This window comes from Nyctibius grandis, chromosome 2, assembly GCF_013368605.1.
Source record: "Nyctibius grandis isolate bNycGra1 chromosome 2, bNycGra1.pri, whole genome shotgun sequence".
NCBI classification, from domain to species: domain Eukaryota; kingdom Metazoa; phylum Chordata; class Aves; order Nyctibiiformes; family Nyctibiidae; genus Nyctibius; species Nyctibius grandis.
The window spans coordinates 13,340,030-13,412,118 of NC_090659.1; the positions used below are offsets into that span (position 1 = coordinate 13,340,030).

General features: G+C 41.3%; 1 protein-coding gene across 3 annotated transcripts; it reads right to left on the reverse strand.

The window, feature by feature from the left end:
- Window positions 1–9,818: 9,818 nt before the first annotated feature.
- On the reverse strand, window positions 9,819–30,017 carry C2H21orf91 (chromosome 2 C21orf91 homolog). 3 transcript variants are annotated; one of them, XR_011050302.1, is made up of 6 exons: window positions 29,757–30,017; window positions 29,166–29,295; window positions 15,288–15,821; window positions 14,294–14,442; window positions 11,909–11,971; window positions 10,835–10,860 (listed from the first exon to the last, which is right to left on the reverse strand). XR_011050302.1 is itself a non-coding variant. In XM_068425150.1 (5 exons), exons 2-5 carry the CDS (start codon window positions 29,287–29,289, stop codon window positions 10,700–10,702), a joined length of 882 nt encoding a protein of 293 aa, XP_068281251.1. In that variant the 5' UTR covers window positions 29,290–29,295; window positions 29,780–30,017; the 3' UTR covers window positions 9,819–10,699. The 3 variants fall into 3 exon arrangements, 2 of the variants coding, with proteins under 2 accessions (XP_068281251.1, XP_068281250.1); XM_068425150.1 differs by lacking the exon at window positions 14,294–14,442 and having other exon boundaries at window positions 9,819–10,860; window positions 29,780–30,017; XM_068425149.1 differs by lacking the exon at window positions 14,294–14,442 and having other exon boundaries at window positions 9,819–10,860.
- Window positions 30,018–72,089: the final 42,072 nt, after the last annotated feature.

Sequence of the window (72,089 nt, forward strand, 5' to 3'; positions counted from 1 at the left end):
TGTGCAGCCCCGCCTCAGCCTGAGCCCAACGCCCATCATGCTGGGCTGCTCAGGGGAAGGGTTTTGCCAGCGTGCGCCTCTCGGCTCTCAGTGCCCCCGTGGCACTGGGCTACGTCCTGAGGAAGCTGGACCCATCTACTGGGTCCCCAGGAGAGCTGTCACCGAGGCTCCCACTTGTGCCGAGCGGTGTCGGCTGGTGGTCTGAAAGTGTTTTGGGGATGGAAGTACAATGAGCTGATGACAGTTTTGGGGGGCTTTACCAGAGCAGCAAGAAGTAGCTGCTGGTCCCAGCCCATCTCCAGCACCATCAACTCCTTGCACCCCCTCCACTTTGCAGTGCAACTGCTCACCTCAGCTGGTCTCTGACTCACTTTCTTTCAACATAAGCCACGTTAATTTTGGCTTTGTTTAACACCGTGCATTATGGTGGTTGTTTCTGTTGCGGGACAGCTATGAATGGGGTGGAAACAGATGTCTCTCACCCTCCCCATAGGTGGCCAAAGTCCTGCGTGGGCAGAAGGTCCCCTTGTCTCACCAGACCCAGCGCTGGGCTGGCAGGAGGTGGAGCTGACCTATGTAGCCACTTAAATCCCAAAGCGCACCTCGCTTGGGTTGAGGCATGACTCATCCTGGCGTGGACAGCCCTGCCAGCCACGCTCAAAGAGTAATCTCACAGGCGGCAGTCACAGCATGAGGGGTTTCTCAGAGGTGTGTAGGTTGGTCAGCTTTGGGTGCAGACTCACAGGGGCAGGAGAAGGCCTCCTTCCAGCAAAGGCTAGGTGCCAGGGGTGGTTCCGTGTCCTCATGCCAATGCACAAAGGCACAGGAGCTCGCCAGAGCTACGGCTACAGGCATTTGGTGGTAAGAAAGGACAACCTCTGAAGCAGGCACCTCATGTTGAGAAGCGTACACCAACAGGGTGATGTTTAGCAGCCAAACTAGCAGCTGTTGTTAAATTGGCAAAGCCTTGAGCTGACCTTCAATGTGAAGCAACACTTCCCCATAGTGACCTCCTTAGCAGGGCCTGCTCATGTCTTGTGGAAGGTGATGCTGAACTGGTCGCCTTGCTGTCACTGCTGGAACTGTTTTAAAGTGCCTTGGCCAGATAAAACAACAAATATAATTGTGACTGAGATTTGCAGACATATAGGTGTTTTTTTTACACATAAATGCTATTACTGAGTATAAATTATCTGCTTTTAGAAGAATATTTTTGTCATCTGATTTTTCAGTGCCCAGGCTCTGAGCATTATTGGGTCACTCTTACCCAGCAGAAAAACATGCCCTCAGTACGAGTTGTTCTTCGCCCCCAGCCCTCTCCCTGGCAAGCCCAAGGACAGGTGGCCGGCGCTGTGAGACAATGTCACCCTCAGCCCCTCTCTGCTGGGCGGAGAGGCTGAAGGGAGCCAGTCCCATGCCTGCTGCTCACAAACCCAGCTCCCGGGGACCAGATGGAGCTATCATCTCATGCGAGGCAGAGTTACAGCTTAATTTGGGAGGGGTGGGGGCTAGAAAAGGCTGGACTTCCTCCCACTCCTCCTCATCTCACTTGTCTCAGGGTAAAGTGTTAGCGGAGCCAACTATAAAGGTAGCTGATGCTGACAGGGGCTCACTGAAGGCCAGCCTATGCCTCTTGGGGATATATACTGACTGCCTCCTCTGAGGTTATGATCACCAGTTAGTTACTGTAGTGAGAAATCTTATTAATATATTTTTTTAAAAAAGCTAAGCAAAAGAAAAAAAAGGCTTTGCCTTTTCCTTCCCTTTCCTTTGCCTGTCAATATATAGCACCACGGTGCCTTCAAAAATGAATCTCCTTTCCTTCTCAAGAGCTGATTATGCAGAGAAAATACAGTTTTTGAGAACTGAGCAGTTTGGAAGAAACTGTTGTAAGGGAATGCTTCATAAGTACATACAGTAATAAAAATAAGTGCTAATTTGCTGCTGGGAAAAAAATATACAGGATGATTTCAGGCTAATGGAGACCAGGTTGACCTGCCTGCTGGTTAGTGGTGTAGGTGAGTGCATCTTTCCCACAACTGGGTTCAGCACTTTTAAAAGCTTTTTTCTTTTTTTCTTTCTTTTTTTTTTTAATCCCCAATAGCTATGATTCTACAAAAGGATGATTTTTTTAAAGCATGTTTTTCAAGGGAGAAGGAATTTCTTTTTTAGGTGGGGGAGGGGGGGGGGAGAGGAAAGAGAAATAGCAGCAGCCACAGCGAAGAGGGCTATTACTTGGCTGTTGATGTCCTCCAACTGATCTGCCTGGAACGAGAAGTACATAAGAAATGACCTTTGGTGTCCGAGCAATGGCCCATTTAGCCCAGCAGCATGACTCCGGCAGCGGCAAGAGGAGAGGCTGTTTAGCGTTCCGTGGGAGCCTGGCTTCCCACAGTCACCCGCTCCCCTCCCACTAACCCAGCATCCGCAGCTGCGGTACTCACAGGCGCCAGCGGGCACAGCCCTGCACGTTGCCTTTTACTGCACATTGCTGGCAGCAGTTAATTATCAAAAGATTGTTACAAATCGTCTTATGTTGGGGTGATGGAGCTTCTGGACGATCCAGCTTATGCTGAACGGCAGCTGCATCAGCATTACGGGGGATGCTGCTGCTTATCAAACTCTTTGAAGCCTATAGAGTGCTGAAGGAGGAGAAATATTGCGTGTTCCAAAGTTAATCACAAATTCACACTTTATTATTCCTTCACCTATCCCCACACTGGAAGACCACCTATCCTTACATAAAGTCACCTGTACAAAAGCGTTGTTCAAGATTAACCACACAAAGAAATTAAAGCGATGGCACTTCAAACAAACCTCTACTTAGAAAGAAGCACAACTATTTTTCAGAAGTGCAGCCTACATAAACATCTATTCAGGATCACTTTTTAAAACCATCTTGGCAAAGAAGTCCCTTATTGTTTCCTCCAATGCACAGCTCTAAACAGAATAATTTGCAGTCTATGATCTTTTCATTTTGAAGTCTGGCTGCCTTAGCTTTTGAATTCTAATTAAAATATATACTGGAAGCCACAAACTGCTACCAACCTCCTTAAAACTGACTTCCCATAGTATTTTTTAGCGTCAGCAGATTAGCAAAAATCTTTGAAAAGGTGAAAACCATGAAACTATTTTTTGATAACTTCATCTTTCTTTAGGCGGATTAAAGAAGTCTTATCATTTAAATTGGCATTTGGCTTCACGGAGTACTTATTTTTTCTGCTATATCAGGAAGAAAAAATATTTTAAAGAGGAATTACTGCAACTGTTCTGCTCAGGAACCTGTACCAAACTGGTGTTAATTAAAAAAAAGAGCTTAGGCTGCCCTTAGTTACTAAACCCAATCTTAAGCCATGTTTCTTCACTTATGGGATACAACGATTCATGCTTTGTAACATACACTGTTATATACACTTTATATGTACGTGCTATATACAGAGGTGTTGTGTATCCTTACCAGAACTCAATGAAGGCTGCTATGTGTTCGAGTGACCCCAGAACCAACACAGACTCGCGTGTATTCAAAATACACAGAAAAGCACAATAAATGTTTAGATACTTTCAAATAAGAGGCAGAAAAAATTCTTAGCCAAGTTCTCATTTTAGATATTTATGTTTGTATCTCATCAGTTTTATGAATACAGTCACAGAGATGCACTATGCAACTTAAGACTGCAAAGGCTACCTCTATCCAACAACCCATTTCTGCTTAGTCTCTCAGCATTGCAATCCACTTCTGAAATAACAATGAGGATGATGACGAAAATCTTGAAGTTGTTGTAACAGAGGTTCATGTATGAGTTGCTCCAGGACCAGTCTTGGTAGGCCTTTCATTACCACTGACGATTTTACTCAGAGGCATCTTGATCTGGAGTCAACATAGTACCTTAGGAACTAAGGTTTGACCTGAACTTGTACTAATTATTTTGTTGTTGTGAGTAAAACTAAATGCTGCAGTGAGAGGGTGTTTTAAATGCTAATCTAATACACAGAATAAATTTTCAAGACTTTGAAAAGGCACTGTTGGGTCGTGTCTGATTTTAGACATGCTGAGAATTTACGTTTGTATAAAAGCAGCATTCCAAAGACTCCTGGTGGTTTTGCATCAGATTTATTAACCGCTCTTCTCATTAACGTCATTTCTTGTGGGTGGTGGCATCAGTAATATTAAGAAGAAAAGCTTGCAGCTAAACATACATCTTGGTAAGCTGATGTCTCTCTGCCTGTACAAGTTTAACAGTGATACTGCTGCTGCTGTCAAGTGAAACATAACTAGTTCATTCAATGCCTCTGTCTCATGGCATGATGAACTATAGATCTGATACGTTCTGAAAAGATGACATCACGGGGTTGTCCTGGTAACCTGACAGGAGCTGCTCTGCTGCCACGTCAACCCACAGCAAGAAAACAATCGGAAACCCGCCGTGTTGATCTCGGCTTGAGGGGACACTGCGGGATTGCATAACCAGCATCGGAGCATCTCAAGAAGTGAACACAGTTGCAGTGGTGGAGGATCGAAGCCCTTTGCCCACAGCCTCGTGACTCCTCCTTATTCCTAAGTGCCCAGCAAAGGTTTCCTTGTGGTTGGGGCATTCCCCCCCGCCGCCACGCACCGCTCTCCCTCTGCCAATGCTTTGGTGTGACCCTGTCCTGCAGACTTCTTTCTTCCCTCATAAGTAGAACACTTGTAGAGGGCTTCATAAAATCTCCTTGAACCACATCATCTTATAAAGATTTTGAGATTTTTAGCTTCCTATCGAATTTCTATCATCAAGTTTAGGTAAAATTAACACATTCCTGAGTTACTGGGGTAGAGTGAGAGAACAGGACAGACACATGGAACTGCAGAAGCCTTCCCTTGTTAGGTATTAGGTGATTATTAAAAATCATCCCCATTTTTCATTACTCCTAAGTAGTATCTTCCCTAAAATAACATATATTGAACATTTTCTTTCATACGTAGGTAGGCCCTTTTTCACCTCACGACCAGGTGCACTTAATTAAAAGGCAGCATGTTGCCTGACCTGATCTTCCCTCAGGCACCTCCATTAGACAGACAACATGAAGGAGTATTGCCTTTTTTTGTCACCCTTTTTAATATTAAAAAAAGTTGAAGCTTACCCACATAACTTCAAAAGACGAGAAATGCAAACCCAACGTGCGTATTCATTCTTTCTGCCAGCATAGGGGCACGGAAGTGTGCTATTGCAAATGAAATGTCAAGATATTTTTCCTTTTCTTATAGGTGTACCAGTAGCACATCTGGTGTACATTTAATGGTAACTTTAAATTTCACAGAATGTTTTTGTCTACTTTTGTGCACAAACAAAACTTTCAAAACTTTCTAAGTGATCACCTTCACTGCGAATTTATGACCTGTACACAGCAGTCAGGGTTTTTTTCTCTCTGAAATACTTGACCTGTAGCATTGATACTTGTATGTATCATCAAGGACATTTGCTTATCTCAGGTTCAGCCAGCATATAACAATATACCTGCATGTACCCAGAGACTGTATTTGCCATACCAACACAGACATCTTCTACTGCTTGAGTCACTGTATTTGGCCATCTGTAGCCGTGCACAGAGGCTCTGCAAGGAAGATATATACAACATAAAAGCACAAAGCAAGTTTTTACCGTTTCTTTCACACATGATCAGCAGGGTTTACTGAGCTACTTGGCTTACACCCTGGTAAGATGCCTGAAGAGCCGTTGCTGAGCACGCAGGCATCGGTCAGGGAGAGGTGGTGGGGATGGGGGAGCAGGGCGTGAGAACACAGCCGCAGACCTCGGGGACTGCTGAACTGCTCTCACGCACCAAATCCGCTGATGCGGGTGACATCGGTCACCTGACAGAGTGCCAGCTGCGGGCTCAACACCCTTCATTTCTTCCCGATTTTCCACCTTTTCGTGTTCACGCTTTACACTTGAATCCTTGAGCCACCAGTAAATTGCTGTGCCAACAATCCTACTTCAGCCTGTAATTTTACCTCTCCTCTTCCTACAGACTTTCTCACAGCGCTGTCTCACGTGGCAGCACCATTTCCAAAACCAGGGCGGGGGTAGGGAGCTGTGCCCAGGACCCAAGGAAGGCCAGCAGCCCAACGGTGAGCGGGCGAGCAGGGAAGGTACTGGAGGGTTACCAAGAGTGCAAGCTGGGTGTCGGAGGGGCAGAGAGGCAATCTTTGGGTATTACCAGTACTAAGAAGTTAACTATGCTTTGTTGTTGTTGCTGTTTAAGCTAACAGAAGAACGATGGCATTTCTCAGGCTTTTCACAGTGACTCAGGAGTGGAGACTACAGTGAGCAGAGGAGGACGCTAGTGCAGGCACGGACCCAGCGGTGTCTGATGGGGCTGCCTTAGGAAGGGCCTACGGAAAAGAATTAACTATGTAACTACACCTTCAACTGGCAAATTAATTTGTTCTCAGTAATTGAGGAAAACATTCCTTTAAATAAACATTCAAGCGGATGGTAGATAAACAAGTGATTGCAAGAAAGTTCCTGCAGGTTTTAGGACTCTATGGCAATGGGAACTGTATGGGATACATATTAAATGGAGCGGAAAAATCCAGTAAAGTTCTGCCTTTCATTTCACAGTGGGATCCACGATTGACTTGTGTTATTATTACACTACCAAACAACAACAGTAATTTAGCAGCATCTTTGTTTTTTTCCACCCTACTGCAGAATTTAATCTACCTAGAAAACTATGGCTACCGGCATTCCTACCTCCCTTTATTCCACCACAGAGTCTGAACATAATACCCTTATAGAATCACCACTTGAAAACTTTAGGCCAGAGGGGCTAACACATTTAATCATTGCAAAAGTGAATAGAGGGCTGCTTCACACAACACAATTAAAAAAAAAAAAGGACTTCTTAAAACCCAATAGATATACCTGCATTGTTTATGAATTTAAACCTTCCTTCTGTAGCCAGAAGCATAATGATTTTGAGACTTTTTAGAACCACAGCTATTGTGTGAGAGTTTTCTTAACGTATGACCCAACCCACTTTATAGCTTCAAATGCTATTACTAGAGATACAGTTTCCTTAATGTTGTTTCAGTTACACATCACTAATTTTACATCCAGTAAAAAACATAAAAAAAATTTTATTCATTCTTAAAACCAAAAAACCTGGGGAAAAATTAATAAAGTAAGCAATCTGCTAATCTGAAAAAGAAATTAACAGATTGCTTTATTAGCTTTCCCTCAAAATTAAATCTCAGTATTTAAATACGTGTAAGTCAATCTAAATCTCATAATTGCAAAACAAATTTAACTGCCCATGCAATCTATTTCACATTTGCTGCATGTAATTAGCATTTCCAATTCTGACATAAACAGTTGAATTATCTAGAAAGTGTTACGTGGCAGAAATATTTCTAATAAAAACAAACAAACAAAATCAATTCTGTTCCTAGGGTTTGATTAATTAAAAAGCAGCAACAAACCCCCGATCCACTTTCTGGAAATGGCTTGTCGGCATGGAAACCAGCACATGCATTATCATTTGGGGGTGCTAACAAAATAGGGCTGCCCAACGTGAGACCCCAAGTTAGGAAAAAGGGAGAGCAAATTTTTTACAATGTAGTTACCAAGTTGCTCCTAAAAAAGGAAGAATCTGCATGAAAATGATATACTAAGGTCTTAAATGGATCTAACTTTGTGGTATAGCTCTTTTATACTCATACAGATCTCATTTTGATCAAGCAAAACTCCTTCTGAATTTAATTACTGTCTAATCCAGCCTTAGATGCAGCTGTGTTCTCACTTTTTGGGTCTCCAGGCACTGCAATACAAATAAAGTAACAAAAGGTTTCAGGATTCAGTTTAGGTGAATGTTTTTATTGGTAATATATTCCTTTGTCAAAAAAAAAAATGGAGTTTCTGCCCTTTACCCCTAGCAATTGCAAAAAAAAAAAAATCTGTAGCAATTCTGCCTATGTTTTCAGAGAGCATTTCATTAAGATCCTTCTGTTTAAGTATGCCAGTTTCTGGCCAGTTCTTGTCACCATTTTAAATAAGCGATAGCTCATAATGCAAATGAAAACTGGTAAGCTTTAAGCTGTTAAGACTCTTAAACTGGATTTTATTTGATAGGTGTTCATAGCCTCAAATACCACTTTTGCAAATGCAAGTCTCTCCCCCTCTGCCTTGTTAAAGCTTGTTCGCTACTTACTCAAAATACATGCATCTCATATCTGAGTACCCAAAGAATCAACAGATTCAACTGATCGACAGCCGGCTAAACATGAGCCAGCAGTGTGCCCAGGTGGCCAAGAAGGCCAATGGCATCCTGGCCTACTATTAGGAATAGTGTAGCCAGCTGGTCTAGGGAAGTGATCGTCCCTCTGTACTCGGCACTGGTGAGGCTGCACCTTGAATCCTGTGTCCAGTTCTGGGCCCCACACTTCAAGGAAGACGTTGAGGTGTTGGAGCGAGTCCAGAGGAGGGCGACCAAGCTGGTGAAGGGTCTGGAGGGTCTGACCTACGAGGAATGGCTGAGGGAGCTGGGGTTGTTTAGCTTGGAGAAGAGGAGGCTCAGAGGTGACCTTATTGCAGTCTACAACTACCTGAAGGGAGGTTGTAGCAGAGTGGGAGTCGGCCTCTTCTCCTGGGCGACTAGCGATAGGACAAGAGGACACAGCCTCAGTCTTCACCAGGGGAGGTTCAGGTTGGGCATTAGGAAGAATTCCTTTTCAGAAAGGGTTATTAGACATTGGAACGGGCTGCCCAGGGAGGTGGTGGAGTCACCATCTCTGGAGGTGTTTAAGAAAAGACTGGACATGGCACTTAGTGCCATGGTCTAGTTGACATGGTGGTGTCAGGGCAATGGTTGGACTCGATGATCCCTGAGGTCTCTTCCAACCCGATTAATTCTGTGATTCTGTAGTAGGAAGAACTTAAAGTGTACATGCTATGCTTTTAATTCCCACAAGAGCAAACAGCGAAAGTGTTAATTCTCCCCACTATCTAGTGAGGTGAAATGAAGATCCTCATCAGTCTGATCAGACACCTGGGGAATTCTCGATCCAGCCTCACTCAGGCTGTACCATGGTCATTATCATAGATATGAGTAACAATGGTATTTCTCCTCTCACCCTTACACTTGCAGTTATCTTCATACTGTATTAATAAGGTTTACAGACTTGCACATGGATATTAACCCCTCTTCTGACAACTATAATTAGGGATTAGCTAGTGCATATTTACTTACAGGTCCACTTGTGTATGCAAGCAATGACGCTGCCCATTTTTTCCCCTCCTGAACCACAAAATACCCATGCACAGACAAGTTCAAGTCCTCACTCATGCATACTCTCAAGCTGTTCCAAACTCCTTTCAGAGCCCTTGCAGAAACACATTATGGAAAAATAATAAAATTAACCAGATATCACTATAGGGAAGGCAATGAATTTCTCAGTTTGATTTTAAAATCAAATCTAAACCTTTCTTCATGCCAGTCATTCCTTCAGCTCAGCTATAAAAATTACTCCCTGTTTTCACTTAAAGTGATAAAATCAGAAAGCACAAAGACTTCAACTTTAAGGGAGGGGAAGAGTTTCTCTCCCCATCCCTGACTTTTTCAGAGCAACTCAGCAACCTTCAGTTACACAAACGCAGCTCTACAAACAGCCTTTTAGGCAAAGATTAACTAAGATTTCTTGGCATGGTAGACTGATAGAAGTTTTTAAAAAGCAGAGGCTGTTCTGTTTTACAGTCTATCATTACTATTTGCATTTCAAAATTAAAACACTTGATCACCGTCTCATCCAACTTTATAAAAAAAACCATGACAAGGTAATGTAGTATTACAAGTTTATTTAGTTTCTTCAAAGTAATTTTTCAGCAATGAAAATTTCACACATATAAAACAACTTCAACTTCTATGCATTGAAACCAAAGTATGGATTTTTTTTTTTTAATTTAAAGGAAGTGCTGTGCTTTTTTTTTTTTTTTAAATCTCTCATGAACCAAATTCTTCAGTTATAAAGCTGATAAAAATAATTGATGCACCACTACAATTTTTTCTTTAACATTTGAAATTCATCTCTTTGGGAAACAAGATTTTTTTTTTTTAAATTGTATCATGAAAGATACAGACCTGAAAAAGGATAAACAATCATACACAAGGCATAAACATTACAGAGTAATTCAGACATTTTATAAAGAGATCTGGAAAAGTACCTAAAATAGTGATATTTATTTAGTATAAAATTTCAGTAATAAAATATTGCTCATAATAAATAAGAAAACATGAGTTTCATTAATACTGTTCTCCCCTTAAAGCTCTCTTGCATGTAACATGATCAGACCTGATCAAAACTCAAATTTTTATTTTTCCCTTGTAGGAAGGAGGCAGGTTTACAGGCTTCACGTCATTCTTTGTTAGAAAGAATTTTATTATCAACAACACACAGAATTCATTTCAAGGCTCATGCGTAGTTATGGGCAAAAACAAATCCCTAAGTGCGAATAAACCTTATTACAGTAGATTTTAATACCTAAAATATTTGCCTTTTTTGTTAAAACCAAAGGGGAATAAGAAGTCTCATGGATTATGAATGCAAAGAGAAAGCTGCTCAAGTTTCCTCAAAAGCTTCTAAATATCCGTGCAGCTGTCCTTTATGGTTATCAAAGCTGTTAGGGAAAGTTAGCTGTATAGGGGGACAGAAGTTTTATCCCCTTTATATGGGGACATTTGATTTCATCCCTGCTCGTCCCATCTGTAGACATGGCAGTTTGGAGCAGTTCTTCAGCAGCTGCTCAATAGCAATATGACGGACGTTGAGCTCTGAGGCCAAAGAGTCCTTTTCTTGGACTTGCTGTGCCAGCTCTTCAAACACATCTGCAAGAACATTATTAGATTAATGTGCTTGGTCCCTGTACTTTCATAGAGTTAAGAAGCAGTGCTGAACATCACTATGAAAGAGGCACAGACATTGAAGTCAGCTCATGCACAAGAACACCACTTTTTCTGTTTCCAGCACAGCTTGGTGTATGTACTGTAAACTGAACAGGATCACCAGTTTATAGTTTTAGGTGACCTGAGCCAAGGTGGATCAGTTTATAATTCAAAACGATGTTGATTCTGATTGTATCAGAAATAGTGTGGCCAGCAGGACTAAGGAAGTGACCATTCCCCCGTACTTGGCACTGGTGAGGCCGCACCTCGAATATTGTGTTCAGTTTTGGGCCCCTCACTACAAGAAAGACATTGAGGTGCTGGAGAGAGTCCAAAGAAGGGCAACGAAGCTGGTGAAAGGTCTGGAGAACAAGTCTTATAAGGAGCGGCTGAGGGAACTGGAGAAGAGGAGGCTCAGGGGAGACCTTATCGCTCTCTACAACTACCTGAAAGCAGGTTGTAGCGAGGTGGATGTCGGTCTCTTCTCCCAAGTAACAAGCAATAGGACGAGAGGAAATGGCCTCAAGTTGCGCCAGGGCAGGTTTAAATTGGGTATTAGGAAAAGTTTCTTCACCAGAAGGGCTGTCAAGCATTGGAACAGGCTTGCCCAGGGAAGTGGTAGAGTCACCATCCCTGGAGGTATTTAAAAGATGTGGTGCTTAGGGACATGGTTTAGTGGTGGACTTGGCAGTGTTAGGCTTACAGTTGGACTCGATCTTAAAGGTCTTTCCAACCTAAATGATTCCATGATTCCAGTCAAAAAACTTAAAAAGAAAATATTGTATTCTTCAAGAGCCAGTTTGCAACACACAAGGAGGTTACATAATAAAAGCACCTAGAAGTTTATTGTTTTACATAGAAACATGATATATAGAGATTTCAGTTCAAAACTTGAGATAGGAAAGCCATCACAGTTTCTTTCTTTAAACAAGACTTTTCTTTACTACAAAGCAACACAAACCCCTACAAAATAGTATTGAAAAATTCTCACCCTGGATTTCCTTGAGCAGTTTTTCATTAAGTTGCTTTAACTCTCCAGGAGTCATCACAGTCACTGTAAAAATAAAATATGTTATTTCTACTACTGAAGTCATATAAGCATCCCTAACCAGACTTCTATTTTCTCAAATTGTCATTGTTTGCATGCTAATAATCAACAGATGTGTGGCAGTAAGTCATAGGCAACATTATTTATCAGTCATTTGTGGAAAGTTTGAAAATTCTTTCGTTTATGTTGACATAGACAAGGTTTTACTCCATAAGAAATCCCCCTCTTCAAGGTCAAAAAAGCTGGAAACTCAAGTCCTCAAAAGAGTAGCATCCAGAATCAGAATTGCTTGTAAATCGCTTGACACCTTTGAACACTTGACCTTCCTCTGATTGCAAAACATGGTTTCCATAGTGTAACCCCTGCAAGTACGTCCTTTTAATTGTGGGCAAGTGGACAATTCTGAGGTAAGTCCTGCTACGTTTGCAAGCCTACAGGAAACAGCTTCCTGACAGAATTTTGAGCACGCAGCTGCCTGTTTTGGCTATCAAGTTTTGTGCTTTATGTATATAATAACAACACATAAGTTTCCACTGAGTACCTCAGTGACAAATGAGGAAAAAAAGTAGTTTAGTTTGATACAAAGACCAGCATATAAAAATAGGCTGACCTCTCCCTTTCTCGTGCTCTGTTCCCAGTGAGAACTAAAAGATCCTCTGCATCATTCAACAGCCCTTCTGTATCTCAGGTTATGTATACATTTATCATCCTCATAGAAAATGTACACTAAACCTCAGAGGAGGGAATTGTGAAAGTATTCTACGCTGCCCTTGATCAACAGCAGCAAGTAGGGAAGCACTGGCCTGCTTCCTAGAAACACCTCAACCCAGAAGCGGTGGGCACAGGTTGGTGCCATACCTGCTGCTGAGATGCCCTTGGCAGCACAGTGAAAAGTGACAATCCTGATCAGCACAGGAGGATACAGGACACTGAGACAAGCTTTAAGATCTCTTAATTTTTAAATATTGTTTTTAAACATTGCTGCAGCTTAGCAAAGCTCTCACTGCATACTTGAGAACAACCTATGCTGCAATCACGCAGCTTTTGTTCAGAGATTTCTCAGTGCAAGAGGTTTCTATGTGGTAAATTTAAAGTGTATGTTCTGAAAAGGAGGGTTTTTACCTACCCACAGGACTATTAGGTTGAAAGAGAAGGCTTAGAATAATCTTTCTCAAATCTTGCAGTTGTGGGATATTAACTTTCTGTCGGTATTGCCAAACCAAAGAAGTTGGCAATAGCTAAGATAGCCTACTTCTTACTCAAGACATAAGGTCATGTAAGAGTAGAAGAGATTCACCTCTCTCCTCCAACAGCCAGGTACAGTGGTGCTCCTTCATACCTTCGACTATCAATATAACTGAAGATTCCTTTCTGACATCTTACCACCCTTTAAGCTCCATGAAAACTGTGATTGGATTTAATATAGTAATTGACAGCTTTATAAAAATTTCAAGATTTTTTTTTTCCCCTTTTATACCCAGTGGTAGGATGTTACTTCCCATTTCTTCATTATTTTCATCAACATTTCGTCAACCGTAGTAGATACGCAGGTTCACACATTTCGTGTGTATCAGGACAACTGTTTCATGTCACATGATTATGATACAGAAGGGAAAGGGAGAAGGAACAGAACACCAAATTTAAATGATAAAACACTATCCATAGCTGAGGTAAATTATAAAGAAATAGCGACCAAGCTGTTTACAGTTACATTAACAATAGTTTTTTTTTTAGTAGACTGCTATGTCATTACAGTGGAGGTACTGCAATAAGAAGGTACCCAATTCTGGCAGAGAAAGTCTAAGTTTTTCTCTAGAATACAAACTTTATATAATCATAGAGTCTCCAAATGAATGTCTTTTAAAGCTAAATACTGCAAAAAGATTAAACAAATACTTATAATACCAGGCAAAAATGCCACAAAAGTGCATTATGCAGCCATAACAGGAGGAAAAAAAAAAATCTGTTATTGTGCTCAAAACAGCTTTATGATACCCTGTCCTGAGATCAGAGAGATAAATTCCAAGTCACTAACTTCAATTAGATAACCCCATAAACCAGGTCAAGCTTTCATAATTCCTCTGTTAACTGCTGTCCTGATTTATGTAATCCCAATTTATGATTCCAGAGAACAGGTGGTCAAAGAGCACAACGTATCTGTTTTGATTTATTGCTTAAAGACTACTAAGTCACTACAAATGCAATATGAAGCATCATACAGCAGTTAAATAAAATCCTTTTATAAAGAATGAGAAATGACTGAAGCTTGCGAGGACAACTTTGTTAGTTTGGTAAAAAAATGAAACCGATTCCAGTTTTTTACAGTACCTCTTTCTCACTCTGTCTTCCAACATTCTGAGTTCCATTATTACTTTGTTTTCCATCACCCCGTTTTCCACTGGATATTTTACTAGCTTTTTTGTCTTCTTTCTCGGGTCTTTTGAAATTCAGAAACCCTCTCCAATTACTTTCCTCATCTACAAAAGTCACAGTGGATGTATTCCGGTTTAGAAATAGGCACAGTTCCAACCCCAGAGATCTCTAGGAACTTAGTCCTAACACATTTCACAAAGGCTGATCCCACAGAGATGACAATATCCTAGATTCTTCCAAAGACTTCTTCTAGTGACCTTCTTAAATAACAGGAAAACTTATTTTCCACTGCTTTCAATATCACCACAGTCAAAAGATTGCTCAGGTCTACTGCTACAGTGTTTAAGAGGACATGGTGGCATAAGGGCCTTCCCATTTTCTTATGCTCTATAAACAGAAGGAAAAAAAAAAATCATCTAGTAAAATGCACAAGGAAAGTCTGCTACTATTAAGAATGTTAAACTTTCTATGTTGTTCTACAAGTTTGCTCTGCTACCTTACCTCTAATTTCCCCTATTGCTTAGGGCAGCTCTGTGTAAAATGTAACTCAAGGCACTGCACAAGTTCAGTGAGACAGTTATTTTCAGGAGCTGAGTAATCTCCACAGGCAGGGCTTGCAACTGCCAGGACTGACACATTGAAGTGAGTGCAATCAACCGTAACAGTAACTTTTTGGGGTAAATTAGGCATGTGCTGTATCACATTGGGGTATAGCTAACAGGAAAATTAAAAACACCCAACCAAACAAAACCCCCACACCAACCAAACCCTCCACACTATTTGCTTAGCTATGTAGCCCTTTTCTTCACAGATCTTACAGTAACTCCGAACTGTTAAAAGCTGGATTTCAGGATGTGAATTAATGCCCTGTGGGAACATTAAGTGGTCAAGAGATATTTCAAAGAATGCCCTTGCTTGCTAGGTTGCGTGTAAATAGATATATACTTACATTCTTCCCTGCTGTATTGAGGATGCCGTCTATGAACGCTGGTAAGTGAATCACCTTCAGCTTTTTCAGCTTTCTGGACTTGGTTGTGATTAGACCACAAAACACTGCTGCAACAGAAGGTAGCACCTGTTTCTTCTAGCACACCAAGTCTGAAATCGGTGGATTCTCTTTGTTCCAAAAGAGTTTGTGAGCAGCTCGAGATGCCTCCAGAATTCCCATCTATCCATTTTGCAGAGTATCTAGGTACTGGAGAATCAAACTGTGGGAGTAGTTTTCTATCAGTCTGATGCCTGAAGTTAAAAAGCTGGTGTTGGGATGTTTTTGAGCTTTCAGGATCAGAGTCTAAATCCTTGTTTTGTGCGTACTGTATGATCCAGTTAATTTTTTTGCTCAAGATATTTTTTACTTCTGCATATGGACTTTTAGAGAGCTTTGATCGTGGACAGTCCTGATTTGCTATTAAGTGGAATTTTTCAAAGCAGTCTCTGTGCCCCCTTAAAGATCTTGTATGTAGAAGATCTGACTTTGGTACTCCTGTAAAGACACAAATAGAAAAATGTTCACTTACTGTATACTTAACTAACTTCTCAAAATCTTTACTTCACAAGCACCAAGAAAAAAACTTAACTGATGCTTTCCTATTAACAGTCTAACCACTGAAGTAAACAAGGATATATGATACTCTAAAATTTTTGAAATTGCACTCAATCTTGAGTCCTTAGCATATAAAGTGTTTTGCACACAGTAATCTCTAGTGCAGGACTTAGAGGTTACCTGCACGTGCCTCTTGGATGATAACACAGATGAAGCAAACGGCTAACTCTGTACATATTGTACCACACCTATACACAAGTGTATAAACAGTAGAAGTAAAATAATCCCAACTATATATCAGGAAGTTCTATACAACAATACTGAAGAACACTTTAAGATTAGTCATTCATGCTCCCATTTTCTATGGATAACAATATGAGCCATCTGCTCAACAAATACTGCAGTGTGTGGGTTTGTGTCATCCAAGTGGTCAAACATAATTCAGACTTCAGTCTTATTTATTTTGCACTGGTATGCAGTTTATTATTTTGCATTGGTACAAGCCTGTAGCCTAGCTAGAGAAGCAAGTTCTAATACTGTTGACACTTGCCAACATTAAACAGTCCTGAAATTAACTTCAAGTAAGATGGATGCTTATTCTCCTCTTTGCTTGTCCTCCTTCAAAGACTATTCAAATAGCTACAGCAGGTAACTTAGTCAAACCTCAAAGTAATTGGTAGTGATTGACATGTTAAAAAGGAACACAATCTGTGAAGATCTACAGTTGGTGAGTGAACACAGATGGTACGAGAAATGACTGTTTCAGAAAGTTAATAGTACTCCAGTACAAACTTACTTTCTGCAGCTTCAGTGGATATTTATTTTTCTTCAGATTCACCTACACACTAGATTCAGTATCCAAGTCCAGAATATCGAACAGTTTGACGTTCTTCTCAACACCCAGCAAACTACTTGGGAGGTTCCCAATATAATAAGGAACTTGTTTGACAGGATTGTTTTTCATTGCAAATAAATAATATACCTGTGAACCACTGGCTGGAAGTGCTCAATGCTTACTAAAGTCAGAATATTTAAATCAACATATGATAATGTAATTTGATCTTTGAAACTAGGTGACATGAACCAAGCTGCAGTCATTTTACTTTTTAGCACAGAATGAAGTATATAAAAGTGCTTAAATTAAAAGAAAAACCATGAAATGTAACCAGTAACAATTTGATAATAAGAGACTTTAAGAAGCAATTAGCAGAAAGCTACACGTTACAACAATTCTCAGTTCTATCTGACTTGTCCTCTTAAATTCTCCTGGTAAACTAAGTCCCCCACCCCAAACGATAAACTGTCTTTTTAAGTGATTAAATTCTGCAAAATCCCAAACTACTCTCAAAACTAAGCTACAAAGGTAACATTCTTAACATGAAACTAGTGAAAACAAATTCAAGCACTTCATCTTGATTATCTCACTTGCTGGTAACTGGTGTTTCAAGTTGGGGGGTTTGAACATTGAGAGTAGCCATTATAAATTTTTTATTTTCCACTCTTTGGGCAGCATTGAAACTCAAAAGCATTACTGTCCTGGGTGAGTTTGTGAGAGCATACATGAAATTTACGGGGCAAAATGACAAAAAGAGTGGAAAATGAAAGAAGACAGCAGTGGAATTTATATTGTTCTTAGCAGCAGGGGAGAAAGGTAAGGCCATGAAAACAGACACTCCAGTCCATGAGTTAAGTATTAGAATAAACAAAACCCACATCCTAAACAGAGGCACCTTTTAAGAGGGAAGTTCCTGAGCAAAATACAAAGACAGATGTTGCCTTCATGGATATAGAGTCAAGATTCTCACTCTACACCTCAAAATGTCTTTCAAACTCTTTCGGCAAACAGACATTCATTAACTTTTCTTAAGCTGTACACAATCTACTGCCTACTTGCAAGGCTATTTTCCCTCTCTATCTCTACAGAGACTTTAAAAAATAAACACTTCTGGTGAAAACAAGGAAAGACAAGTCATTTGTTTTCATGACTTATCAGTACAATTTAAATATGCCAAGTCTGCTTAACTCAAGTAGCACGATGGATACCTTAAATCTTTAAGCCATCAAGGAAGAGCAAACACTGCCGACTGAAGTTGTAAGGTATATATTCACCACGCTTGCAAACCTTACGAAAATAAGACTGATTTGTTCAATATTATTTGCTTTACCCAACGGATTCTTCAACATGCTACACTGCTGATACTTACAGTGCTTTCTTTTACTCACAGAAAACGTCATCACATTGGCTGAAAACAAGTTTTACACAATTTTCTACACAATAACACTCAGGAACCCACCTAACAATTTGACCATAAGATGAATGGATGAAGCCAATGTCTTCTGATCACAGGACAAAGTAATTCTGTCTAAAGCAAATACCTGAAGATTTGGTAAAGAAGAGAGAACTGCCGAAAGCACAGTTAGTAAGTCTAGGACAAACGCAGTTTTGCAGAGACTGTTCCTAGTTCATGGCTACTAACAGGTACTAATGTCTGTTTTGCTCTCATGATACCACCTTTCTCCCAACACAAAAATCAAACATACCTACCAAGTTTTTACTTCTCCTTATTCTCCCCTGCATCTCCTCCTTCCCCAAAACCAGGGAAAGAACTACTGCACTGTTTCTGTTAAAAACAGAAAAAAGGAATCTTGCAATTTTAATGAAATATTCCCAGAGCTGGTTCTAGAGGCATGGCCTCTTGCAGTTAGGTCCTCTGCCTGGTACATCTGGAGAAGCAGGTCAGACTACATTTCCTCACACGTACACACTACCACTTCTGGGGCAATCACAACAGAAACACCTGCACAACAAATGACAGAACACTGCAGTCTCACTTAAAAAAAAAAAAATCCTTTGAGGCTTCCTGCTTCATTATTTGCATGAGAATAACACGTTACTTGTCCAATAGGACAAGGGTGTGAGACCACACAAAATAAACAACACACAATTTCAGTTACACAAAGAAAACCAAGTGCAGCACAACTTTATGAAGCCCCATCTGATTTTTATGTCTAAGCTATAAGCTCAAGGTTACTCAAGTCTTTCCTTCTGCCAAATTTATCTTTTAAGAATTCTGAACATTGTTAACTTCCCCACTCCAGAGGCACGCTGCTCAGAGAAACCTATTTTATCAGAACTCATTACTATCGGGTATGCCTGAAGTTAGCAGCTATTACAGAAGAAAAAAATGTTACTTCAAAAGTCTAAGTTTTGCTATTGATATGCCACATATTAGCCATAATGTCACTATTTCTGAACACAGAGCAAGTTATTACAAAACACTTCCAGTATAGAAGAATAAGGCCCCCCCAAACCAGAATTTACATCCTCCCCATCTCTTACTACACTGAGAAAACCCCAAAAGGGTCTATCTAAATACTCTTCAATAGAGTAAAGAACAGAAAATGTACAAAACCAAAGTGGTTTTGTACAGAATTGCTAACAGACTTGCTTCAGCTTTCACGTAACTAGTTCAGATTTCTACTGTAACAAACACATGCAAAAAACAAGAAAAAATCCCCCCCAAAACCCCTCAATCTTTCTTTCGTACTAAGGTGACAATTCCTGTACAGAGGATGTGAATAACATCAGCCACAAACCTTCTGGACTTGCATCCCAAGAGCTGAGCATTCACAGCAGCTGCTGTGCAACTATTAGTGATGCACCAGTATTACAGCAAGTACGAGTATGTTTCTTTGACACAAGTCCTTCTGTTGTGGGCAATACCATCAGCTTTGAGACAGAAAAGATGTCTACTTCATTTTGGTAAGACTTAATACTCCGCTCAGATTACTTCATATTTTTTCCTTCATCACAATTGCAGAAAAATCTATCAGCTGGTAAACTGGCATGGATCAAACAAATGATATATAAAGATGATTCAGTTTTAGAAGACACACTACTTTATTCAACTTTATACACAAAGAGATGAATAAAGCAAGGAGGACTTCCGTATGTTACAAGTAATACCGTAATTTTAATAAACGGCTATTGTCAGTTCTGGGGATTTTCAAAGGGTTTCAGTTCTGTCTCAGCGTTCCTGTTTGCTAATATCCATCTCAACCTTTTTATTTTTTGGCTGGTCCTTCAAGTCACCAATCATACAACCATCAACACTTTTTCCCACATTTGTAGGTATGTCTACATTCGTCACTTGTGTTACTTTCAAAGAACAGTATTGCAGACTGTGTCCAAGTATGTCCTACCCTTCACACTTATTTGTTCAGAGAACGAAAAAGAACCCCAAAAAGAAGCAAAAAGCCCACAACCATCCAGAGCAGGGAAGTTCTACTTGCAGAGAAAAAAAATCCACCAAAATTCAATAACATCTAGAAGATGATATCTAACTTAAGACAGCAGATGCTATCAGGAAACAAGCTCAGGCCAGAGATCATTCCTCAAGTCAACAAGATACATAGGATGATGCCAAACCTCAATACAAATCATAAAAGAATACAAGTGTTTACCATCCATTACTTGCTTCTGATTCTGGTAACGCATGTGTCCTAGGTGAAATATGAATGGTATCATGTTACTCAGCAATATCTTTGTATGTTGAGCACTTGTAAGAACATGGCTGCTTATTTAAGAGCCTAGTATTTAGGCAAAAAAAGAATTTTGAGTATTTCAATTTGTAAGCTATGCAAGGCAGAAACTCTTCCTCTATACTGGCACAGTTCTCAACATAATGAGTCCTAATCCACTCCTGCAAAATAATTTTGTAAATGAATGACTAGCAATCAGGCAATTTATGAAGTCATACATTTTTGTAACTTTTAGTTATTCATAACTGCAAAGCAGCAGAGAGCAGGGAGAATATTTACCACATAACCAGGTGTGTAATCACATTTCAATAAATTCTACCCCATTTTAATGCATTTGTACTTGAAAGTAAATCAGTTTCCATCATACCAAAGTTAGAGGGTTCTTTCTGAAGGGAAGAAGTCTACAAAGACTTTATTTCTGCCTTCGCAACTGATTCTTCAAGAACTGTGTACAACTCTTCTTCACGATAAAGATACAGAACTAAGCTGAAATGTTTGCTGACATACATATATAAAGCTAGCTAGAATAGTTGTCTTATTTGGAGATTATAATAATAATGAACAAGTTCAATTCAAAAGGAATGCTCTTGAATACCAAGACTGTAGAGGCTTGGTTAAGTGAGAAGGGGCACGATCTTGTGCCACTGAGCAGTCTGAGCAACCCAGGCTTTGAGCATGGGTTAAGCCCAGAGCTAGCGACCTTGGACTCCCCTTGAGCGGTGCAGGGCGGGGGGCTCCGCGGTGCCTGCTTCAGCGGGGGGGCGGTCACGGCTCTGAGTATGTAAATCTACAGACCAATCACAAGTGCGATCGGGACGCGTGATTAGCATGTACTCAGCTTACAGCCTATATACCCGCTGCGTGCTCTGCGAATAAACGGAGAACTTCCATACTCACACTGAGATTGTGTCGTTACTCTGGACCGTTGCCCAACACCTGCGAGCGCGCCCCCGTTTTCCCCTCCTTCACAAGACTACTTCACGTCCCTTCACAAACAAATGTTTTCATTAAAAAAAAAAAAAAAAAGAGTGATCATTAGCCTGCTTGTTTATCTTCCACAGTCTTTTTTTTTTTCATTTGTTATTCTTTTTGTAAAAACTTTCTTATTTGGTCCTTCAGCTCCATCAGTTGAAAATAACGTTGAAGAAAGCCTGCATCCCCTTCCTAGCAATTTATAATGCAATGCTGGAAACAAATGTTTTTTGTAATGGTGAATAACCTTAGCTTGAGCAGCTGAAGAGGAAAAAAAACCCCAGAATTTAAGATGGAGTGAACTAAAATTAACAAGAATACTTCTATACACATGAATAGTCAATTACAAGTTTGCACTACAACATTCATTAATTAAAGCCATATTAAAGTCCCTTTAGAGAATTTACAAATACTTATGGGTAAGATTTATATCTGACCATAGAGAAAGGAAAAGAAAAACTGTCTTCTCAGTATAATGCTGGCATCTACCACACAAGTAGCTTCCACAAATGTGTAAAGTACATGTGGTTATTAAGGACAGTCAAAGGAGAGTGAATGCACTTCATAAAACAAATTTGTATAGTACTGAAATTCTGTTTAAGCCAGAACACTTGGAAAAGGTCCACCTCTAGTTTTAGCTAGTTGTGGAGATAGCCAGAGAAGAAACTCTTCTCGGGCATAATTTACCTCATCCTAAATAGTCACCTCTAGAAATACTTGTGGTAAGCACCTATGCTTTTTCCTTTAAACCTCTAAGCAAGCAAGAGCCCTCGTGAAGGGCACCAGACCGTGGCTGCCCACTTTAGGAGCCCCAGCTTTCACTAGATGTTCTGAAATGTTCCAGCTACTGCTCCTCTCAGCTGTCCATCTCACAGGCATGCAGTATCACTCTGTAAACAGGGATGGTTAACCAGCGCGTGACACAGCTCCTGAACAACTGCTAGTGTCCACTAGGAACACTAAGATCAGATGAGCTCAGGTTTGGTTTACCTGGCATACAGGGCTAAGACTTGCAGCAGACAGGGAAATGCTTCACAAGACATTAAATGTTCATGTTTGTCTATTTCAAGCCACTGCTGTGTATGAGTCTGCTTATTAAGAGTGCTGAAAGAGAGGGGTTCTTGTAACAGAAAAGCAGATCCCAAGACCCATTCAAAATACATTAAACAAAACTAGCCCATGTTGACCTAAGACAGCAACTCACATACACCTCTAAACGACAAGGAGTGGGGAAAACTGATATTCTTCAGTTGTACAATTCTGCCAACACTGAAAAATGGGATCATTAGAGACATATCTCCAATACATCTGCCTGACAAGACTTAAAGCCAACTGCTATTTGTAAGTGTATGCATGCAATTTCATTTGAGTGTTAAACCTCATGATTTGTTAGACTGGCTAGAAGGCAAATGCGAATGCCATTCATTAACTTCCAAAAACAGACACATGGTAAGGACTAGATATTATCTTGTTCAAAAATTAAAGTTCTCTCCTCACTTTCATATGATAAAGCCAGTGCATTCCATATATCAAGGGTGCACACAAATCACCTCCCGCTGCATTTCTATTAGCTCATTTGTATTTTAGCAGATAGCAAAGACATACTATACAAGACAAAACAGAGATCCAATTGACCCCTTAAACATATTTTCAAAACTCATGTTCTCTATACTAAGGAGTTTACTCCTATATTAGACAAGCCAATACACTCTGATGAAAACTTTACTACAGGAATTACTATGTTAAAGATGCCTCCTGCCTTGTAAGAAAAAAATCGATTAAACTGACCTTGAAGAGAGTGGAAGCTATGAGAGTATTTCTGTATTCTGGATGATGTCAGGTAAGTAACATTAACTGCTCAATTTACTTGTTTGCATGTACAGACCTCCCAAATTTACACATAGAAAATTCAAGAATGTACTTTTAGAACTATCCACACAGCTCTACTATTACTGAACAGTACTTATATGGCACTCAGAAGATCAAGAATAGCATCTCCAACTATGTTTGGACTTGAATTTGTAGTTAAGAGGTTTACTGGAAACTGCAGCTAGTTCCACAAGTCCATTCAAGTTCGCAGAAATGAGTCACACCCCTGGACTGAAAATGTTACCTTGAAACAAGTTCTCACCTGTCTAGGCCAAAGGGCAGCGATGAAATTTTTTAGCTTTTGTTGCCAGAATAATATATTTTATTGCCTATTATTTCATTAACATTGAAAAAAATAAGGATGTGTAATATTTTGGAACAGAATGAAATGAAAACAGCAGTTGCCAATCCTTTCAACTATATGTTACAACCCATTTTATTTCAGTGAGATATTCTTCCGCAGGGTGTAAGAAGGGAAAAAGTGAAATTTGACTGCTTGTAGCTTTTAAAAAACAAAAAAAAAGGTAGTTGTTAAGATGAACATAAAGAACACAGAATGAGGATATTACACAAGATTTTATAGACCTTAACAGGAAAAAAAGATATGCAATAATACAGATTTGTTTATAGCATCTTTGTCTCAACGTGGAGACTGGGATGCACCAGCCTGATGGTGAAATTGCCTCAAATGCTATGTGTCTATCAGCGCTTTAAAGGACTATGGAAATGTAACTATATTAACATAAATCAGGGGAATAGATGCCCAGTTCTTACACTATCTCTTCTGTTATATTACAAGACCTGGGATACAGGCTGTCATTTGCTATTCAGCTGTTGTTCAACTTTAAACAGAAATGGAAGCAAGCCAGTTTGCTTGTCAGCTAGCATTCTCCAAGATGCTATCGTAGTTAGCAGTGCCAGATAAACAAAAGAGTAAATAAAAATCAGCTCAAACAATCAGATTTTGCCCTTCTATTAGGTTTTGTCTCTGTTACAAACCCTTGAATTTCAGGAAACACGGATTTTTAAATAATTCTGCATTAAGACATACACGCGTAAAACCAGGTTAAGATAGATACATTAACCATGACAAATAATGTAAAACCAAACCGGAATTATTACCGACTTTTAACTCTGAAACCTTCAGAGACAAGTCCGACATTTGAACAAATACATTCAGGTATTAAGCTCCTGAAGCTGGGATCTCCACAGGCACTGTCCAGAGGATCACAAAGCATGCATTAACAAAGGACATATCTGCATGCACAATGCATTCCCACGTAAAGACACCTAAACAACTCTAAGCAGCACAACTGCTTAGCCCTCCAGCCACCTCTGTGTGCTCTGTGAAACACAGGCTAGACAGCTACATCCTCCTCATAGGAGAAATATAGCACAGTATCTCTGTACAGCACCACGTTCTTATGCGAAAACACTACAACTGGGAGTTTCAAAGCAGCTCGTAGGTACGTCATATTCCGGCAGAGGGTTTTGTTTTGTTGATATATATGCATACAGGCAGCTTTTATACATACACACACCTATATTTTTGTGTGTTCATATACTTTCCCCTCATTCTTCAGATTTGTTTTAAGTACTATATATTTGCTACCAGAGTTCAGTTAACAAGGGGAAGAATTTTGTCTCAAGCTAACAGACAACACATGATTTCCTAGCTTATGCAATCTAGTTACACATGAATTTAAAACATTTCCTGTTCCAATATACAGATTACTGTGACACCTACTCGGAAAAACAAAACAGTACACAACAATCTCTGATGTTCACTTTGTCTGCACAGGGCAAACAAAAGCCAACATCGAACTCCAACGGACGCACACCACCAGGATATTCTAGACCCCATCTGAAGTTTAAAACCACTGTACAGCATCAGCTTCATTTCTCACACATGAAATACTACACTAACAGTATTTTGCATATTTTAAAGTTTAAGAATCACATTAGCATTCTGATGTGCTAAATCACCTGATAATGATCCTTCAGACACAAAAGCCAGTTTTGGAATATAGTATTTATGTGCACCTTAGTCCACTCAGCTTCCCTAAGCACGAATCCTCAAAGTAAGCCAGCTGAAAGAGCAAGTGCAACAGGGACAAAAATACTGCCCTCTCAAGACACCATCCCCCCCACTCAGACTGAAGGTTAGCCCTACTAAACTCTCCTCACTCTTCCCCCGTCCCTGAAGAAAAGCTGATGACACAATAGGAGGAAGTTTAAACCTGCATCTTGACTTTCTGTTTCTGTATGTCCATTTTCCCTTTTCTCCTTACTTCGCCAATATTCCTTCAGTCACCTTCAGAGAAACAGACCCTATAATCCATATGCACCACTCCTGAATAAATTCTGTGACAGACACCACAGCTGAACTCCAATCTATACTTCAACCAGTGGTTTCTGTGAATTAACCAAACTTAGGAAGAAGCACAATCGCATTTTAGGCTAAGCTATCATTTTATTTCATTAGAAGACTAAAATTTAGCATTAAAATAATTATGGAGACATGACTTATGATAAAAAACATAAAGGCTTTATGACACACTAACTTCCTCATTCAGAAACTCTGCAGTTATTTAATTAAGGCAGACCACAGACTAAGCTTTCTGTATAGTGGTCTTCTCTACAAAGGACTACAAGAATAATTTTATATTTTTTTGTGTTTTTTTCCAATCATGTATCATTATCGAGCTATTGTCCAAACATAATAAAGGTTACAAAAAACCACCCCAACATCAGGAAGGTAAAGGCTGAGACACATCACAACACAGATACAGGAAGAAGTCTGTTACAGTCGTTACAGATGGGGATGGCCTCCGATTTGCTCATTTCTAATTACTCATCTTACTTAACCAAGATGATCAACAACATCACCATCTACACGCAAGCAAACTTGTACTGCTGCTGTACTCGCAGATGTCAGAAGACGCCAATACTAAACTATAATGTAATTAAGTGCAGCTAAGTAAATGATATTTCTGTAGTGTTTTGTTCATATACCTTTGAAAAAGTCTGTTTCAGAGGGTGTTCAGGTGGTTAAGCCTTGGGCTAGATCAGTTTCAAGTGCCTGGATTTACCATAGACACCTTTAAGCAATCAGATGCTGGCAGGAAGGGAAAGAGAACTGTTCTCGAGAGTTTTGTTGAAGCACTAGAACGTGACACCCTTTTAAAAAAAGGAAATTGGGAAACCTACTTCCAAAATCTCCTACGTGGAAGTTAACAGGGTGCTGCAAACAGTGGGAGTACTTAAGCATGCTGGAAGATGCTGAGCTGTGACTGATAGCCTGCCTGCTCTTGAACTGCAGCTATTTCCTGCTTCACTTAGGGAGAAGTTATGCATGCACATCAACACTAAAAATGAGCAAGCCGTAAGCACCGTCCTAGCTGTTGCATTAATCTCTTTTTAGAACACACTATTTCACTTCCTGAATTACTTAAAAACATATGTACATGTTTTAATTGCTTGGATTTTTAAATATGTTAATTAAAAAGGCAAACTACGAGTGAGAATGACACTTATTTTTAAGTGTGGGATAACACATCTACAGAGTTGATACAACTTGTAGTTGATTCTGTTCAACAAGCAGCTATGTTATAATGTATCTGAACTTCATTAAAATATAAGCAGGAGGTTAGTATGAAAACATCCAGTATAACATTCCGAGTTAGTGAATTATCCATTTCATTCCCTACCCAGAGCTGCAAAAAGACTGTTATTTTGGATTTATAAAAATCATAGTCATTGTCACAGGAAAATACAGGAATGCAGCAATGTCAAAAGTAGGAAGAGTGTGACCATGGATATGGTAACGGGCTGGCTCATGCAGTGGTTCAGCTAAAAAGTCTTATAATAATTCTTTATAAAGTCACTTACACAATCTCCACCACCCTTAAGCCTCTTCTCCCTATAAAAGCAGTAACAGTACACCTTTTCAAAGTGGTACACAGAATACAGAATATCAGAAATTGAGGTATTTTGATGCTAGAACGATCAAAGATATTAATACTTTTCTTTTACTATGCAAAATAAAAGATTAAGAATATAATGGTTCATGTCATTTCAGGTAAGCTTTCATCAGTATTCTGTTCAAGCAGTCTTCTTTTAAAATTAACCAAAAATTTAGAAGATTATGCAAAGTAGTCTGCTGCACAGATTAAGTCTTTACTGTTATCATCTACTTAAGAGTTCTAATATCCTAACAAGTAATTTTGACAAATCCACAGCTCATCTCAAACAAGAGAACACAGAAACCATCCAGCAATTTTTTAATGCACCCCGTTTTATTTGTTTCAACAATTCCAAAGCAAAACTAGATTCTGAATGCAACTGAAGTACTTAATTGTCATTACAGCAGTATGTTTTTTTTCTCATTTTAAAGCATAGAGAGAGATATTTCTTAACTCCACTTCATATTGAGAACCACAAGCCTATCATTTTAAAGCAGTAAGAAAACTCAAGCACACTGACAGGTTGTCTTAGGTCAGATAGTTGCTCTGAGTTTTATCAAGAAGTGCAAATATACAAGCATGTTTCTCCTAAACAAAAGCATAAAGAATGCAAATTACTACCTAAGTATGAAAGTATTGTTCAGATTAAAATAGATTGCCTCTAGTAGCAACAAAGACCTTAAAGGCATCACTTTTTTTTTTTTTTAAAAATCAAAACACAGAACTGAGTATTTAGAAGTGATTCCAATCTGTTAACCTTACAGAAATCTGAAAAATGCGTAAGAAAAAAATTTTATTGTCTATACATGCATTAAAAGTCAGATTCGCAACAGAAATGGTGTATGGAATACATATCCTTACAGCCCCCCACATTCCAGTCAGTTTTATGCTTCTAAGGTTCAGAATAAGCAATGAGATGACTGGGTACAGTGCTCATGTCTCACAGCACTTTCCCCTCAGAAAGACTTGATCTTAAGACCTTTAATGTACTCTCATATATATCAGACATGCAACAAATGTTACTGTCATCGAGAAATGGCACTATTCACATAACAGTGTTAAGATCATCGTATTCAATTGCTCATATCAATATAGATCACTCTAGGCAGTCACATGCACGTACAATTGGCAAATACCACTTTATATAACTGGAACAAATTACTTTGTTGCCCTAAAAATCAAGCAACAATATTTATACTTTCAAAAAATCTCTATTTGACTTTAAAAAGGGAAATAACTAATTTACTTCTCATTCATGCCCAACACTTGATTCATATATGAAGAAGAGCAACAAGATAAGTAAATTCTTTAGGAAAACAAGGTTTGAAATTCTAAAAATACCATTTTGGAGGTAAGAGACAATGCTGACAAGATTAGTCTTTTAAAAGATGGACAAAATTCCCACTTTATAATTCACAGACTTTAAGAAGCTTTGACAAGGAACTCAGTTTTATCATACTACATTTTATCACCTTATGAAAGCAAAAATAAATAATCCTCTGATTATTTATAGGGAAAGTGAAACATCGATCTGCTTCCAAAAAAAACTATTATGGCTTTAAAACTTGCAATTTAAGTGAGTTTTATACAGAGACCTCCCTAACTATTGAACAAAAACCCTGAATAAAGGCAAAACATAAACTCCTTCCGATCTGAATTTACACCATAGGTCTAATACCAGAAGGTGAAATTAACACCAGGGCATTTCAGAAGCTCTCAAAAGGTGCTAGGACAGCTAGGGCACCCCCTTTTACTGGAAATGAGGTATTTAGGAACCTAACAAACCAGTTTGGCCGGCAAGAAAACTTTCTAAACATACACGTTTTCAAACCCAAGCCTTTATGAAAGCTTTCAGATCAGCTCAATTTGCTTTCAGCTCCAAGCCAAGCAACCTGCGACTGAAGTTTGCACGGGATAAGGCGTATTAGAACGTTACCTTCGATGTTCAGCTCAAAACAAACGTGGCAAAACGAGAGCGTTTCCTTGTCGGTCCCCAGCTTGCAGACGCTGCAGACGTTGTCATCGTCCAGGTCGATGCTCACAAACTGCTCTTCGTTCATAGTGCCCTGGGGTGGGGGGCGACAAGGGACGGGACCGTTATTTCAACGCCCACCGAGAAGAAGCACCGGCCGCCCCGCGCCTGGGGAGGCGGCAGGCAGCACCGCACGCCGTCCCCCGCCACGGCTCCGGCCCCCCGCCGAAACCCCCGGCCCCGGCCCGCCCCGACACGCCGGGACTAGGGGGAACCAGGGAGGGATCGTCCCGGGAAAGTTTCTGCCTCAGAGCACGGCGGCCGCGGCGCGGGCAGCGGCCAGGCCGCACGGCGGGGCCGGTAGCGGCAGGGACCGAGCCCTCCCGCCGCCTCCCCGCCCGCGCACCCCTTCCCGCCCCCGCACGCTGCCCCGTCCCGTCCCGTCCTGCTCCCCCTCAGCTCCATCCTCAGGCTCCTCATTCCCCGCTTCTCCGCGCACCGGCGGCGCAGACGCTCCGCCACCGCCAGAACCGCGACAGCCCCGTCCCCGCTCACCGCCGTGCCGCGCCGTTCCGTACCTCCGCCCGCCCCAGCGCCGCGCTCCACTATTGTTTGGCCGCCAGCGCCTCCGCCGCCGCAGCTCGGCGCCAGGTGCCGCCCGCCGCTTCCGGCCGAGACCACGAGACGGCAGGGGGGGGGGGGGAGACGGGGGATCCTGGAGCTGCGCTGCACCTCGGCGGCTGGCGTCGCCCCAGAGCCGAGCAATGAAGGGCGGTGAGGCGGGACGAGCCAGCGGCTGCCGCTTCCCCGCCCCTCCGTGCGGCCACAGGAGCCGGGAGCTCCCCTGCTCCCCAGCAGCTGTTGGGCTCTCCCAGAGCGCGGTGGCCGCAGTGCTTCCCGGGGGTGAGGGGAAATTCCGCCCGGCGCCGCGGCAGCCCCGCCCCCAAGGCGCGGAGGGGCGTGGCCGCCCCGCCCCGGGGGAGCCGGCGGGCGGGAAGGAGGCGGGCGGCGGCGGGGTGTGTGTGTTCGGGGCCGCGTTCTGCAGCGGCGGCCCCGCGCGTTTACGTGTGATTAGCGGGTGGTCTGTAATGCAGAGCGGTCGGGATTCGTGTGGGTGAGGGTTTGTCCGGAGCGCACCGTCCGTCGGTGTGCGGGAGCGGGGAGGGTTTGCTGATGGCGGGGGGAACGAAGGCACGATCGCTGCCCGTGTGTGCGCGGGGCTGGCGAATGTGGGCTGGGCGTTAACCGTGTCCCTTCGCGGCGCAGGATGGGCTTGCCCTGACCTGAGCTCTCCAGGAAATGAAAATTGCTCCTCAGGGGCTGCTGTTATTTTTCACTCCACGTACCTATGGGGGAAGGAAAGGGAAAAGTTACTGTTGAACAGGATTAAAAGTTAGTGTGTGTGAAAGGGGAGAGAGGAGAAGGAGAAGGAGAATGTGCCTAAGACAGGAACAGCCGTAAAGTCCCGGGTATACATATTTGACGTGATGGAAAATACCAAGAACGGGCTGTAAATGTGGTCTGAAAGGGAAGTAAAACCGAGCCAGGCCTGTGCTTGCGCTTCCACAAGTGGTGGATCGTGTTGTCTTGAGAATTTCCACAACGGACGGAAATTACGTACAGCGCATTGCTACGTGTCAGAGTAGGATTATTTATGAAAGAGCTAAGTAATCTTCCAGAATCTCCGCCGTCAAAAGACGTCTCTGCACAGTTTTTATTGTTTCTTTCACTGTATTTTCTTGGGACATTTTCTTCAATTTTCTCAAAAAGAAAGAAAAAAGAAATCCCAGGCTGTGCTAGTCCATTTCTCTTAAGTAGCGATTTGACTTGAGTTTTGCTTCTGTTGGAGCAATTTCATCCCAGAGCATATTTCATTCCAGAGCTTCCTCAAATCTTCCTCAAATTGTTTCTCCCACAGGCTGAGACTGGACCTGGGAGAGGGTTTGCATTTCCCTGTCCCCTTGTCGTCTGCTTTTTTGATATACATAAAGAGGGGCAAAGAAGCAGCAGCCAGACTTCATTGCCAAAGCAGTATTAAGAGAGAAAAAAGGACATGAGCCTGGGGTAGAGGATTTAAAAAAAGAAGGGAGGAACTGGACAGATGATGGTAGATGGTAAATCTATAAATATTGGAATATTTTCCCCTTCAGAATCTGATGTAGGTCCAAAGGCTATTGAGTCTCAACAGCCCATCGCCACAGTGCAGCAGCAGCTGTGAAATCCAATGGCAAAAAAAGTCATGAATCTTGTTAATATATGACGTGGGAGACAGTATGGCTCCCAGTAACTGAGCTGCTTTTCTTGTAAAATATTGCTCTAAAATATAGAGGTTGTTGCATTAAAAATAGTGAAAAAAACCTAATGTTTCAGGTGCAAAGTTATGAAAAAACCTAGTAAATGCCAAGATGAAGATTATCTATGCGATCTTAACTACTGCCCCTGATGTGGTTTATATGTATGTACACATACATATTTCCTCCCAAGACCCTTGGTTTGTCAGTGCACATTATTCTAGCTAACAGTTTACTTACACTGGAAAATTATTTTAGTAGCAAACAAATCTGTTTAATCTTATTTTTTTCCCTCCCTATTGAGATTGTATTTTCTTTGTAGGGAGGCTTTGGCAGTGATCATACTTTAATAATTCCCACTGCTTCACCTTCCCCCAGCTGCTTGGTTATGTTCCCAGACTATTTTCTCACTGTGTATCAGTGTTCATGAGATGACACAAGGGACTGATTTAAAAGAAAGAAAATTAATTCTGTCTCAGATTGATTCACTACTTTGCTTCACAGTGCAGCCCTATAAGCACTGGTGGGAAGGCAGCTGAAGGGGTAATGCACAGATGAAAATGAGTACTCTGGCCCCTGTGTCATGAAATCATGGCTTGAGCTTCATTAGGCTCTTCATTCCAAATAGCTAAAAACTAGAAATGAAAGCTTGTGTCAGTGTTTTACAGACATATTTCATTTCAGTTTCCTGTGTGAAGGTTTAGAAGTTCTAAAGCTAAAGACATTTTTACTGAAAAACACAGGGTTAAACAGGAGTCCAGGGAGAGGTGAGGTTGCTTGGGCATTGTCGAAAATACAGCAGCAAATCCCCAGCGGAGATGAATAGCATTGGCACTGCTCAAATGAAAGCATCTGTGTAGATTTCCGTGTGTACATTAAAAGAGACTCAGGAAAGGAGAAAAGTTTATGCAGAATTTGAATTTGAAACTCATAGTCTGTGTGAGGTAGATCTGCCCCCTTGAAAACACCCAAAAAGTAACATTTCAAAATCAGTCTGACTTCTTTCTCTTCCCTCTCTGCTGTCTTCACTCTGCTCTTCCCTGGGCTTGGGGATTTTCGTTCCCCTCTGTAAGTCAGGTGACTGCGGCTTTTCCAGGCACTCTGGCAGATCTTCATGTTCTTCAGGCAGTTCTCTGTCTGCAGCTAATAAACACATATATTGTCTCCAACTCTTCTAGGGTTTTTTGTTTGTATTCTGCTGTGTTTTTCCCTAGTTTCTTTTACTTGTTTCTGTCTTTTTTTTACAGATCTCTTGTTTCTATGTTCTCTAACCTTTCCTAGTCTATTTTATCTTTCACCCCTGGAGGACTGAACAAATATAGAAAGGAATACTTTGCTGTACCCCCATCTTTACTCCTGTTTTGTGACCTGTTATCTCTTCTTATTCTTCCAGTCCTCTTTCGACTTCACTCAGTGTGCAACCTTTACTATAATGTATTATTTAAAACCTTAATGACTAGTTTTAGTCCTCTTAGTGTCTGGTATAAGACCTAATAGAAAAGAAGTAGTTCCACTTTCCCTCTCCCTGCAATTTCCTTTTTGTTGGAACTGATGATCTTAAGGCTGCTGAAAGGTGAACTGAGTCACTGAGGTGATCCAAAAGAAAAAAAAAATAAAAAAAACCCCAAAACTTTTCTTGATCAGCTCATTAAAATATCTTCAGCTACAATATTGCTAGAGTTGGTGTAAGGGGTTTTTGGGGTGGGAATGTGACTGACCTTCCAGCAGACTGGAATTGCGTCAAACTCGATGTAACATCAGCAGTCGTATCTGTTGCTCTAAGTCTTTCTGTTCATTTATCCATTCCCTTTGCTACATCTTCCCTCCAGGCTATGATCCCGTGATCCTCCTTTTGGCAGCAGTGCCAGCTGAAGTATTCCCTGCTTCTATCCATTTTTCTCCTGTTATTTTAATTTTTGTTGGGTTGTATGCTGAAAAGTAACCAATATCAGTCCGATTCCTGTCCAGTTCACTGCATGATTGCCCAGACACTCATTGTGATAGAGCAGGGGTTGTGTCAAGATGGCAGGAGGAGGAGAAAGCAGTAGTAGAGACTGTGGAAGCCAACTACATGAATACGTGGGTAAAGACAGCCTAAGTCTTTCTTCTCCTGCCTTTTTCAGTTTTTCTCTTTTTCCCCTTATGACCATTTTCCTCCTGTCCCTTTACTCCATGCCCATCCTGTTCTGCTGTATGAAACCACCCCATTTCTCTACTACTCGTTCTGTAGAGTGTTGCTGTCTATACCATGGCACACCACCAGTCTTTATCTCTTATACCTTCTTCTTCTTGCACTCACTGAATTGTGTGCCTTTATTCAACTGAGATATTCTCCCATGGAATTCAGTTTTGTTCCTTAATCAGCGACAGAAGAAAATGTAGGCCTGTTCTGAACACTCAGTAAACTCAGCACCAAACTTGAAGAGACACTCTTAAGGAAAATTTTGAAAGCTAACAATGATACCACTGATCTAATTCACAGATTTCATCTCAGTAAACCAGCTAGAAAAGGAGAGGTTGATCTTTGTTAAGTTTCTTGCCTTCACGATTGGCCCCTGAAATTAAATATCCAGCTAGTGTGAAAAATTATTCCTTCGAAAGTCATGTCCTATATTTTCTGAGGTTAGAAAAACAAATCTGCAACTGTGTACATCTAATAGGCCACGAAATGGAGGAAGCTGAGCCAACCTAAAATTACTCCTGAGTCACAGCACGCGAGGGTGGAGCAACAACAATTCATGTCTTACAAACAAAAGCTTATAGCAGGTTGCTGGATACAGTGGATCAAAGACATGATAAATCAGTATGTGGATATTCAAACAAGTCATGAATGAGAGACAGAGGAGGGGGGTGACTTCTCTGCCTTCACAATCCGGTAAAAGACTTCCCAGTAACTAGTTTATCCTGATTTTCTATTTGTAAGAACACACAAGATTTCCCAATCCTAACAAGATCTCATTGATTAATTATAATGATGAAATAGCACTTAATTTCTTAGTGGTGTTTATGCATTCCTTTTTCATCCATAGATTGAAATATCCTTTACCATGTCACTTGCCCCTTTAATGATCAACAACGCTCTTTAAAGCTCTTTACGCTTTTTCTTTCAAGGTTAAATGAATGTCTACTGCCACAGCCTTATTTCTGGCAGAGCCTCGTTTTCCTCTTTGATCATCACAACAATCTACAAATTTGTGGATGTCTACAAGTCGCTGAAAGTGCTGTCCCAAACGGAGCACACCTTCCTCCTGCCCAAATCTCAGCTCTTCTATTCCACCTTAATCCCCCTTGACCTGTCAGTATCATCTGACAGTGTAAGTCATTCCATCATTTCTAAAATCAAATCTTCATAATGGCTTCTGTGTTTTGTCCAATGTGCCCTCTAATTCTTGGCTATTTCTCTTGTTAATCAGCTTTTAATCAGGATCTGTAATACGTCCCCCAAAGTCCTCACAGCTGTGAGCCCTGTCTCTAGTTCTCTTACCCATGAACTTGGCCTTGACCTATATCTTGTTCTGGTGATTCATGGTTCTTCATCTTTGTTGCTGGCCTGTCTTTCCACACCCAATCCAAATCAGTACCTTTTTGCCACCTCCTTGAGCACAGCTACCACAGCTTACACTTGACACAGTGCATTCAGGTCCTGGATTTTCTCTCACAAACCTCTCTTTCTCCCTCTTTTTACTGTGAATGCCATGCTGCCTTTCCAGCCATTTAGGCCTTTAGTTTGACTACTGCTTGCAGCATGGCAGTTTCTCTGGATCTATACATGAAGACTGTATCTATAGTATCTTGTTTCTTCCTACACGTCAGTTAGAAGATTCAGCCTTGTTGACTGCCTCAGCACCCTGTCACTTCACACCTCGGCTATTACCAACTCCTCTCTCTGACTCCTGCGACTTCCACTGTGTTCTCCGAAAGCTCATTCAGAATTGCACTGTGAGGATTATCTTCCTTGCTGACATAATGTCTATGTCTCTCTTCTGGCTTTCTGTTTCATCAGCATCAAAGGCAAACTCATTCTCCGCTTCAAAGTTTCTAATCAATTGACTCTGTACTGAATCAGCTTTATTGTCGCATTGAGCATCAGCCCTCATGTGCTCTCTGTCAGTAATACTAGTCTTCACTGTCTCATTAGTGTATTTCTCACAAAATCACCTTTGGCCTTTTTACAAAATAGCTCCTCCTTTGCTGGAAGTTCCTCTCAGACTTAAAGGAATTAGTTCATGCTGTTATCTCACCCAAGACTTATTTCTGCATTGTTGCCTAGAGCTGTTGCCCAGAGCTGAACATGTAAAATGCAGTCATTGTGCTCCATACCCTTCATCCTCTTCACTAGTGCTATTTATCCAGTTGTTCTACTCTTTGTATTTTTGCAAACCTATAAAGTCTAGTCTTCCTTTTATTACAAATACTTACGCAGTTGTTATCAAAGCCTTACGGCTGCCAAACTGTGGTCTGCTGAAAACCATCTTAAGTAGTCTGCAGTCTCATGTCGCTTGAGTAATAGTTTCATTAAAGTTTTGGCTAATCAGGATATAATATTACATGAGAAATTTTGGAAAGTGCCAGAGTGCCACTGGCTCCACAAATATGAGGACCACTGAGTAGCACAGAAAGCTCTGATTTTTGTTAAGGAGAATTTTTGTAATAATATATTATCACAGCATCAACAGAGTGTTATGAAACCTACATATAGCTACAGCATTATGAAAGTTTTGTGGCCTTTAATGGCTTTCCACATATTGAAATATCAACCTGAAAAGTATAGAATAAGATAGTTACCTATCTGAGAGAGCAGAAAGATGTATATTACTATTTACTGTAGAGATAAAGGTGTGGGTTCTGAAGTACATACATGTTTCAGTATCTTAGCAAATGCTCTATACTTACCTAGAGAACTGACAGCATTAGTTGTGTTATCAGAATACAGAGTATGCTGTCTTTGTACTACAGTCTTCTGTAGCAGCAAACTCAAGAACAGCATCTTCATGCTACTGTCCTCCCAATGCTTTTTTTAACCCTGAAACTGCTCTTTAACAGGATCTCAGAAGGGCCTGATCTATTAAGTGGTTACTCCCGCCTTTTATTTCCTAGAGTTGAAGTTCAGTAGACCTAAAAAAAAAAAACCACCTTCAGAAAAGTCAACTACTGTGCAAAATAGTACAACAAACTAAAAACATTTAATGAAACTTGTCAAAAGTGAGAACCACTTTCTCTTTTGAATGCCATTGTTCGAGTTATTTCTTCTCTACACCCTGCATTCTGATTATAATAATTCTCCAAGAGGTAGGATGCCTGTGTGATGGTAGTGCTTGTCTCAAGAAACATATACCCAACTAAGTGCCTGGATTGTTCACTGTGACACTATTTCCAATTACTGTTGCAGCAGAATCATCCTCTTTGGAAACTCGTTTATCCAGTTACATTGTTTGCTGCTACTCCTGCCTCTTGTTGCTGTCACCATTTATGTGTTTATACACACACACACACACATACTTAAAAGTTACTGCTTCAATGAAAAAAGTCAGTAGAGCATCAGAGGGAATGTACTTGCAGAAGCAAGCAGCACTTTGCAGCAATGTGAATTTGCACTAGTGCAGATGGTGAAGCTACCAGAATACTCGCTTCACTGAGGTTCCCTGTTAGAAGACTTTTTGTCCGTGCATACAAAGAGTTTCCCTGTAGCATCACTGTTAGGATCACTTTCAGCTCTGATCGGTATGTTTTGGTACATTTGCACTCAGAAACTACTTACATCAGCAGGAGGAAGAGTTAATGCCATACCACAATGTTAGAAAAGACCACTACTAATTCAGCCTGGATGCCCAAACATAGGAGAAGATGGAAAGCAAGGGAGGAAAACCCCATCAAGAATTTGTGTAATAGATGTGGGCTGTCGATTTTAGAATCATCTAGGCGCGACACACTCTGTAACATTTCTAAGAATGCAAGAATGCACCTCCAGAGATTGCCTGGTCCAACCCCTGCCCAGAGCAGGGTCAGCCACAGCAGGTTGCTCAGGGCTGTGTCCAGCCGGGTTTTGAATATCTCCCAGGTTGGAGACTCCACAGCCTCTCTGGGCATCCTGTGCCAGTGTTTGACCACCCTCACAGTAAAAAGGTTTTCCTTATGTTTCAGTGGAATTTCCCATATTTCACTTAGTACCCAAGCCTCTTGTCTTGCCACTGGATACCACTGTGAAGAGCCTGGCTTCCTCTTCTTTACTCCCCCCGTCAGGTAGTAAAGTAGATCCCTCTGAGCCTTCTCTGCTCCAGGCTGAACAGTCCCAGCTCTCCCAATGTCTCCCTGTAGGACAGATGCCCTCAATCATTGTGGCACTCCACTGAACTGTCTTCAGTGACTCTATATCTCGCTTGTGCTGGAGAACCCAGCACTGGACCCAGCACTCCAGGTGTGTCTCACCAGTGCTGAGCAGAGGGGAAGGATGCCCTCCCTTGACTTGCTGGATTATGTCCCACTTCTTGCCCACCAGAAAACTTGACTCCTTTTCTACAAAGCTGCTTTCCAGCCAGTTGGCTCCCAGCTTGTACTGGTGCATGGAGTTATTCCTCCTGACGTGCAGGACTTTGCACTTCTTTTTGCTGAACTTCATGAGGTTCGCATCAGCCCATTTCTCCAGCCTGTTGAGGACCATCCGAAGGGCAGCTCAGCCCTCTCATATCTCAGCCACACCTCCTGGTTTTGTGCCAACTGCAAATTGGCTGAAGATGTACTCTGTCCCATCATCCAGGTGGCTAATGAAGTTATTAAACAGTATTATCTCTGCATCAACCCCTGGGGTACACCATTAGGGATTGGTTTCTGGCTGAACTTCATGCTGCTGATCACAATTTTTTGAGCTCAGTTCCTCCAGTTTTCAGTCTACCTCACATGCTTTTATCTAGTCCATGTTTCATCATTTTCTCTATAAGGATGTTATCAGAGACAGTGTTGAAAGCCTTGTTAAAGTCAAGATAAAGACCATCACTGCTTTTTCCTCATCCACTGAACTAGTTATTTTTTTGAGGAGGGCTCTCTGGTTGGTGAGGCATGATTCTCCCTTCATAAGTCCTTGCTGGTCCTAGTCATCTCCTTGTCCTTCATGTGTATGAAAATGATTTCCAGGATTATTTGCCCCATCACCTTCCCAGGGACCAAGGTGAGGCTGACCAGCCTGTAGTTCTCTTCATGCTCCTTCTGGCCCTTCTTGAAGATAGGGGTGACATTTGCTTTCTTCCAGTCCTCAGAAAACTCTCCTGATTGCCACAACCTTTCAAAGATGATTGAGAGTTGCCTCACAGTGACATTGGCCAGCTTCCTCAGCAGTCGTGGGTGGATCACATCAGGTTGCAGGGCCTTGGGTATGTCCAGGTTGCTTATATGCTCCCTAACCTGATTCTCCTCCACTGAGGGTTAAGTCCTCCTTGTTCCAGAGTTTCTCACTAGTCTAATGGGCCTGGGATTCCTGCAGGCTGGTCTGAACTGGTAGTCAAAGGGATTGCATACCATGGCCTTTCCCATGTCCTTTGTCACCAGATTCCCCACCCCATTAAGTAGTGGGCCCACGTTTTTCCCAGTCTTTTTGCTGGTGATGTACCTGTAGAAGCTCTTCTTCTTGCCCTTCACATCCCTCACCAGATTCAAGTCCAGATGGTTGTTGGATTTCCTAACCCCATCCTTGAACATGCCAGATCTCTGTGTTATTGGTTCAGTTTATGAGCCTCTGAAAAATGCAGGCGGTGCCCCATGCAGCTGCCCAATATACATGTTGTCTCTATTAAACTTAATGAGAAGTAAAGACTGTTTAGTTGTGCCTTTTTGCTTAATTAAAAGTAAAATGACACATCACTGTATGTACAGGCTGAGCCTTAATCTCCAAAGACTGTCAGTTAGTATTAGGCTTATTGTTGGCAGTGGCCTAGTTTCCATTGATGGATTCATTAAAAGTTTTAGTCAGCAAAGCCAGGAAAAAGTAGTGACTGATAGTCCTGGACTGAAATGAGGAAAAAAAAAAGAGCTCAAACCCAACCTGTTTTGTTAATGCATCCATGTACATGAAATCATCACAGCAGGATTGGGGAACTAATCCCATTTCAAATCAGATGCCTGCTGGTTCTATTTAATGAGCATTATGTCTGTTTCTCTTTTAACCCTAAAATATCTTAATACTTAAAACAGCATTCTGTTGGTTAGGGTTTTTTTTTAAGTGCAACTGCAGAAATCTGGATTCATCTGAATAATTTTCTGGGGATGTCTTTCTGTTTCTCTCTCTGATGAGACGTCACAGTTACGTCCCTGACATTATGATATGAATGGTGCAGGGCTTGACCATCACTTCCATTTTACAGAATGAAGGGCTCTACAGTTAGATCAAATGAGAATGCATGATATGGTAAGGAAACTTTGTGGTCACCCTTTGAAGCTCCAAGAGCAATGTCTGACGGTCATGTGGGAAGAGATTTGCTGGCCGTCGCCATGACCATCGTAGCCTCAGGAAAGAATCTGCAGAGACCAGGGATGCCGAGTTCCCGTCTCTCCGTGCTCTTGCTCTCTGGAGTTCTCCAAAGCAGACAAGGGGCTGTGGTTGCTCGTGTATATCTGTCTCCTCAAGTAGCTGTGTGATCAAGGAGTGGAAATCCCATGGTACACAGTCTTGCCCTCCTAATGAAATTAATACTTGATTCGTCTGTCAGAAGCAGTAACAGACCCTTACTACTCTCCTTGTCATTTTGAGTATCTTGTATGGATACAACCTTCTTGAAGTGATGGCTGCTAAGTTTATCCTTCAACATATGCCTTAGGCTTTAGTTGAAGAAATTTTTATTATTTGTTGACCCAATACTCAGAATAGACATATCCGATGAAGTGCAAGCCAGACTACTGAAGAAAACAAAAGGTACCTTGGGTTAGGAAGTCCAGAAACATCTAGTTTAATAATTTAGTCTGTAGCAATGCTTGTACTTCTTGAACAGCTCTGAGAATACTTTTAGGAGATAAGAAAAGCCTCAACACAGATAACTGTACCTGCTTGTCTTGTCACATCACAGACAGATTTCTGAAATAAAATGAAATTAATTTACCGTATTTCACAGAATCACAGAATCACAGTATTTTAGGGATTGGAAGGGACCTCGAAAGATCATCTAGTCCAATACCCCTGCCGGAGCAGGATTACCTAGATCATGTCACACAGGAACGTGTCCAGGCGGGTTTTGAATGTCTCCAGAGAAGGAGACTCCACAACCTCTCTGGGCAGCCTGTTCCAGTGTTCAGTTACCCTCACTGTAAAGAAGTTTTTCCTCATATTTATGTGGAACCTCCTGTGTTCCAGCTTGCACCCGTTGCCCCTTGTCCTGTCAATGGATGTCACTGAGAAGAGCATTATTTCTTGCATTGTACTTTTGATCTATTCAGGTAAGGTTCTTGCTTCTATAACTGGACTAAAGATGGATTGCTAACTACCATCTTTACTGCCAAATTGCATGCTGAACCTCGTTCATACGGAAATACCCAGAAAATGGAATTAGCACAGAGTTCTGTGAGCATTGGTACTAATGAAATTTCCTACAGGTTTGTACCTTGTGAGTAAACTCTGATGTGTAGGAAGGAATAAAGTCATGTGGAAGATTGTCTTACGGTTGAGACATTCAAAACATCTCTCTCCTCACACATCTCTAGTACTTAATAAATGTTTTATACTCTCACATTGCACTCTTTTCCTGTGTAGGGGCACTGTTAAGATCTCTCCACTCTATGCACCCACTTTTGTTAAATTTGAAAAAAAATGTTGAGACTTTTGTCTTTCTACCAAATATGGCTGAAATTGGAGAAGATCTAAAATTTATTAACAGATGTTAAGGAGGATGAATAGACAGATGCATTCTTTGAACAGACCACCACAGCTATTCACAAACACGCGATGAGGCACTCTGATCTGGGGTCCCCAGAAGTTAACCAGGAAATCACCAGAAAACTTTCCCTGAAGAGTTCTGGCTCTCGTGGTAACAGATGAAATGTTTTTTTTACTTAACAATTGCACAATATAATGAGAATAAATGGCTGTGTGCTACAGATATGACATGACAAATTCATGTATTTCTGTACTATGAAATGTAAACAAATTATGACTATGTGAAATTAGAATTAAAATAAAAACAAATAGTGAAAGAAGAAAAGTAGATTGAGAGTAAAGTAAAAGCTGTATTATTTCGTAAAGTAAAATTTTTAATTCCAGTAAAACACCGATAAGAAAATTAATTACCCACTGGGACAGAAATCTGATCTAATTTATCTAAGTTTAGTGACCACACATCAGGAAGAAATGGGCATCTGCAGTTGGCAACCTCTGCATTAACTATAGGTTTAAGGACAGAGGAAAACTTGGGTACTTGACTTGTCCTTATATTGTCTTAATAATATAAAAATATCTTAATTTATATCAAGTAATCAAATATGATTATAGTATCTTAATATAAATAAGGTAAATACACACATACCAAACTGGCTGCAAGTTTATTTGCTACTTGGCCTTCAGACTGTCGCTTCTAATCTGTCTTGTGCCTGTGGCAAGCCTAAACTCACATCCGTCTTGCACCTTGGATATTTTCTGATACTGTAACTTTTGCTTATCTTAACTAATGCTCAATTGTCTTAGTCACTCTTATAAGCTATAGCACTATTAGCATGCTATCACTGTTGGTTACCATACCCTATTTCCGATATTTTTTTAAATACTATACTTAAGGCTACTAAAACCATTAGGACTGATAGATTTCCCAGTGACATAAGTCTCTCTTTTTGTAGAAGAGAAAATTTTTAAAAAAACAAACCTAATATCATATGTCTACTTAACCACTTAACAAGCTTAATATTCTTGCATACCAAGTGATTTTGGAAGATAGTGCATTAAAGCACAGACTATCTAGAATATGGAGAACAGTACTCAGGTCACTGGAAAAATATCAGCTATAGGTCATTCCCATTGTTTGTGACAGATCAGTTCTCTGTAGCATCTTCAGTGCTAAGAAAGATGTTTGCAGTAGTCCAGCCTGACAACATGCATAGCATGCCTGCAGTAACAATTAGTTCAACATGCTCTTCAGCTTTGATGCCCTCAGCATCCTCTGTTGGTTTATTTGTTTAATCTTCAGTCCAGGACAACCAGTTCATATATACAAGCAGCTAAAAGAGTCCATTCAATAGCAGGATATTTGCAGTATCATATTTGCAAAACACATGTTGTCCTAATAACACTTGATGGTATGAATAGGAAACTTATGGCTTGTCCATTAGAGATCAGTTAAATAAGGCTGGTGCATTCAGTCACTTCACCACATACTTGAGAGCAGACCAGTTTTTATACTCTTCATGCATTTCAGGCTTTGCACGTTGTGATCAGTGTATCCGATAGATACATGTAGCCGATCCAATAAAGTCATTTACCATCATCCCAAATCACTGCTAATTTTCTATATAGTTTGAATGAGTCTTCCTTCTTCTGTGCAACAGCTTAAAAGGCAAAACATTTTGGATGGATGAATCAGAAGCATAACAATTCTCTGTGTTACTATGGTATACATTGTAACATTCAAGAAAGAATAAACGTTTGCAAATGCTGTGTTGTCATGATTGTCAGAAGACAAAGGTAGGTGGAACTACAGGAGATTTCTAGCTGTAAATATATGTCATATACAAGTTATATTTGAGTAAATAAAAGCTATAGTCTATGGACTAGAGCAACAGAAAGGACAGACACATCACAGTAGTAGCGCAGTAGTGCTGACCTACTTGAGCAAGCTGTACAGTAACTAGCATGCAGCTCTGGCTCTTTTTCAGTAAAGCAGTATGTGACCTCCCAAATAGGCATGTGATTTGAAACATAAAATGACTAGACATCTTTTGGCAATGCAGTTATTAACTTGTTAACTTTATCTGCAACCCGCAAGGCCACCTCTTACATCAGAGTGATGCAATGTCTACTAATTGAAAGTCAATTTTGTGCCAGCCAAGGACACTGCCTGCAAAAAGCAGACACAAACGTGTCCAGGGGGGTGATATTTTCATTATTTCTTCCTCTAGCTCCCTTACTCTATCTGCTGTCCCTCTTTGCTACTTTCTCACTCCTCTCTCCCACCTAGCCATACAGAAAAAATACTTAAAGCCAAGATTTATTGGGAGAAAAAAAAGTTAAATGATATATGCTGGCCATATGGAATGGTCTTACTATGAGAAACTATTTTAAATTTATTCCTTAGGATATTTCTTGGCAAAGTGAACTAGTGAACAGGTGTGTCAAATAGCACTGCCACTCTTTTTTTTTGAAGGGAAAGGTTAACAGCCAGCTTGATGAAATCTTGAGGACTGTGAACAAATTCTGAATTAACCTTCTCTTACTTTCATCTCTTACTCAGATGCTGTTTATATTCATAAGATATGCAGTATTCAGACCTAACATTTCACAAGTCTGCCAGATGCTCTGACAGGTTTTAATATTTCTGGTTAGTGCTTTTTTAAAAATCTAGTTCACTCATTCACTATCCTTCCTGATATATTTATCTAGGGCACATTTTTGTCAAAGCTATAAAAAAACCTAGCAGAAAAAGATTTTTGACCTGGAGACTTTCTGGATCTTTAGCATTTAGAAATCTATTTCATAAGTAGAATCAAACTGTTACTGAGTGTAGGAGAGGCCAAGGCACTGTGTTTTATTTCTGCATTGCTGCAGGTTTTGCCCACAGAGGGATCCAGAATGCAGCTGTTCCTGACTGCTCACATTGGGAAAAGCACCCAAGAGACAGTAGTGCCAAAATCGGGAGAGGACTGCCTGCCTGAACGGCTTCTACCACGAGTACCCCGAATTTTGGTGCTGCTAGATACTCATACAGACCATTCACATAAAACCTCATGAATTCAATGGAAAGGCTCCTATCCATTTCAGTGGGTTTTGGCCCAAAGGGTAGCAATCTATTCAGATGTTATCTTTCTCAGTTTTCTATAGGCTCTGTCACTTGGATGTGTGGGAACTTCCTGTTTCTTGCTGCAAATCACCTGGCTTCTCGGTCAGTGTGCTAATACGGAAAATATGACCAAAGCTGGAAAATTAAAATGTTTTATTGCACAAAACAGAAGGAATAGCGATATCTGAGGCTGCTTTATAACTGTAGCAGACACAACCCTGATTCATATGTCACCTAAGCTTTGGAGAGCTCCAGATCTTCCACATCTCAGTAGTGTGACTCTGGCTTATCTTTACGTTTCAGAGTATGAGTGAGGCTTGTGAGTATTTTATTTTTAGGCTTTTTCTCATCTAGTAACAATGCTTTACCTCTTTGTTTTCTTTAGGCTTGTTACAGAACTTGTCACCTGATGATGAAGTTCAGGAAGTGTAATATTAACATCAAGAAGAGCCTGCCTGACTTGCATACTGATGAAGCTGTGAATTGTGTCATATTAGCCTCATTTGCTTCCCATATGCTTACTCTCATTTTCCCCTCAGAAGCTGCAACTCCACTTTTCATCTTCATTTGTATGCCCAAAATGCAGCCAGCTTAATTACTAATTATAACCTTGCTCATTTAAAAGCTAAATCAACTGGAAAAAACACTAAAAAGTGTCTCCCTTGAGGAGAACTAAAGACTTCGTGTTAATTTTCTTCACATATTTTGATTAGTATAAAGCACTGTGTAACTTACAAGTTAATCTCCCCAAATGATGTTAATTTTAAATTGGGATGACACATGCATACTCATGGGATGACAGTCAGAGCAAGCTGCCTTCTCTTCCTCCTTCAACTCTGACCTGCTGCACAAAAATATTTCTCCCTGGGAAACTGATAATGAAGCACGATAGCACCTGGCTCTGCCAGCAGCTTTTTATTTATGTCCCACTTTTCTTGCTTTATTTCTTAACTGCCTGACCTGTGCTATTTCCTTGAGTTTGGAAGTCCTTCGTGTGTTTCTTCTAGATGCAGTTTTTTCCATCTTAGGAAATGAGAACTTCATAAACTTCCAGGTAGGTTTCATGAGATCCTGTCAAGCAATAGAAGGCATAATAGCTGTTGGGCTTGATATACTAGTCATCGCCACAAAACATCCCTCCAATCAATACTGTAAAACTCTCAGACACTCTTTAGCTCCTGAGTGAATTTACAATTCCTAGTGATGTTCTCTGTTACTGCAATAAAGGCCAGAGTAACTATAAGAAAAGAAAACTAGGTTTGGAGAGCTGCCATTATTACTTATGGAATATTTGCATGCTATAATCTATCAGCTCTTTATTTGGAACATGCCACCTCTCTTTATGAAAGACGTGAGACATGTTTTCAGCTGTTCTTTTTTTACAAATCAAAAAGTTTAACTTACTGAAAATTATTGTTTTTCCTAAAAATAACCCAGTGTGACTAACAACAGAAAGTACAAGAAATCTTTGGAAATGAGTGAAATACCTGCACAGCGATAAACTCGGTGCATTTACATTGCCTGCAGCTCAAGTGTGAGAGGAACATAAGACTGAATGTGGTGGTTGTGTGCCCACACATGTGCAGCAGCCTGTAGTCTCCATACAGAGCCACTTGTACCCACCCCTTGCTTTCTTTTGGGAATGAAAGGCTCAAACCCTGCTTCCATCCTGGGAAAAAAAATAATAGAAAACATTCACAGCTCCCTTGTCTTATACAGCTCATAAAGGTTTTAGTCTCTGACTTAGCAGAGAAGTCCTGGTTACACTTTCCCTTTCATACAGCTAGAAATTACTAAACGCAACCTCATAATAAGGTGAATATGTTACTCTGCATTTAATGGTCTCTCTGGTTTGCCCCTATTTGCTTATTTGACCTATGAGTGTTTCATGGACTGCCTGGCTGGCTGTGATAGATAATACTCTAATCCTAGTAAAATAAACAATACTTTTGCCATTATTCCAGGCAGAACTAGGATTTTGCCCTACATATCTCTCTTCCTATAGATTATACTATCCTTTCTTAAAAAGTATGAAGGTAAGCTTTTGTTCTGTTCAGCTTGCAGTAGGAAGGCCTGAAGGCCTTCATGAAGCTGGTGAAGGGTCTAGAGCACAAGACTTATGAGGAGCGGCTGAGGGAACTGGGATTGTTTAGCCTGGAGAAAAGGAGGCTCAGGGGAGACCTTATTGCTGTTTATAACTACCTGAAAGGAGGTTGTAGCGGGGTGGGTGTCCGTCTCTTCTCCCAGGTAACAAGTGATAGGACGAGAGGAAATGGCCACAAGTTGTGCCAGGGAAGGTTTAGACTAGATATTAGGAAAAATTTCTTCACCAAAAGGGCTGTTAGGCATGGAAACAGGCTGCCCAGGGAAGTGGTTGAGTCACCATCCCATGAGGTATTTAAAAGACATGTAGATGTGGTGCTTAGGGACATGGTTTAGTGGTGGACTTGGCAGTGTTGGGTTAACAGTTGGACTTGATGATTTTAAAGGTCTTTTCCAAGCAAAACAATTCTGTGATTCTCTGATATGTTTTCTCCTTTTTAATACAGTGAACAGATGAATGCAATAGAAAAGGCTGAAACACTGAAAAATAGTGTTTATATAAAACCAAATGTATATAAACTGGCACAGTACATTTCAGCTTGAAACCTAGCAGAATGTTTCTAATAATCAAAAAAAATAAGTTACTTAAAGCAATGTGACTAGAAACCTAGACAGTTTTCAGATGGGAGTTTCATAAGTTTATGGAAGAAATGGTATAAATATCTGTGAGAGGAGGGTGAGTGAAGTTTTCCGTTCTTGTCTTATTTCTGTGGTCCTTTGTCCTTAACATCATCACATCAAACACATAAGCAAACGCAAAAAAAGGACATGAAGCTACGGTGCAGGCAGTATATGTTTCCCTTTCACCAATTTATCTTTTTCACATTTCAGCCTCCCCTTTCTCACACCATCTGACATTTTTACTTAATTCTCAGTTCCTGGGATGTATGTGATACTGTTTTTTCTCCAAGCTGAAGGTCAGGCTCACAAATCCTAATGAAAAGCATGAGGGTATTGTACTGGTTGGAAAACTGACAGGCAAGAAAAGAAAATTTAGAACTTTTGAAGGTACCAAGATGGAGATTTTTCTATGAAGATCTACATAGTGGCTTTAAATATTGGTTTTGAGGGAATTTCCACTCTAGCAGTTACCAAGGGAGCTTGCTCAGGAAGAGCTGGTGCTTTTAGTAGCACTATGAAAGAAATTCACATATATACATCTCTTACATTGCACTGGAGACAATGGTGTGTTTCACTAGCCATCTTCTGGTCTTCTATTTTTACCATGGAGGAGGAAGCACTGCGAGCTGTGCCGTGAAGTTCAACACACAATATTTCAGTATGCTTCAAAATAACACATTTCAGGGGTTTTGCAGCAGCATTGGCATTGCCCTCACCCGTGCCTCACTCTGCAATATAGGCACGGATCATCTTAGTGCCTACTGATGTTTATGAGCTTTCTACTTCATGGTACTCAGCACCTTGTGGAAGGATTAAATTGCAAAGGCACAGCAGCAGGTGTGTTCCTCAGTTTAGCTGCTCTATTTATAGCATTTTCCTGTAAGCGTAACACTGGAATTGTCATTCACACTGTCTTCCTCCAATTCTGCACGGCACCAGGCTGGGGACATAATAAACATTCTTTTATGAACATGGCCTTCTTGGAGAAATAAAAATTAATTGCCTAAACAATATCGCATGTAATTAAACCAAAGAACCATTATGAAGTAACTTTAAGTTTAATGCTTACAACATCAGGAAATTCTGGTCTGAATTTTAATACAGCAATACATTTTATTTATGAATTTTTACTTTAAAGTGATAAATTTACATCAAATTGCCTGTGAAAACAATGTACATATTTAGCAAGACAGTTTTTCTGCATAATATAGTGAATTAAAATAAAAGCACAGGAGGAGTGATTATTGCATTTCAAAATTGGTCATTAACTTACAGTTAGCTATCAGTAGGATAAGTTACAAGAGCAGACAGACCAATGCAAGAATTTATTTTTTTTCTGAATATATTATATTATATTATATTATATTATATTATATTATATTATATTATATATGTTATGTTATGTTGTGTTATGTTATGTTACACACTGAGGAAAAAGCAGGAGAACAGTGATGTTATATGTTTCTCTTGGCAGCAACCAATGCACCGCTGCAGCACACGTTATGCCCTGCCCAGTGGACTGGCACAGGGAACTGGAAAGAAATGGAGGAGGCACTGGGGTTGTAATAGTGAGAAGATATTATTTAAAGGAAAAGGACATATTTCTGTAGGAAACCTGGCTTAATAGTTCTATTGCTTATGGAAACATTATTCTCATGACACCTTTGGACATTACATTAAGTCATTTAACTTAAGGAAAAATTTCCTGTAATTTCATTGAAGTTTCGGTTCAGGCCCTGGGTTTGCAGGAAGATCAAAGATACTTTCATTTACAACATCATCTGTATGGATTTAATTTTATGTAATCCCCTGTTGTTTTTTTGTTAAGATCAAGGACCATTGAATATAACAGAGTCATTGACTTGTATCCTTTGATTTCAGTGACTTCATACTCATGCCATAATAAGTTTTTAACATTCATTTTTTAAGAAGACTAATGATGGTGGAGGGGGACATTTCATTAGGAAATCTGAAACTACACTTCAGCAAGGATGCTAAAGAAAAGAATATCCTTTGAAGTGCAGCTGAATGCCCCAATTACTATAATTTTTGTAATTACTTTTTTGAAATGGAAGTAGATTAATTGCAATTTCCTCTCACTGAAACAGTGGGAAAAGAATAAATTCATATGGAGGATAAACTCTCTTCACACAGCCGCAGCATGATCCCATAGCCCAAAAATCTGAGCGCAGGATTTTGCTCTAGCATTGGAAATAGCATAAGAAGTGTTTGTAATATTATGCCTGTGCAGAAATGAAAGTCACTTATCAGAGCATTTAGATCTTAATACCTATGAGAAGCCTTCTGCAGGACCACAGAAGTAGTCCATAATCTCCTACAAGGACAGGATAATAAGCCCTATCTATCCAATGAGTTCAACAGCAGCAGGCCTAGGCCCAGAATCCCTCAGCAGAGAGAGATATTAAATTGATTTCTATACTGATATCAAATAGCCTTATTTGATTCCAGCGGGGATAATTTTTCATTCAAGCAAAGATCTTGGCTTGAATGCAAATGTTCCTTCATAGGCATTCAATGAATGAAAGCACAATGATGCATACATGGACTTCATTAGTTTGTTAATTATTAATCGTCTAGCAGAAGATAAGTGACTCTGTTTTCACTTGTTCTGATGCAAGGATGTCACCATCACAAAAATGATGCAAATGCAAGCAGAGCTTGATCCAAACTATCCATAGAATTATTTTGTACCGTATAGTAAATTCGTAGCATTACTGTGCTTGGGGTTGAACATTGCTCACTTGCTGTTGACAAAACTAAATTGCATTTCAGCCATCCAGGTACATTACTTCTGCACTGTGAGTTACCTTCCAGTAATGCACTGCAGCTAATGGTGATTAGCCTGGAGATAAATGCAAAACCTCTCTGAAAAGGATTAACTATCATATACCTAACAGCAAAAGCAAAGTGCTTTTTCTCCAATATCGGATCTCATAGGTTTGATGGGGGAAGGGGATAAGATCAGGGCAACCACAAATGAACCTAGGGGCAACAGGCCTGTGTCAGGGGCAAGGCCGCTAGCCCAGCTGAAGTGCATTTGCACCAATGCACGCAGTATGGGCAACAAACAGGAAGAGCTAGAAGCCACTGTACAGCAGGAAGGTTATGATGTGGTTGCCATCACAGAAACGTGGTGGGATGACTCTCATGACTGGAGTGCTGCTATGGATGGCTATAAGCTCTTTAAGAGGAACAGGTGAAGCAGGAGAGGCGGTGGGGTAGCGCTATATGTTAGGGAGTGCTTGGACTGTGTCGAAATTGAGGAAGATGATGAGGATGACAAGGTTGAATGTCTGTGGGTAAAGATCAGGGGGAAGGTCGGCAGGGCAGACATTACGGTGGGAGTCTGTTATAGACCACCCAACCAGGATGAGCAGGCGGACGAGGCGTTTTACAAGCGGCTGTCAGAAGCCGCCCAGTCGCTGGCCCTTGTACTCGTGGGCGACTTCAACTTGCCGGATGTCTGCTGGAAATACAACATGGCAGAGAGGAAGCAATCTAGGAGGTTCCTCGAATGTGTGGAGGACAACCTCCTCATGCAAGTGGTAAATGAGCCCACTAGAGGAGGGGCCCTGCTTGACCTGTTGTTCGTGAACAGAGAAGGACTAGTGGGAGATGTGAGGGTCGGTGGCCGTCTTGGGGATAGCGACCATGAAATGTTAGAGTTTTCGATAGTGGGGGAAGTAAGGAGGGGCAAGAGCAGAACTTCTGCCTTAGATTTCCACCGGGCAGACTTTAGCCTGTTTAAGAGGTTGGCTGCCTGGGGCTTGGATGGGTGGACTCTTCGATGGGTTAAAAACTGGCTGGATGGCCGAGCCCAGAGAGTGGTGGTGAATGGGGCAAAGTCCAAGTGGTGGCCGGTCACTAGTGGTGTTCCCCAGGACTCAGTTCTGGGGCCGGTGCTGTTCAATATCTTTATAGATGATCTAGACGTAGGGATTGAGTGCACCCTCAGCAAATTTGCAGATGACACCAAGCTGGGTGGGAGTGTCGATCTGCTGGACGGTAGGAAGGCCCTACAGAGGGATCTGGACAGGTTAGATAGATGGGCCGAGACCAACAGCATGAGGTTCAACAAGAACAAGTGCTGGGTCTTACACTTCGGCCACAACAACCCCATGCAGCTCTACAGGCTGGGGGAAGAGTGGTTAGAAAGCGGCCTGGTGGAAAGAGACCTGGGGGTGCTGATCGACAGCCGGCTAAACATGAGGCAGCAGTGTGCCCAGGTGGCCAAGAAGGCCAATGGTATCCTGGCCTCTATTAGGAATAGTGTAGCCAGCCGGTGTAGGGAAGTGATTGTCCCTCTCTACTCGGCACTGGTGAGGCTGCATCTTGAGTACTGTGTCCAGTTCTGGGCCCCGCACTTCAAGAAAGATGTTGAGGTGTTGGAGCGAGTCCAGAGGAGGGCGACCAAGCTGGTGAAGGGTCTGGAGGGTCTGACCTACGAGGAACGGCTGAGGGAGCTGGGGTTGTTTAGCCTGGAGAAGAGGAGGCTCAGAGGTGACCTTATTGCAGTCTACAACTACCTGAAGGGAGGTTGTAGTGGAGTGGGAGTCGGCCTCTTCTCCCAGGCAACTAGCAATAGGACAAGAGGACACAGCCTCAAGCTTCACCAGGGGAGTTTCAGGTTGGACTTTAGGAAGAATTTCTTCTCAGAAAGGGTCATTAGACTTTGGAACGGGCTGCCCAGGGAGGTGGTGGAGTCACCATCTCTGGTTCTGTTTAGGAAAAGACTGGACATGTCACTTAATGCCATGGTCTAGTTGACATGGTGGTGTCAGGGCAATGGTTGGACTCGATGATCCCAGAGGTCTCTTCCAACCTGACTGATTCTGTGATTCACAAGGGGATATGTTACAGCTTCCAGGAATGGCCAAGAGCTGTGACAAACCTAGGTGCTAAGAGAGAACCTGTCTATGCCTGATTTACTTAAAAAAGGACGATAAATCTTTTTTTTCAGATCCATTCCAAATCTCTGGTGAGACTGCACTATTGCCATGAATATGGTCAGCAAGGTTTGTAAGAAGGAATACATTAGACTGGGAGATCTTATGGGTCTGGTATTTTTGCTTTTTTTTTTTCCTAACCGTACATCCTGGTTTCATTGGGATAGGATCATAGAATCAATTTTCTGTTACATTTTGTTTCAGTCGTGGCCAGCCATGGTATGCAGGTTTCCATGGTGATCAAGGCCGTTAGCAGTTTTAAGTTAGCCGGGTGCTTAAGCTATGAGGAGCGAAAGCCAGGGCAGCTGACCCAGGCTGGCCAACGGAAGTATCCCATACCATAAACGTCACGTTCACTGTAAATTGGAAAGTTTGCTGGGGATGGCACTCTCCTCCCCTCTCCTCAATGGTCGCTGTTCCTGGAGGATCTGGCCACCGCTATATGGGCTGAGGATAACTTTGTGATTTTTGTATTAGTATTGATATTGGTTTTCTTATTTTATTAATTCTGTTTCAATTTCAACCCATGAGTCTTCCCTCCTTTTCCCAATTCCCTTTCTCAGCTGGGGAGGAGTCACTGGGTGATAGAACAAGTGGTTATTGTTTAGGCATGGATGTGGGCTAAATGGAGACACCATATCAATCCACCTAATAAAACCTGGCTGCTTCTTTGTATTATTATTATTACTACTTCAAGCAAGTGAAAAGCTAGAAACATAAAAGTGCATCTGACTGTAAAACACGTAGCAGTGCAACATGTAACCTTGAGGGCACTTGGTTTCTCCCAGAAAAACCACAGTCCTGAGCTGCGATCCTAGGCTTCCTCTGTGATGTGTGAGAAGAACTAGATACCCAAGATGATACTGATGTGTGCAGAGCAGGAAACAGCCACAGGAAACACCGAAAAACAAGTGGGTCTGCTCTTGTCTTGGCCTTAAGCAATTTATTCTCTGTTTCGCAAGTCTGATTCTTACTCATTGAGCTCTCTCCAAGTCTCTACTTCATGAAGAAGAGACCATTATATAAAGTGCATGTAAGGAGACAGATACAGTAACTTTCTTTTTTCTATGTCACAGTTTAAAGCTGGGCTGGCTATTAAACTAATGGCAGATGCTCTCTATTAACCCTCTCCCCACACTCAGAAGGGGAAGGAAAAGAGAAAAGGGAGAGAAATTTACGGGTTGGAAAGTTAAAACAGTTTTAGAAACTATAATAATGAAAAAGAGTATAATATTAATGGAAATTAAATACATACAAATATTTACAAAACCAAGATCAAGCTCCCCCAGTGACGATCACGTCACCACTGGCACTGCAGGGCACGCTCCGGGAAGGCCCAGACTGGGCCCAGTGATGGACGGGAACTGGATTGAGGAACGCATGGATTGGGATCGGGGGCAGCAGGAAAATAGACAGAGTCCTCTTTGGACACCGGCCATAGCAGAAGAGAGTGAGACCCTCGTGATCCCCCCACTTTATACTGAGAATGACGTGTATGGGATGGAATATCTTTGTTGGTCAGTTTTGGGTCACCTGCCCTGTCCGCTCCTCCCTGGAGGGTGCGACCCCCCTTCGGCTCTTCACTCGTAATTAGTGAGCAATCTAACAGTGACCTTGGTTTCTCTAGGAGTAAGTACAAGCAGGAGCCTTTCTCATAACATAGCTACTGTTACTTCAGCAATAACTATAAACTTTGAGCGTTATCAGTCCTAGAAGCAGACACTGTCTGCAAAACATGCAGTTAGTTTCGGAAAGTGCAGTTACTTAGAAGAGACTTAGCTGAAAGTAAAAATCACTGAAAGGAAAATTGTTTCTGTTTCAGTCCAAACCAGGACAATCTAGTAGCTCAATATTTAAAATTCTCATCAAGATAACAGAAAACTAGAATCATTTTCAGCCTCTGCCTGAGAGGTTGTAAATCTGTATCTCTCACCTCTTTCAAACAGTCTATCAATCAGACCAGTTCAGAAGGGAGGACCCTTACTGTCTCTTTCAAAAGGCTTCAATTTCCAGAAAATTATAACAAATGTATTTGTCCCAATAGAAGGGGACAGCTGATATCAGAACATTTCTCTGCATGGAAAAAAAGACCTGAATTCCTCTCCTTCAATATCTGATGTGACACCTGTTTAAGATAAACTATATAAACTGTAATTGAAACTGTACCTGAAACTGATGTGGTAGGTATGCTGTGAGGTCTTCACTTTATATTTGGCTGTGCAGCTGAGGGAAGGCGTGAAAAGCCAGGTCACTGGCTCACATTTAGTCTGGGATGCTTATTTGCACAGTACTGTCAAACCTTAGGCAGCTGCAGGCACAGGTATGGTTTAGGTGCCTTTGGAAGTAGCTATCCTGGTGCTTCAAAAGGCTGTTGGGCAGAGAATGTAAATTTTATTTATAAGTAATATTTCACTTAGGTGCCAAAATACCTACTTACATTGCCTCTCGAACCACAGTTGATGTTCCAGTTTCTTCAGCATCTTCACCTGAAGTGTGAAATCCTGGCTCTGCTGAATTGCAAAATTCCCTTGGTTTCAATAGGGCTGAGAATTTACCTCTGAAGCAGAAAGATGAGGACTAGAGAGTAAGAAAGAATGACCATCAATTTGAGGAACAAGAATGAGAGTATTAGTGAAGATAGACTAGGCCATTCCATTTCTTCTTTCAGATCAGCTAAATTATGAGATTGACCTCCCTCTGTAAGTTAGCTTTATGTAGATCCATGGGCTTCAGAATTCTGCTTAAGACATCCCAAGTATTCTGCTGACTTCTAGTCACATTGTCAAAGTCTAAAAAAAATAACAAATAAAATATTAAAAATAAAACTATTGAGAAATGCAGCAAACTTGATCAAGACAATTACTTAATGACTTGATTTTTACAGGGAGAGAATGAGTAGGTCAGAATGCTTTACACTGTACAGCAAATGTGAGAAGACGAACAAAGGCATACGGTGTAATAAAGGATGGCATACAGGATGTAAAAAGGATACAGATATTTCCCCTCCCCTAAAATAAAACATGATAGTTTAAAATTAGCAAGCTGATTACACACACACACAGAGTTGTCATGTAGAACCCTGCCAAAAGGTACAATAATGTTCAGGCACTTACACAACTTATTTAAAAACAAGAGAACAAAACAAAAGATTTCTATTATAAGAGCAATGAAGAGATCCACAAGTTGCATTAAAAAAGATTAAAAGAACAAGCAAACCTCAAGCTCCTTCTGTGTGTGGGACATATGGACTCATACACAAATAGTCACTCATGCACAAGTAGTCACTAAATGCCTGAAGGTCAGAAAAAGCCGTTGCTGGAGAGGTTACTGATAACTCTCTACTACAGAGACTCCTCTGAGGCCTCTGGTGCCAGCGACAGGCTGTTGGACCAGACAGACCCCATGTTTGATGTGTAATGGCAGCTCCTGCATTCTTGAAGCTAAGCACTGACACTGTGATATGAAAGGCCCATGGATACTTTAGTTGGCTGTTTTTACAAAAGTACCAGCTTTTAGATACATCAGAGTGTCCACCTGAGAACTGGACAAGCAATGTTTGACATCGTCTAGGGCTCATTAAAAGGGCTCACTACTTTTAGAGTTAAGCTTTTTCTGTTTTCCAGTGACAACGCAGCTTCAGATGCTGCTGTCTAAACTGAGAAATAACAATCCAAGCATAGCAAATAAGTGCTCTCTCATTGCTTGGCAGTGATTTGGGGATCCATGCTCAATCACTACCAGTCAGAAAAAAAAGTCAGAAAAAACCATGTCTATTGCTGCTTTTCTTCCAGTGCACAGGCAATCTTCTTAATGGTCACATTACATATTTGCTTGGGTATAGGATACTAGAAAAAAAGAAATCTATTACTACAAGGTGACTGAACCCATAGGTGAATAAGGTGGATGTTTGGATATAAAATGTCCAATAATGATTGACAGAGTGAAATTTCTGTGTCGGCAACTACAAAATTATTTACGAGCAATGTTCATGTTCCTAAAAAATAAATTGTGTCACTTCAGTGCCTCTGTGCCAATTTAGTATAAACAGTAAGGGAAACTGAGGTGATGACGCTGCATCCTATCGTTGGGTTATTTAACAAAATTGATCCCGAATGCTAGAAGGATAAGAAAATGTTTTGCCATCAAAGGGAGATATGCAGTGAGGCAGAGTGAGGGACTGGCATATTACTTAGATGAAAACAAAGCATACAGCCACTGTATTGTCTTGTAGGATGGCTCCAGGCACCACATGTTAAGCAATTCACAGTGAGAAACTAACTACTAAAAAACTATCATTTTTTTTCAGAACCTGTCTACCAAGCCTGTGCTGTCAGCCCAAGCTAAAGGCCAAATCACAATTTTCTACTGTGAACAGAGAAGTTCATGAATAGATGGAAATGTTTTCCATATGTCGGAGTGCGGGTGGTGAGGAGGTGGTTCAAAGAGTAGCTGAAATATTAAGGGACTAGACTCATGAACGCCCTTGGACTCATAATATTTTGGAATATGTGCTGGGGTCTCTGCTCTGCTGACCGCACTTCAGACTAGAGCTAGCAAGGGCTTTAAAATGTGGTAAAAAAAGAAAGACCTGAAAGAAACAAAAAAGTCCCTCCTGTTCAAGCAGATGAATCAATAAGGCTTGTGACTTTTCTGAAGCTCACCAACCAAACAGAAGCTCAGATTTTTACAGTGGTGTAACAAATGCAGCTCAGTTTCCATAGCTCTTCTTTGTGGAGTGATCTTATATTGCAATTCGCAGAATACTTGTTTAGATGATATGGAAGAATATATAAGCCATAGCCCTTTCTAACTTGTGTACTTATTGATTCAATAAGCAATTTGATAGCACTCTGACATATTTAGAATGTGGATTTTGGTTTGAAAAGCCATCAGTGTTCCTTTAATTATATCATAAGTTACTGTGCCTCAACTTACTGACAAAAATTAGAGGCACCAACGGTAAGAAGCTGAGCTAGACTGAGCTATGACTTGCCTGAGCTGTAGTATGATACATCATTTCTGACATACCAGAATCAGTAAAGCAAATATTCTTTCATTAAAAATACCACATGAACCCAAAGTAATTTGATGCAAATAAAAATTGTAGTCTAAGGCATTTGAACAATCTGCTGCCAGTCTAATTTTTCTTAAAAAGCATATATGTATAACTGAGGATGTTTTATAATCCTGAGTGGATTAAACCTTTTACTTCAGCATGCCATAATGTCTCCATTTCTTCCTTTATGTTAGTAGAACAGTATGAAAAGGAATTATTAATGCACATTTATTAAAATAAACCTAAGTGTTAGTGGTCACAGGATCTCAGAGCCTTTGCAAAGTACAGTTAACTGAATATTGGTGAAAATCATCTATAATGGACATCTTCAGGAATTTCATATCATTGAATTTTTTAATGGGCAGAGCACTTTTCACTGATTGAGGCTTTCTTTAAGGAACATTTTAATTTTTCTTCCATTTTTAAATTGTCTCTGCAGAAAATATTTAATGCTGGATTGGAACAGACTGAGCTAAGGCATTTTGGATTCTTAGATAGTTTCCAGTTATCCATTTTGTGTGACCTGGTGAAATGCCTCGTGAAAGGCAGGCCTGGATTCCTGTGCTTCTGTTGGCCTTTGTGGTCTAGGTGTGGTATGGTCTTAGCTGTGTTGGTTGCATCTCTTGTTAAAACAACATGGAAGAAAAACTCTGAGTATCTATTCCATATGGAACACTACGACTCCAAACACTCAAACTGTGATGTGCCCAACAGGAGAAACTGTTGGACCAAGATGGAATGAAACATTTCAACATTTTAAAATTCAGTTTTCTCAGAAAAATTCATTTCACGAAACAAGAATGATGTTTAACTCCTCATGCTGATTTGGGATGAGAAGAAGATTTTAAATAGAATTTTCCTTGCAATGTATATTGGAAGTTTGAATAGCTCCCTGCAACATCACAAATATGTATCATACGGGATTTTAAACTTCTTGCTGCCCTCCTGTGGATGAAATGAATAATTACATCAGTAACAACATGGGGGGAAAAAACAAACGGAAATAACTGTCTTAGTAGAAGATAAATTCCAGATAAGTTAATAAGATCTCCTGTCTTGGGGCATGAATGCTGATTCCACTCCTCAAGAAAACTGTTGAAATCAGGCAAATCAGATTTAATCTCTGTCACACTTTTCTGTATAATGTAGACGGAGGTTCAGCAACTGAAGTGTTGGCTGTGAAGATGAAATTAGTAAAGTGCATTAAAATCCTTAGAACAAAACCAGACAGAAGTGCAAAACATTTTTATGGAGCACATTGATTCTAGACCAAGCTTGTGATCAACCAACAAGTTCCAGGATGATAGAAAACATGGGACTTAATCTAAACAGCCCCTAAAACTGCTGTCATACAGGGTTGGGCTACCATACAGGATGCTGAATAATTTTCAGTTCTCCTTTTCTGTCACTATAGAAGAGGACGGATGGGTTGATTAGAAAGCCATCTTGAACCTTAGATCCAGTGGATTCCTGGATTTAGAGCTCCTGTCAAATTGCTTTGTCACGAGAACATGAAGAGAAATGACACAAGAAGTTACACCTCAAATTAACAACAGAGAAAAAAAAAGAGAGAAGCAAAACTCAACCAGAAGATCTTTACTACAGGCAACTAACTTGTCTGTGAAAAATAACACCTGCTTTCTCTTTTTATCTGTTAACCACTTAAGCCCCATTTCCTAAGACAACGTCGGTTCTACATTTGTTCTTTCCAGTCCAAAAAATCTTGAGAGGCAGCATCACTTGTATCACAGATGGTATTATGCAAAAAGACAGGACTTCCACACCATGGCACAATCTGCCAGAGTACCACAAGTCATAATTCAAAAAAGCACCCATGAAACAGAGTAAAGTTCTTCATGTAAATTTTTGTCTGAAATTGTACAATATTTTTTTAAAGCAGATTGTGGAGTTTAGAACCCAAATCCTGAGTGCAAGCCTATAGGTCTTGTGTTCCCAATCTCTTTGACACTGCTCAGAACCTCATACAAACCTGTCACCATTTGGTTGGGTTGCGCTAAAACACAAATGGAGCCACATCAATTTTCTGGAGCTGAAGACCTGCCTCAAGGCAGTAAGAGTCATAGAATCATAGAAAGTTGTAGATCTTGTTATTAGGAATTATGGTCATGTTCATAACATACTTGGCTTGGATCTGGATAGGTGTCTGGTTGTATCCAAAGCCCCAGACTCTCACCTCTCATTCTTTGGGGCTTGGATTTTGCCCAGTTTTCAGGGAAGGTCCAGCCTGATGCGCAGTTGTGTGGGTTACTGATTTCCTTCTATATTGGGCTTCATCAAAACTTGACATCCAACTCTGGAGAACCAGGACTGAAGTTTCTCACATGGATCTACAACTTTGATGCATATTTTTTGGGTTGTGTCTGTGCATAAGCAAGGTACTACATTCAGGTTTCAAACAAACAAGCTGATGTGTTACCGCAGAACAGATTCATAAATGAGTGCAGATTTGCATGCTATTACAAAACATTACTGGTCCTGTAAGATGCATTTTTTTTCTGTTAATCATAAGCCCTCATCCCATACATACATTACATAAACATGCAGAACTCTACAAAACAAAACAAAATTAATCTTTTGTACAGAAGATTTAGAGCTGAAGTGCAGTGCGCTTTTTGTTTAATTTATGTCCCTTAAAAATGGTTATTATCTATGCCTTGATCTATGATGTCTTTTGCCCAAAAGAATAGTAATGTTGAAGTGAATGTTGCTAGAAAGGTATTTAAATAAAAGGAAAAAGTAAACCAAGGAACCCAAAGACTAAAAAGAAAAAGCACTGGGTAATTTTGATGGCTCAGGATTATCACTATTTTACAAACTCTTAAAAAGCATTTGAGAAAGTCGCATGATCATAGACAGTATAAGACAAAGCTAATCCATTAGACTGTATCCTTCCCTTTGTTGAAATATTTACTGCGCTCAATTTTCTCTGAAGAGCTATAGAAATATTTATTAGATGATGTATTGCTGCACTTCGGTCACAACAACCCCATGCAACGCTACAAGCTTGGGGCAGAGAGAAACCCAAGACACTTACGACCATGACACTTTCCCTGCATTAATAAATTGTTCTTAATTGCATACAAGTTATTTGGTGTTTTTTCACCTTAATTTACTCCAAGCGATCCACAAACCAGTTTTGACCAGGTCATAACATCAAGAAAAGCAAAAAGGTTTATTGTCTAGCTCCCATTGCCAGGTGATGTCCAGCCACTGCCTGGGAAGTAGGACCTCAGTATGCATAGCAATTTCTCCAGAAGACATTCACCATAAAAACAAAAGTCCCCCGTCCCCTCCTTTCTCTTAGCTTTTATTGCTGAGCAGACATCATGGTATAGAATATCTCTCTGATCAGTTTAGGTCATCTGTCCTGGCTATGTGCCCTTTCAACCACTTTTGCAGCCCAAGTCTACTGGTCTTTTGGGGCATAAGGGGGGCATGGTTTGGAGGGATGGCCTTGATGCTGTGGGAGCACAGCTCAGCAGTAGCTGTAACACTGGTGTGTTATCAACACCTTTCTAGCTACAAATTCGAAGTCCAGTACTATGAGGGCCTCTATGGGGAAAGTTAACTCCATCCCAGCCACACTCAATGCAATCTCCACCCCTTATTCCATACCATTTGCATCATGCTATTGTCCCACACAATTTAGTACATTTATGTATCTTCCAACCATTTGATTTTATTTAATTGTCATTACTGAAATCCCTTCTCACCAACACAAGTTACACTACATATATAAACCATCTTTATACGCAACATGCACATTTATACATTCTCATTAACTGCTATCCCCTGTCCCTTTAACAGATAGGTGGTATTCTCCCATTCCATGGGCTTCCTCCACTCTTCCAAATGTTTCTAAGAACAGGCTATGACTTGAGCCCCATCTATCATGAGGAGTGCTCAGTACAGGAGAACCATCATATTCAATTGTTGAGCACCAACACGGGCTTGGTTTGGGTTATTGTTGCACTCTTCTGGTTCCTTGCAAAGCTCACTCTTTTTCAGTTCAGGTTGTTCCTGCTACATTACTTCCTACAACATACAACTCACATCACAGATTATTTTATCCCCAAAGTTAAATCTTCTTGAGGCACACACCAGGTCTCCCTGTCCTTCTGCATTACCCACCAAGTACACCCAGGTCCTTGAGCAAAGACAATCCCATGAATGGATTTGCCTTTTCCCAAGGGAGGAGCAATCCACACCACCTTCCATAGCCACTTCCCTTTGTGCACTATGAGGACCTTATCTGCTCCTGCAGTATGTAGGGGTCTTGTTTGGTCAAGACCAGGATGGTTAGCAGATCCTCTGATGTTAACCAGCCAAGTGGCTTCTGCTGAATTTATCTCCCAGTGCTTCCATGCCCCATTGCCCGATGCTGTCAGCATAGCCTTTAGCAATCCATTATATCTCTCAGTCTTTCCAGAGGCTTGTGGGTGATAGAGGATGTGATATACCCACTCCATACCATATTTCTTGGTTGTTTTTCAAATGAGTCCCATTGTCCAATTGAACTCTTTCTGGGGTACCATGTCTCCACAACCTTTGCCTTTAAAGGTCTAAGATGATGTTTCAGGCAGTGGAATGGTTTACAGGGTATGTTTCTAGCCAACCAGTAGTTGCTTCCAACATGGTGAGTATGTAGCACTTGCCCTGGTGTGTTCATGGCAGTGGTTCAATATAGTCGATTTGCTTGAATGTGGCACATTTCACATTCATGACTAACCTCTGTGATGGCCTCCATGGTCAGGTCCACTCCTTGATCATGAGCCCATCTGTATGTTGCATCTCTCCCTAGATGTCCTGATGTTTCATGGGCCAATTGAGCTACAAATAGCTCCCCCTTAAGCTCCCAGTACAGGTCCACCTGAGCTACTTCAATTTGGACATTCTAGTCTACCTGTTCATTGTTTCGAGGTTCTTCAGTGGCACGGCTTTTGGGCATGTGAGCATCTACATGGCATACCTTTAGAGCAATGTTCTTCTACCTTGGCAGCGATGTCGTGCCACAATGCAGCAGCCCAGATAGGTTTAGCCCTGTACTGCCAATTGGTCTTCTTGCACTGCTGTAGCCACTCCCATAGGGCACTAGGCACCATTCAGGAATCAGTATAGAGTACTGACCACTTTTCTCATTCAGCAGTCTCTAGGGCTAGTTGTATGGCTGTCACTTCTGCAAAGTGACTTGACTCACCTCCTTCACTGGCTTCAGTGACTTGTCATGTGGGACTCCACACAGCAGCTTTCCACTGCCAGTGGTTTCCTGCAACATGACAGGATCCATCAATAAACAGAGCATAATGCTTTTCATCTTCTGATAACTCATTATATGGTGGTGCCAGTTGGGCATGAGCCACCTCCTCCGGCAATGCTCCAAAATCTCTGCCTTCTGGCTTGTCCATGTTCCCTTCCAGGATTCCTGGGCAGTTGGGTTTCCCCAGTCGAACCTGTTGCATGTTCAATGCTACCAGCTTACTCCATGTTGCATTGGTTGCGTGATGTGTAGAGAGGATGTTTCCTTTGAACATCGAGTGTAGCACAGGCAGTCATGGTACCAAGAGGAGATACGCTTCTGTACCAACAACTTCTGAAGTGGCTTGAACTCCCTCATATACTCCTAGTATCTGTTTTTCAGTTGACATGTAGTGGGCTTCTGATCCTCAATATCCCCGGCTTCAAAACCCTGGTGGTCAACATTGGGTTTCTCCTGATGTTTTCTGCCAGAGGCTCCAGGTGAGACCATGCTCCCTGGCAGCAGTGTAGAGTACATTTTGCACATCTGGTTCTGTCCAGACAGGCCACAAAGCTACCACATGAGCTATCTCCTGTTTGATCTGCTCAAAGGCTTGTTGTTTCTCAAGGCCTGACTCAAAATAGTTCTTCTTTTGGGTTACTCGATAGAGAGGGCTCACAAGCTGACTATAACCTGCAATATGCATTCTCCAGAATCCCACAAGGCCTAGGAAATCTTGTGTTTCTTGTTAGCTGGTGGAGACATAGTTACTATCTTGTTGATCATATCCATAGGGAGATGACAACATCCATCCTGTCATTTTATTCCCAAGAACTGAATTTCCTGTGCAGATCCCTTGACCTTGCTTCTTTTTATGGTGAAACCAGTGTTCAGAAGAATCTGAATTACTCTTTTTCCATTCTCAAACACTTCTTCTGCCTTGTTGCCCCACATGATGATGTCATTGATATACTGTAGATGTTCAGGGGCATCCCCCTGTTCCAGTGCAGTTTAGATTAGTCCATGACAAATGGTAGGACTGTGTGTATTCCAGGGATATTGAACACACCTTCAGGTGAAAGCAAATTGCAGCCTGCATTCTGCTGCCAAAGGAACTGGAAAAAAGGCATTGGCAATGTCATTTGTAGCATACCACTTGGCTGCCTTTGACTCCAGTTCATATTGGAGCTCTAATATGGTACAGCAGCACTCAGTGGTGGAGTGACTTATGTTCAGACCGCAATAATCTACTGTTAACCTCCACGCTCTGTCAGAATTTTGTACTGGCCACATGGGACTATTAGAGGGTGAGTGAGTCTTGCTGATCACTCCTTGGCTCTCCGGTTGATGAATCAGATCATGGAGGGGAGCCAAGGAGTCTCGGTTCCTGCGATATTGCCACCGGTGCACCATCCTGGTAGCAATGAGCACCTGCTGTTCTTCAACTCGCAGTAATCCCGCAACAAAGGGATATTCTGAGAGGCCAAGCAGGGTAGACGGTTAGCTGTTTGATCTTCTCTGTGTTCACAATGGCTACATCAAAAGCCCATCAGTACCCCTTTGGGTCCTGGAAATACCCTCTTCTCAGGTAGTCTATGCCTCTGGGCTGGCCACAATGGGGTGCTTTTGCCCCTTGTCCCCTGTTAAGCTCACCTCAGCCTCCAGTAGAGACAACCATTGGCCTTCCCCTGTCACTCCAGAGATCCAGGTGGATTCTGTGGCTCTGTACCCTGATGGCACCAGTCTACACTGTGCACTGGTGTCTACCAAAGCCACCTACTTCTGTGGGTCTAATGTGCCAGCCCATCAAATCCACACAGTCCCAGTATACCCGGTCATCCCTTTCCTCCTCCTGGCCTATTCCTGTTCATGGTTGGAGTATTCACTGTCTGACCCTTTCAGTGCCAGACCAGAAGTCCCCTCACCAGGATCAAGGGAGGTGAAGTCAGTCCTTCTGTCTGGGAGATGGCTGATTGCCTTCTTGTGTCTCTACAGCAACTAAGCTGACAGCTTTCTTAGGTGGCCCCTTCTCAACAGCTCAACTTCTCAGTTCGTGTGCACGCACAGAAGTTGGCCACTTAATAGCAGGTATAACTACAGCACGCTTAATACAAAAACTGCCTTTGTCTTGTGCCCCACGTTGGGTACCAAAAAAACTGTGGTGGGTTGACCTTGGCTGGCCACCAGGTGCCCACCAAAGCTGCTCTGTCTATCTCTTCCTCAGCAGAACAAGGGACAGAAAATATAATGAAAAGCTCGTGGATTGAGATAAGGACAGGAAGATCACTCAGCGATTATTGCCACAGGCAAAACAGACTTGATTTGGAGAAATTAATTTAATTTATTGCCAAATCCAAGGTCAGAGGAGGATAATGGAAATAAAAACAAATCTTAAAACACCTTCCCCCCACCTCTCCCTTCTTCCTGGGCTCAATTTCACTCCCAATTTCTCTATCTCCTCCCCCTGAGCAGCACAGGGGTTTGGGAAATGGGGGTTGTAGTCAGTTCATCACATGTTGTCTTTGCCGCTCCTTCCTCCTCACGCTCTTCCCCTGCTCCAGTACAGGAGGGGGACAGTCCTCCATGAACTTCTCTAATGTGGATCCTTCCCACAGGCTGCAGTCCTTCAGGAACAGGCTGCTCCAGTGTGGGTCCCCCATGGGGTCACAAGTCCTGCCAGAAAACCTGCTCCAGCATGGGCTCCTCTCCATGGGGTCACAGTTCCTGCCAGGAGCCTGCTCCAGCACAGGCTTCTCACAGGGTCACAACCTCCACCTGCTCCAACATGGCATCCTCCATGGGCTGCAGGTGAATATCTGTTCCACCATTAACCTCCATAGGCTGCAGGGAGACAGCCTGCTTCACCATGGTCTTCACCATGGGCTGCAGGGGAATCTCTGCTCTGGTGCCTGGAGCGCATCCTCCTCCTCATCCTTCACTGATGTTGGTGTCTGCAGAGTTGTTTCTCTCACATTTTCTCACTCCTCTCCTCCAGTTGCTGTTGCACAGCAGTTTTTCCCCTTCTTAAATATGTTATCACAGAGATGCTACCACCGTCACTGATGGTCTCAGCTTTGGCCAGCAGCGGGTCCATCTTGGAGCCGGCTGGCATTGGCTCTATTGGACATGGGGGAAGCTTCTAGCGTCTTCTCACAGAAGCCACCCCTGTAGCCCCACCTCTACCAAAGCCTTGCCATGCAAATCCCATACAAGTAGTCAATTAGTCTGAAATAATTGTTTCAGTCTTCCCATACTTTTTGAGAGGATTATTTCTTTTCAGCCATATATTGTTTTGTTTTTCTTTGAAAAAGATTTGGTGAATATTTAGTTGTATGGATTTCAGTTTAAATATTTTCTGAATACTATAATTCAACACAACCATAAGTTAGTTCCAGTTGATCAGGAAAAAAAACCAATCGAAATTAACTCAGTAATTATATACAGTCACTTGAGCTTATTTCATTCATTGTTTAGCATCTAATCTGATCAATACTTCTTCAACCAAATCATTGGTACTATCAATAGCAAGAGCTTCATCCTTCATTTAATAAATTTTGATCCTTTTAAGCACACACAGAGTGTGTTGATTTACTCTTGGATCATAATAAGATTGTGGCTTTATTAATAAAAGGACAATGTTGAAAGGCAAAAGAAAAAAAATAGAACTTAAAATCCACAATAATGACTCATGAGTGCTGCAATATTCAAGCAATTTTGTTGACTTTATTAGTCCTCTTCTGTGCTTTGCAAGATGTGCTCTGCCCTCTGCTGATTATATGAGTAAAGTGACTAGTTACTTATTTCACTGCAGTAAGAGAATAGATTTTATTTAAGTAGTTCTTTGGCACTATAGCAACTCACTTATGCTGATTAAAGTTAATGTAAAGGGATTCGATTTACTCAGTCAACAGAATAATTGAGAAATACTTTAACATTATCTATTAATGCCCGATGAGAATTAATACTACTTATTATTTCTTCCTCAGTAGTACTCAGTAGTGTTGTGTGCTAAGCAGCACACATTCCTGCTCCCAGCTTTAATATTTTACATGGAAGTAATGCGTTTCTTGCAAATTCACACCATCAGTATCTATGTAAGTGACCTTAATTACGCTGACAATTTCACAGTCTTTGATTTCCTTTATATTGCAACATCCCTGTGAACTAAGGAAACCCTATTGTTTCACACACAGACATAGAGATGGAATGGATTGATTTTGTCAGATGTGTGCCTACGAAGAGCAAGGCCATAGGCTAGTCCACTGTTTAAATCACTCTGTTTAAATCACTCTGCAGCATTGGGATCTTAAACCAACAATGGCTCCTTGACCAGTAAAGAAGAGGAAGAAAATCGGGTATGCACTTCTGTATTGTTTAAAAGCAATGATAAAGAAAGCACTGACCAACTCTGGTCCTTCAGCTTTTATCAATTGGTTCACTCCCTCAAGGCATCTCAGCTGTAAGATGCCAGGAGGGTTTCTCAAAATGTGTGGAGCTCTTGTATCTGCTTCATCAATAGTACTACAGTGGTTTATTTGCATGAACTTTAAAATCAAGGTAAGCTTGGAACAAACTGATTGCTTATCCAGACACCTTTGGCCTAGAAACAGCTCAAGAACAAGATTTTCTTGCAATGTTCCTAGTGAAACTGTATGTCAGCCAGGCCAGGAAAAGTTTCCCATATTATTTCAGATCTGGTATTTCCCCAGAAAGACTGAAAGAAGACAAAACTAAACTTTTTTGAGTTTCCACAAATGTGATATGATTCTTTCCTTAGCTGAAGTAGTTCAAATGTTAGAGGAATAAAGATGTAGAAGTTCCCAGACTTAAAATCAGATTAAATATTTTGGAATGGATATCTGTTCTACATCAGCTTCTGGCATCTTTATAGGTCAGGTACCTATGGAAAACCTGGGCATTTTTGTTCCTTTAAAGAAAATTTGCAGAAAGAGGTAACATCAGGCTGTATTGATGGGCTGAGGCCAATTGTATGGGGTTCAACAAGGCCAAGTTCTGGGTCCTGCACTTCGGTCACAACAACCCCATGCAACACTACAGGCTGGAAGGCTGCCTGGTGGAAAAGGACCTGAGGGTGTTGGTTGGCAGCTGGCTGAATATGAGCCAGCAGAGTGCCCAGGTGGCCAAGAAGGCCAATAGCATCCTGGCTTGTATCAGAAATAGTGTGTCCAGCAGGACTAGGGAAGTGATTGTCCCCCTGTACGTGGCACTGGTGAGGCTGCACCTTGAACAATGTGTTCAGTTTTGGGCCCCTCACTACAAGAAAGGCATTGAGGTGCTGAAGCAAGTCCAAAGAAGGGCAACGAAGCTGGTGAAGGGTCTGGAGCACAAGTCTTATGAGAAGCAGCTGAGGGAACTGGGGTTGTTTAGTCTGGAGAAAAGGAGGCTGAGGGGAGACCTTATTGCTCTCTACAACTACCTGAAAGGAGGTTGTAGCGAGATGGGTGTCAGTCTCTTCTCCCACGTAATAAGTGATAGGACAAGATGGCCTCAAGTTGTGCCAGGGGAGGTTTAGTTTGGATATGAAGAAAAATTTATTCACCGAAAGGGTTATCAAGAATTGGAACAGGCTGCCCAGGGAAGTGGTGGAGTCACCATCACTGGAGGTATTTAAAAGACCTTTAAAAGTAGATGTGGTGCTGAGGGACATGGTTTAGTGGTGGACTTGGCAGTGTTAGATTTACGGTTGGACTCGATGATCTTAGAGGTCTTTTCCAACCTAAATGATTCTATGATTCTATCATTTAAAGTATGCTGTTCAGTTAATCAGAAGTGTGAAAGGAAAACGCATAGCTTTGGTTTTGTTATCAGTGACATCAAGAGATCTCGAATGTTTTCGAGATAAGAACACTGTTAAAACACAGTTTGGGGTTGGTTGTTGGTTTTGTTTGTTTTAATAGTGAACCCACTTCTTGTGTAAATATGTTGTTGTTATGCATGGGACAGCCACAGCAGAGCAGAGAGCACTTCCCAAGATTACATTTGTTCTGCAAGGAAAACTTCCATATGAAAATCTGCCTTCACGTACCTTTTTCTGAAGTCGCTGAGGCCGGAGGGCCGGTCCCGTCCTGAGGAGGGGGCTGTCCCGCCCAGCCGCAGCGGTGAGGGGCGGCGGCGGCGGGCGGCTGGCCCGCAGGAGGGCAGCAGGACCCCGCGGTTAGCTGCAGCACCGGCAGCCGCCTCCCGAAGCGGGGGCGGGGGGAAAAAAGCCTCCTCTGCTCCTCAGTATTTGGAAAATCTGAGCCAGGCCCCTTGCTAAAATTCTGCCGGGTGTGTGTAACTTCTGTGCGCAGGTCGGCAGTGCGGTGCGTGGGTATTGTGTTCGTGGCTAGTGATGGACTCAAAGGATGTGGTTGATTCAGGTCGATGTACATTCATAAATCGTGCATGTTCAGATATGGAGTTTCTCACACAATAAAGCTGACACATTTCTGCAAAATCTGCTGTCTAGGTGGCTGTAAAAGGACACCTTCGGGGGAAACTCTTCCCATGTGTCTGTAATACTCTTACAATTAAAAATAACAAATTTGAAAGCAGGTTAAACCTCGTGCTGCAACGATTAAACTAATATTGAATCAGCAGAAACCGTGATGATATACCTATAAGGTGATGACAGTGTACAAGATCACAAGTACTGACCTGCTTTGTCAACTTGCTTTCCTCCGAAATGCCTGATACTGATGACTGTCAGGAACTGGATTCTTGGTCAGACAGATGTGAGATCTGATCCACTGGGGCAAATTCAGCACGCCGGGTTCCAGGTCCATTTTATGATCTGATTTACAATGTTGCTGTAGCTTACAGAAGTTAAACAGTCCATAGGAATCAGCCTGAGACAGCCTGGAGTCTCTAGACAGTGTTATACCTGTGCCAGTTACAGGAAGGACTTCCCTAGAGTACAGGTCATGATCCAGGGTGCTGAGGTTGTTTCTGCCTGGGCAGGAGTGACCAAACGGAGAGTGTCTGTGGGGCTTTTCTTTCCTCTGTTCACATTCACATCCTCCCCTTCGACCTACCAGGTCGTCCTTGCTAGAGCTTTAGTCATTTCCAGCAGTAAAATGCTGGGATTTGGGACAAAAATAATATTTGAAAAATGACCCACAGTTCCTCCCTCCTCCTCCTTTTTTTTTTTTTAAGTGCACATACACTGGACAATATTTCCTGTTATTGCCACATTTAATATGTTTACCAGGAAAAAAATCCTGAGCTTTTCCAGCAAGTACATTTCACATGCTTTCGTTTATCAAATAGTGTTCCCGGCTGCTCCCCCCTCAGTCTCTGATGCTGGAAATCAGCTACAGATCCTAACCATAGCCCTAAGTTGAACCTCTTAGTAATATTAACATATCTAACTAAAAAAATTTAGATGCTTAACTTGCACAACTTTCCCAAATAGGAATTAAGTACCTTTGAGGATCTGGATTTTAAGGTATACCTGCACAGAATTTAAGAGCTGTGCACAGATCATCAAACTGGTAATGAGCAAGCTAATCTTGAAACAGGAAACAATCTAACTGAGTTCATTAGACTTATTACTTACCCTAATGGATGCAATTAAATAGCTTGCAAGCCAGCTCGATACATCTGGCTGGCTTTGTGTAGGGCACACTCTGCGGAAGTACCATTGCAAGCAGGTGCCACCTCAGAGACCTTGACTCTGTTCTCCGTTGCATTATGTAGCTAGACACTTGATTCCAAATTTAGGATCCTGATTTTAACCTTGTTGATTTACAGTTCAACTCCCACTTATGTAAAGACTTCAGTCATTACAGTGTTCTTCTCTTTCTTTCATTATAAAACACTCTTTCTAGGTAGGTAATTAGAAATAATTTAATGGAATCAATCAGCCAGGTGAGACATGGCTGAAAGGGAGAAGATCTGCTTCCTCATCCCATGTCCCTGCCCTCCTCCAGGCTTTGTGCTCCTTACTTTTGTCAGACATCTTCCTTCAGTGTGTAAATGAGGGGTTACAGGGAAGATAGAGCCAGTGTCATCTCAGAAGTGCACACTGAAAGGAGAAGAGGTGGTGGTCACAAGCTGCAACAGGAGAAATTCTAAAGGACACAAGGCACGCAGCAGGCAGGAGGAGGTAACAGGTTGCCTACAACAGGCATGGGAGGACAAATTATATCTGATTTGGTCTAAATTTAGAGCATGATGGGCAGGCAATACCTGACCTCACATGAAGCCTCATGGTATACTAAACTTACACAAATATCTTGAGAAAACTTGAATCATGAGAGTGGGTTTATAATGGATCAGAGTTTCATATCATGTTACTGAGGTGTTTTTAATCCAGAATAATGAATTTTTAAGTGGAACATATTTTATTGTTGAGCTACAGCCTGCACATAGCCTTTCTCCTGGCTGCTGCTTTATTGACTGCGCATCCACCTAAGGCAGCTTATCACAACTAAAGAATCTAGAAAAGCCTTGGTTAGAAAACTGATACCACATTGTAACAGACACATTTGAGATGTACGTTCCTAATTAAAGTAGGAATGGTTAAAACTTTGTTCTTGTCCTCAGAACTTATATTTTACTGTGTTTCTATATAGGCATTGTATGTATTACTTGGTTTTTAAGTGGACAGGCCCCCTGATTCTCGGCTCTCCAAACAAGATTTATTTATGCTTATGCTATTTTAATAGTTCATCCTTAACATTGATCTTTTTAAGTTAGTATTTTTGGTGCTTTGTAGAGTAGACAACATGAACAAGAATGAAATGGGAGGAAATATATTTAAGGAAGAGACATTTCATAGATGGTGCTGGGGCGAAGCTAACATTACAGTGAACTGTGATTAGGAGTCTTGTTATGTGAAATAATATTTGAGGAGACAACCATGGAAAATAAATGTTATTGAACTGCCATATAGTCTTCAGGTTCTTTCACCCTTGCTCTGTTCTGTTTTGTTTTTTAATGCCAAAGCCTGATTTTCTGGATTTGTTGCCAAATTCTTGTTCCCTTATGATCACAAAAGTAATACCTTAAAAGCCAATTCATGTCTGAGTTAATGCAAGTTTAAGAAACTGCATATAGAGCTATATAAGCCTGTTTGTGTTTCATATAAATGGATAGCACTCTTAAAATAAGTATTACATGGGTCCTTGAAAATCACTGTCTGTCAATTAACAGTGTAAGGGATTCAAGGGAAGGAATGGCCAAAAAATATTCTACTAGGCCCATGCTTGTCAACTTCTGAGGTGTAACTCAGCAGCAAGACAAAAGGAATTGCAAAAGAAGCATGAAGCACCTCCCTACACATCCACCTGCCAGGTCTGGGTGCTGTGCTGAGGTGCTAATTGACTGTGCCACCTGCCTGACATGTAGGCACTAGAAAGGGGGAGATGTACTATACAGATGGGATTCTGCAGTCGTGTATATTTTGGGTTTCATTCAGCCATCTTATTATTGTACGGGTTATGAGGGAGCATCATCATTTATAATCTGAGGGAAAAATCCTCTCACATCTGCTAGGCATTTGTTATACGAATGAGAAAAGACAAATCTTTTCTTAGCAATAGCATGAAATCGCTTCTCCAGATCCCCTCTAGCTTTAAAAATAGCTTTGTGCTACAAACACCATCACATCAGACGTGGCATCAGCAAAATT

Bases quoted from the DNA above. Each gene is read 5' to 3' on its own strand.
- C2H21orf91 (XM_068425150.1), bottom strand. From the start codon at position 29,289: ATGAACGAAGAGCAGTTTGTGAGCATCGACCTGGACGATGACAACGTC. The intron at 11,972-15,287 runs GTAAGTATATAT...TTATTTTTACAG, and splicing joins TCAATACAGCAGGGAAGAAT to TGACTGTGATGACTCCTGGA. The intron at 10,861-11,908 runs GTGAGAATTTTT...ATGTTCTTGCAG, and splicing joins ACTGCTCAAGGAAATCCAGG to ATGTGTTTGAAGAGCTGGCA.